Source organism: Gymnoscopelus braueri (genome assembly GCF_963280865.1).
Source record: "Gymnoscopelus braueri genome assembly, chromosome: 14".
Classification (NCBI taxonomy): domain Eukaryota; kingdom Metazoa; phylum Chordata; class Actinopteri; order Myctophiformes; family Myctophidae; genus Gymnoscopelus; species Gymnoscopelus braueri.
The window spans coordinates 46,659,571-46,731,659 of NC_137619.1; the positions used below are offsets into that span (position 1 = coordinate 46,659,571).

General features: G+C 42.1%; 3 protein-coding genes across 6 annotated transcripts; 1 reads left to right on the forward strand and 2 right to left on the reverse strand.

Moving 5' to 3' along the window:
* Positions 1–20,214: 20,214 nt before the first annotated feature.
* On the reverse strand, positions 20,215–25,104 carry lrit2 (leucine-rich repeat, immunoglobulin-like and transmembrane domains 2; the record flags this gene model as incomplete). The annotated part of the gene is made up of 4 exons (XM_080449532.1): positions 20,215–21,047; positions 22,571–22,730; positions 24,125–24,764; positions 24,995–25,104. The coding sequence occupies 4 exons, from the start codon at positions 25,102–25,104 to the stop codon at positions 20,215–20,217; spliced, it is 1,743 nt and encodes a 580-aa protein (XP_080305658.1).
* Positions 25,105–29,252: 4,148 nt separating this feature from the next.
* lrit1a (leucine-rich repeat, immunoglobulin-like and transmembrane domains 1a) lies at positions 29,253–36,728 on the reverse strand. 4 transcript variants are annotated; one of them, XM_080449178.1, is made up of 5 exons: positions 36,576–36,728; positions 33,942–34,405; positions 32,451–32,762; positions 30,253–30,560; positions 29,253–30,081 (listed from the first exon to the last, which is right to left on the reverse strand). In XM_080449178.1, exons 1-5 carry the CDS (start codon positions 36,698–36,700, stop codon positions 29,305–29,307), a joined length of 1,986 nt encoding a protein of 661 aa, XP_080305304.1. In that variant the 5' UTR covers positions 36,701–36,728; the 3' UTR covers positions 29,253–29,304. The 4 variants fall into 4 exon arrangements, with proteins under 4 accessions (XP_080305304.1, XP_080305302.1, XP_080305303.1 ...); XM_080449176.1 differs by having other exon boundaries at positions 29,253–30,095; positions 30,240–30,560; XM_080449177.1 differs by having other exon boundaries at positions 29,253–30,078; positions 30,232–30,560.
* Positions 36,729–50,757: 14,029 nt separating this feature from the next.
* Positions 50,758–61,996, forward strand: rgra (retinal G protein coupled receptor a). The gene is made up of 7 exons (XM_080449141.1): positions 50,758–51,103; positions 51,778–51,934; positions 53,387–53,508; positions 56,916–57,069; positions 58,569–58,686; positions 61,374–61,487; positions 61,742–61,996. The coding sequence occupies exons 1-7, from the start codon at positions 51,025–51,027 to the stop codon at positions 61,883–61,885; spliced, it is 888 nt and encodes a 295-aa protein (XP_080305267.1). The 5' UTR covers positions 50,758–51,024; the 3' UTR covers positions 61,886–61,996.
* Positions 61,997–72,089: the final 10,093 nt, after the last annotated feature.

Genomic DNA, 72,089 nt, shown 5'->3' on the forward strand with positions numbered 1-72,089 from the left:
GAGGATTTGAGGCTAGCAAAGTCAGTGTCAACTTTTAAATCTCATCTGAAAACTTTTATACCTAGGCCTTTTAAACAAAGCACAGCTCTGTTTTACAGAGTCTGGTTTGGTTAAATGCAACACTGTCCAGTGTACACATTAGCATTATATGCAAGCATGAAAAGTGACACTTTAGCAAACGTGCAAATGTTGCCCAGATGTGCTGGCACAGAAGTATAAACCAGCCTTTAACGGTGAGCACAGCATAGAGCTCTTGTTTTTATCTGTAGGTTCTTGCAGGTTACCTGTGGCTAGTTGACATGCAGAGGAGTTCTTTGTTTGTATTGATGTTGTATTTGCTTATTGACTAAGGAAATAATTCCTGTCTGTCTCCTGGGGAAAATCTCTGAAATCTACACTTACGCATCAGCTGTTAAGTCTCAACATGCGGTTCATGAATCAGGAAAGCAGACACTCGCCACTCACAACGTTATTTATTTATCCAATGAGGATAGAGAACTCTGACAGGATACAGATTAAACAATTGCAATTGGGACTGATGACAAAGACATGAGCAGATTAGCAGGGTCCCCTTTAAAATGCAAGCTTTTTCTTTAGTTTAACTATTTCGTTGTAGACAAAATATTTGACGTCTTTCCATGTTCGAGTGCGAAGGACTGGAGACTCTTTACCAATACACCCCAGGCAGTCTGTTTTTGCCGGTACCTTCCTTAGTGCAATGAACTTGGCCATTCTTCGGTTGACTGCAGTCTTCTCCTGGTCAGTCCAGAATCTCTTTATGTGTATTTTTGGAGGACCTATAAACCATAATACAAAGAAGTTGATTAGAGGATAGGTTTAACATTTTTACCTTTTCAACATTTTTGACAACTTTGATTGCAATAATCAAAATGCGTATGAAGCAGTCTTGTTTTGGTGATGAGAAACTTCCTACACTCTTACATCTTTTCACAAGGCTTAAACTACTGCTACTATCAATATTACTCATTCTACCGCTGCTGCCAAGTCTGTTTCTTTTCAAGTGCAGTGCAATCACACAGTAACACCTTAGTAATGACCCTGCAACATCATTGCCAAGCACCTAGTCCCATCAATCACCTAGTCCTAGTGACTTGTGCTTTGTAAGCAAGCGACACTTATGTTGTCTTCAGAAAAAGTACCTATTTGCCTACCTATCATCAGCCTACATTGAAACTATACACACTATAGTATACATGGGGCGGCAGTGGCTCAGGGGTAGAGTGGCCGGATGGTAACCGGAAGGTTCCCAGTACGATCCCGGGCTCCCCCAGAGTTAGTGCCGAAGTGCCCTTGAGCAAGACACTGAACCCCTAATTGCTCCCGATGAGCAGGTTGGTGCCTTGCATGGTTTCCTCCGCCATCGGTGTATGAATGTGTGTGTAAAGCGCTTTGGATAAAAGCGCTATATATAAATGCACCATTTATACGATGCCAGGTCAACAATGACCTGGTATCTGTCCTTTGCATAATCCTGCAAGGTCATCAAGGCTAGGAGGGCAAGTGCTACGGGCTGAGGTGGAGTCTGAAGAGGTGAGTCTATGGGTGGTATACAGGTGGTATACGGGTGGTATACAGGTGGACTATAGGTGGTCTCCAGGTGGTATACAGGTGGTCTATAGGTGGTCTATGGGTGGTCTATGGGTGGTATACGGGTGGACTATAGGTGGTCTACGGGTGGTATACAGGTGGACTATAGGTGGTCTATAGGTGGTCTATGGGTGGTCTATGGGTGGTATACAGGTGGACTATAGGTGGTCTATAGGTGGTCTATGGGTGGTATACGGGTGGTATACAGGTGGTCTATAGGTGGTCTATGGGTGGTATACAGGTGGACTATAGGTGGTCTATGGGTGGTATACAGGTGGACTATAGGTGGTATACAGGTGGTATACGGGTGGTCTACGGGTGGTCTATGGGTGGTCTATAGGTGGTCTATGGGTGGTCTATGGGTGGTATACAGGTGGTATACAGGTGGTATACAGGTGGACTATAGGTGGTCTATGGGTGGTATACGGGTGGTATACAGGTGGACTATAGGTGGTCTATAGGTGGTCTATGGGTGGTCTATAGGTGGTATACGGGTGGTATACAGGTGGACTATAGGTGGTCTATAGGTGGTCTATGGGTGGTCTATAGGTGGTATACGGGTGGTCTACAGGTGGTCTATAGGTGGTATACGGGTGGTATACAGGTGGTCTATGGGTGGTCTATGGGTGGTATACGGGTGGTATACGGGTGGTACACAGGTGGACTATAGGTGGTCTATGGGTGGTCTATAGGTGGTCTATAGGTGGTCTATGGGTGGTATACGGGTGGTATACAGGTGGTCTCTAGGTGGTCTCTGGGTGGTATACGGGTGGTATACAGGTGGTCTATAGGTGGTCTATAGGTGGTCTATGGGTGGTCTATGGGTGGTATACAGGTGGACTATAGGTGGTCTATGGGTGGTATACGGGTGGTATACGGGTGGTATACAGGTGGTCTATAGGTGGTCTATGGGTGGTATACAGGTGGACTATAGGTGGTATACGGGTGGTCTACAGGTGGTCTACGGGTGGTCTATGGGTGGTCTATAGGTGGTATACAGGTGGTATACAGGTGGTATACAGGTGGTATACAGGTGGTATACAGGTGGACTATAGGTGGTCTATGGGTGGTATACGGGTGGTATACAGGTGGACTATAGGTGGTCTATAGGTGGTCTATGGGTGGTCTATAGGTGGTATACGGGTGGTATACAGGTGGTCTATAGGTGGTATACGGGTGGTATACGGGTGGTATACAGGTGGTCTATAGGTGGTCTATGGGTGGTCTATGGGTGGTATACGGGTGGTACACAGGTGGACTATAGGTGGTCTATGGGTGGTCTATAGGTGGTATACGGGTGGTATACGGGTGGTATACAGGTGGTCTCTAGGTGGTCTCTAGGTGGTCTCTGGGTGGTCTCTGGGTGGTCTCTGGGTGGTATACGGGTGGTATACAGGTGGTCTATAGGTGGTCTATAGGTGGTCTATGGGTGGTCTACGGGTGGTATACAGGTGGTATACAGGTGGTCTCTAGGTGGTATACAGGTGGTATACGGGTGGTCTATGGGTGGTCTATGGGTGGTCTATGGGTGGTCTATGGGTGGTCTACGGGTGGTATACGGGTGGACTATAGGTGGTCTATGGGTGGTCTATGGGTGGTATACGGGTGGTATACAGGTGGACTATAGGTGGTCTATAGGTGGTCTATAGGTGGTCTATGGGTGGTATACGGGTGGTATACAGGTGGACTATAGGTGGTATACAGGTGGTCTATAGGTGGTCTATGGGTGGTCTACAGGTGGTCTATAGGTGGTCTATAGGTGGTATACAGGTGGTCTATAGGTGGTCTATGGGTGGTATACAGGTGGACTATAGGTGGACTATGGGTGGTATACGGGTGGTATACAGGTGGTCTATGGGTGGTATACGGGTGGTATACAGGTGGTCTATAGGTGGTATACGGGTGGTATACAGGTGGTCTATAGGTGGTATACGGGTGGTCTATAGGTGGTCTATGGGTGGTCTACGGGTGGTATACAGGTGGACTATAGGTGGTCTCTAGGTGGTATACAGGTGGTCTATGGGTGGTATACGGGTGGTATACAGGTGGACTATAGGTGGTCTATAGGTGGTATACGGGTGGTATACAGGTGGTCTACAGGTGGTCTATGGGTGGTCTATGGGTGGTATACGGGTGGTATACAGGTGGACTATAGGTGGTCTACGGGTGGTATACAGGTGGACTATGGGTGGTCTATGGGTGGTATACGGGTGGTATACAGGTGGACTATAGGTGGTCTATAGGTGGTCTATGGGTGGTATACAGGTGGACTATAGGTGGTCTATAGGTGGTCTATGGGTGGTATACGGGTGGTATACAGGTGGTCTATGGGTGGTATACAGGTGGACTATAGGTGGTCTATAGGTGGTATACGGGTGGTATACAGGTGGACTATAGGTGGTCTATGGGTGGTATACAGGTGGACTATAGGTGGTCTATAGGTGGTCTATGGGTGGTCTATAGGTGGTCTATAGGTGGTCTATGGGTGGTATACAGGTGGTCTATAGGTGGTCTATGGGTGGTCTATGGGTGGTATACGGGTGGTCTATGGGTGGTATACAGGTGGACTATAGGTGGTATACAGGTGGTCTACGGGTGGTATACAGGTGGTATACAGGTGGACTATGGGTGGTATACAGGTGGTATACAGGTGGACTATAGGTGGTATACAGGTGGTCTATGGGTGGTCTATGGGTGGTATACAGGTGGTATACAGGTGGTATACAGGTGGACTATAGGTGGACTATGGGTGGTATACGGGTGGTATACAGGTGGTCTATGGGTGGTATACGGGTGGTATACGGGTGGTATACGGGTGGTATACAGGTGGTCTATAGGTGGTATACAGGTGGTATACGGGTGGTATACAGGTGGTATACGGGTGGTCTATGGGTGGTATACGGGTGGTATACAGGTGGACTATAGGTGGTCTACGGGTGGTATACAGGTGGACTATAGGTGGTCTATAGGTGGTCTATGGGTGGTATACGGGTGGTATACAGGTGGACTATAGGTGGTCTATGGGTGGTCTATGGGTGGTATACGGGTGGTATACAGGTGGACTATAGGTGGTATACGGGTGGTATACAGGTGGTCTATAGGTGGTCTATGGGTGGTATACAGGTGGTATACAGGTGGTCTATAGGTGGTCTATAGGTGGTCTATGGGTGGTATACGGGTGGTATACAGGTGGACTATAGGTGGTATACGGGTGGTATACAGGTGGTCTATAGGTGGTATACGGGTGGTATACGGGTGGTATACAGGTGGACTATAGGTGGTCTATAGGTGGTATACGGGTGGTATACAGGTGGTCTATAGGTGGTCTATGGGTGGTATACGGGTGGTATACAGGTGGACTATAGGTGGTCTACGGGTGGTATACAGGTGGACTATAGGTGGTCTATGGGTGGTATACGGGTGGTATACAGGTGGACTATAGGTGGTCTATGGGTGGTCTATGGGTGGTCTATGGGTGGTCTATAGGTGGTCTATGGGTGGTATACGGGTGGTATACAGGTGGACTATAGGTGGTATATGGGTGGTATACAGGTGGTCTATAGGTGGTATACGGGTGGTATACAGGTGGTCTATAGGTGGTATATGGGTGGTATACAGGTGGTATACAGGTGGACTATAGGTGGTATACGGGTGGTATACAGGTGGTCTATAGGTGGTATACGGGTGGTATACGGGTGGTATACAGGTGGACTATAGGTGGTCTATAGGTGGTATACGGGTGGTATACAGGTGGTCTATAGGTGGTCTATGGGTGGTCTACGGGTGGTATACAGGTGGACTATAGGTGGTCTACGGGTGGTATACAGGTGGACTATAGGTGGTATACGGGTGGTATACAGGTGGACTATAGGTGGTCTATGGGTGGTCTATGGGTGGTCTATGGGTGGTCTATGGGTGGTATACGGGTGGTATACAGGTGGACTATAGGTGGTATACGGGTGGTATACAGGTGGTCTATAGGTGGTATATGGGTGGTATACAGGTGGTATACAGGTGGACTATAGGTGGTCTATGGGTGGTCTATGGGTGGTATACGGGTGGTATACAGGTGGTCTATAGGTGGTCTATGGGTGGTATACAGGTGGACTATAGGTGGTCTCTAGGTGGTATACAGGTGGTCTACAGGTGGTCTACAGGTGGTCTCCAGGTGGTCTCTAGGTGGTCTCTGGGTGGTCTACAGGTGGTCTCTAGGTGGTCTCTGGGTGGTCTACCACCTATAGACCACCTGTAGACCACCTATAGACCACCTATAGACCACCTGTAGACCACCTGTAGACCACCTGTATACCACCTGTATACCACCTGTATACCACCTGTATACCACCTATAGACCACCTGTATACCACCTATAGACCACCCGTATACCACCTATAGACCACCTATAGACCACCTGTACGTGACATGTGAAAATTTTGGCTGGTTGAAGACCAAGCGTGCTGCTGCATTCTGGAGGATCATTTGGAGAGGCTTAAGTGCAAATGCCGGGAGGCCGGTAAGGAGAGAGTTACAATAATCAAGTTTTTACATGACTGATGCCTGGACATGGAGCTGGGCTGACTCCTGGGTGAGGAAGGGTCTAATCCTTCGAATGTTATAGAAACCTACAAGATCGAGTGAATGCTGTGATGTGGTGATGTGATTTGACTTACCCCCATAATCACTCCCATCATCTTCATGTCTCCTTTTAGTCTGTGTCCTCCCTTGCCTCTGAACAGGTGGAGTTGTGGTGGACTTGCGTGGCTGTTCTCCATCTGATAAGAGAGCATACATTGGTATAGGGAAATCTGCACTAAGCCCCTGTTTACAAAAACCTTTTCCTGCCCATCTAACATATTAGAATAGCATCAGAGATTTGGGCCACTTTTCAACACTAAGACACCTTTTTTCTCCTTTGCAATTTTTGCAGAGGAAAGATGAAAAACTACAGTTTTACACCTGAGATGCTGTCAATCAAAATAGGTGTTCCAATGTGGATTTTTGAATAACATTTCTTATTATTAACATCATGATATATATTACTTGCAATCATTAGTTTCCAGTCTGTCTGCATCTGATGTCTTTCTCACTTTGGCTGCCCTCAAACCCTTGGTTGAGGTGGTGTCATGTCCTCTACCTATAAAAATGTTCACAGTAGGAGAAATTTACACTAGGTTAAAAATTATTAGACAGACAGGGAATTAAATTAAAAGTAAGTACAATAAAAACATACCAAGGACCACAGAGTCAAGAGTCTTCAGTGTCTTCCCTCTCAGTGTATCTGCTCCATTCTCCATTGCAAATAGAAGCTTGCCAGACTTAGCTTTGTTTTTTTGGTCCTCAGCTTCCAGGATCTCATCTTCACTGCATGATGAGTGACAGTGTCCTTTCTCTGGTACACTGTGGCTGGATGACTTAGACTTCTCTGGGAGCACCTCATCTTCACTGGATGATGGTGTTGATGAAGCGTGGTAGTCTTCGTTAAATCCACTGTGGCTGGATGACTTCAACTTCTCTGGGAGCACCTCATCTTCACTCGATGATGGTGTTGCTGAAGGGTAGAGGTTCCACAGTAGATCCACAGTAGATCCACTGTGGCTGGATGACTTCAACTTCTCTGGGAGCACCTCATCTTCACTCGATGATGGTGTTGCTGAAGGGTAGAGGTTCCACAGTAGATCCACAGTAGATCCACTGTGGCTGGATAACTCTGACGCCTCTGAGAGCACCTCATCTTCACTGGATGATGAAGGATGGGATACCTCTGACGCCTCTGGGAGCGTCTTGTGTTCGATGGATGATGGTCTTGGTGCGGAGTGTTGGTCTTCGTGAGATCCACTATGGCGGAGCACATCATGTTCACCTGTTGAGGGGTGTTGGTCTTTTTTGGATAACCCCATCTCTTCACACAAGTCCGCCTCCGATGACTTAACAGGGCAGAAAAAAAGTGAAAAAGACAAGTTGTTATTCACTCAAATACATTTTGTAAATTATGCACATAGATAACCGGTGAATTTGTGTGAAAACTTTGTAGAATCAGTGAAAAATAAAGGTTGGCAAGATGAGAACTTTTTAAAAGAAGAGATACAGAGACAATAGAGATAATAGCAGATGATGGAGAGACGAGAGACTTCAGCAAGTGATTGAAAGAGACAGACACTATTTAAATCAGTGGTTCTCAAACTTTTTCATGTCAAAGACCCCCAAATTGACACTTATTAGCCCGCGGACCCCCATTTGCAAAGATGCCAGGGACCCACATAAGAGAAGATTTGTATGGCTCTAGCAGTGATTCTCAACCATTTTAATTTCAAGGACCCCCAGTTTGACATGCATTAGGCTACAGACCCCCATTTAATGGCATTTCCATCTCTGGGACCCCTATTTATATCATAAAATTAATGTTAATTTAACTCAGAGAGTACAAATGGAACCAAATGGACACATCTGGTCCATTTGTACACTCTTGAGTTACAGAGCCATAAAGGCCCATTTGGTTTCTAACTATATCATTTAGCTGGGGACCCCCTGGAACTCCCTCAAGGACCCCTGGATCCATTGACCCCTGGATTGAGAACCAATGATCTAAATATAGTATCTAAATAATACACGTTTCTTTACAGAACCACGTATCCTAGAGGGACACAGGGGGGTGGAGCCATTTAAAATTTGAAATAATGCCTCATACATATAGCTACAGCCAACCATTATCAATGTGTGTGTATAATGCTTTAAAATGTCTTCTGCAGCAATCAGCAACATGCATTTTGAATGTGAGCAGCACTACTAGCATGTCATTTGATAATTAGAGATTAATTTGCAGAAATAGCTACTTTATTCTCAAGTGGCACTTTCAGATGCATGGTAGTAGTTACAGTAACCAGGTGATGGCTGGCTTTGTCTCGGTTGTTTTATAGTAATTGTTTTAGATTTTTGTTACACAGATCTGAATGTACTGAGTGCAGGTGCACTGTTTATAATGACTGTGTGTCATTGATGTTTATACCAGATAGGCTTTGCTTGACATACTGTTGTATGAAAGCCTTGTAATTATATTTATTGTCTATGGACAATCTCACAATTTGCGAGATCAGCTCCGCACACACACACAGAGACTGACCCTCTTATAGACACCTATCCTCCTGTAGAGCCAGAGCCACACTGTGAAAAGAGAGGAGAAGAGAGAGCAGAAGAGGAAAGGATAGGAGAGGGCGCACAGCCGCACACACACAAACAGTCCTCCTCCAGCATCTCACCTGTTGTGGAGGCTCAGGAAAAACACTGTCAGTGGCCGCCACGAACGTCGGTTCCGTGACTGTCGCCGAAGCCGCCTCCCCGGACGATGGCGCAGTCGTTGCCGCTGGAACGGCCGGCGTGGCCTTGCTGCCGGCAGAAGCAGCAACAGCAGAGGCTTTGGTCTTGTCTGCTGTCTGCTTCTCAACTGGAACCCAATCACCATACGCACTCGGCGTATCGCCCTCCTGTTAGATCGACAAAGATCACATTATCTTATGAGTTTTACCTTTGTTTTACCCAATAATAATAAATGCAGTAGGGCTTTGATTGATTTTAACCACCTGGCGTTACTATTGGCACGTCATTATAGGTCAATATTTAATAAAATACATTTTCCAAATGTTTCCCAATATAAATTTACAGTGAAAAATAGCTCACAATGCTAAAGCGCTTTGGATAAAAGCGCTATATAAATGCACCATTTACCATTTTGAAAAAAAATATGTACGTATCATGGCTGAGAAAAGAGTTTGTAAAGGCACATACCTGTGTTGGCCTCAGAGCCATCTCTTCCTGGACCTAACAAGAAAGAGAATATTGAAAATTATTTCATGTTATCTTCTGAAACAGTTCCAACAAAATAAATCAGTCACAGGACACAAGAAGTACTGAATTATATTGTACAACTGAACAGTGATATTTTACTACACCTTTTCATATATGAATTGACATTTAATATATTAATAATATAATGCATTTCAAAAAGGGCCATTCATGCATATGTCATGGTTAAAATGAAATGTTAAAAACTGAATTGGACACCTTGTCACAAGTACATGAGGTTACAGTCCACACACGGTAGTCTGGTTTGCATTTAGTGAATTTGGTCTGTATGAATAACCCATCGCCAGACATTACAGTCTTCCTTCAGACAATTGCTATTTGTGCTTTGTTGTTCTACATCTGTACAATCTACTACTGCTATTCAGTACAAGAGCTGCCATAACATCTACCTATACAAAGCTGTACAGCAGGGCAACTAAATTGTTCAGGGGGCCACATTGTCAGAAACCCAAGGGGCCAGGTGACGGACCACACCCCCCCCCCCCTACTCCAGAGCTATTAATCTCATGTACACTTGACATTTGCTACATTGCAAAAGTAGCATACTTTTCATGAGTAAAAGGTAACAGTGCTTAAACATGCTTTCTTGAAAAAAAGAAACATGTCAAAAGAAAAGCTGTGACTTTGATTCCATTTTAGAATAGATGTAGACCTATTTGACAGTGCCGAAACATAATTGCCTTCTTTGATGCATTAAAGGAGTGGTTCTCAAACTTTTTCATGTCAAGGACCCCCAAATTGACCCTTATTAGCCCGCGGACCCCCATTTGAAAAGATATGCCAGGGATTGATTCTCAACCATTTTAATTTCAAGGACCCCCAGTTTGACATGCATTAGGCTACGGACCCCCATTTAATGGCATTTCTATCTCTGGGACCCCAATTTATATTGTAAGATCAATGTTAATGTAACTGAGAGTGTACAAATGGAACCAAATGGACCCATTAGGGTCCATTTGGTTCCATTTGTACACTCTCAGAGTTACAGACCCATAAGGGTCCATTTGGTTCTTAACTATCCATTTAGCTGTGGACCCCCTGGAACTCCCTCAAGGACCCCTGGGGGTCCCCGGACCCCACTTTGAAAACCAAAGGCTTATAGAACAATATTTTGTCATTCCAGCTGTTTTGAGGCATAGAGATATTAGGCCTACCTGAGAAACATTCCACATGAAGTGGGTAAAAACATGGTATTAGAATATATTTCCTATTCCTATTAAGAAGTCATTTTGTTTGTAGGCATTTTACAGTATTAATATATCAGGAAAAAAAGCTACTTTATAATACTATTTATCAAGGCCTAGGAGCCTGCTGGTTCACAATACAGCATATCTTGACATATATTTTTGGTTGTTTTGGATGTTGGCCTTCTGTACCTGGACACAATCTGTGCAAATATGATGTAAATCAAACCAGTAGGTAGACAATGGAGCAGGACTAACTTGGAACTACCCTTTTCAGGGAATGTAGGGACTTTTCTGTATTTTTATTTTTATTTGCAAATGTGGTGAATCACTTCATGGATACATTTCATGATTTTTGAGGTCAAAGTAAAACTTCTGACCATCCATTTCATGTAGAGGACATGTCAAAGTTATGAAAAAACAGGTCAAGTTTTGTTCTACCTCTGATAGAAAAGTAGGACTAGAATTACATGAGAATATTCCTCAGAAAAAGGTCCACATTTTGCTATTTTATAATAAGGCCTTATATAAAATTGCTGCTGATTCACAATAGTAAACCAAAACATGGGACCAAATGCAAACCAAATGTGGTACAAACAGTGTCAAATATGAAGACAGATAAGTCATGATGAGTTCTTGGAAGCAAAATAATACTGCACAGTTAGCATTAGTTGACATGTGAAAGGAAAGATATCCTAATAAAATCTTACCTGTAGGCCTACTGAAATCTGTTTTTCACACTTGTTATGGTGATCTCTCAACTGCTTCATTCTTCTCTGCAATCTTGCAAGCATCTCTCCTCCATTGCTACCGCAGCTGGTCTTGATTGGAGTGGGGGAAGGGCAAGTTACTGCTCCAGTCTAGTGTTGGCTAAAAGGAGCTCTGCACTGTCTGCAGGTAGAGGGGGAGTGCCCCTCCCCTTCATGGCCCATCAATTAAGGCTGAGCTAAAGGCTCCTGTGGGTCTCAGCCTGTTACATGATTTTTGGGGGATTCCAGATGACAGTGAAGTGACAATTTAAAGACTTTTTAGACCTTTTTAAGAAAAAGACCATTACTGCAAGAAATTATACTATGAAAACTGGTCAAACATTGGCCAAATCGTCAAATAATATACAAGAAAGAGGCAGAAATTGTGAAAATAGCAGATCTACAAGCTTACAACACCTCGCAAAGCGAGGCGTTGTAAGCTTGTAGATCTGCTATTTTCACAAGATTTATCTGTGGAACTGAAAATGTAATGCCTCAACTCCTACATTCCAAGTGCTTATCAGGGAGGGGGGTCCCGAGTTCAAATCTGATTATTTGGGGGGGTCATGGCCTGAAAAGGTTGAGAACCACTGCTCTACAGGGTAGAGTGTAAAACTAATTTTCCTATATTACTCTCATATTTTATCCAAATTTCACGCAAATCGGTACACATGATCTCTATAGTCATGTGATCAAGATCTTGGATCTGTTTGATTTTTTCATATTCCATCCTTTGGTTTATAATAACTTAAGCTTTACTTTATACTTTCAACAATGTTCAAAAGTAGAAGATCGACAAGCTCACAAGTGAGAGTGCACGCATACTGTACATGTCTGTATGTCTGTATGTCTGGCCTGGACGGCATTGACCAAGGTTTGCAGGACGTTTTGAGCTAAATTAACTCATCAAAGGCACCGCTCACTTCACACTGGGTGATTTTCTTTTAGTTAAAAGAAAATGTATGTTCATCTCAATATCGATATTGAGGTATTTGGTCAAATAATGTGTTATGTATACTGTTTAGGATCTATGTACACTGTTTGTTCACAAATGCCAAGTATTGTTATTTAGACATGTACCTTGCACTAAATAGTTCAGCAAAGGGTTAGCCAGTTTAGGGTTAGGGCTAGGGTTAGGAAGGTCCGTCAGTGAGGAAACTTATATGCATGCACTCAGGGCAACAGGGCAACAAACTGATCAAAAATCTTTTGTCTGTTTTGCTCTACGACACCCCATAAGGCTGAACCCTAACCCTAGCTGCTAGGGTTAGGGTTGAGCCTCTGGGCAGGTCATAGAGCAAAACCGAGACCACATTCTTGATCTGCACGTCGCCTTGAGTACAGGGTATATACGTTTCCTCACACATGGTGGGGGGGGGGTTAAACCCAGCAAAACCCCCGAAGTGCATAGAACATATATCTATCTATCATATCAGGTGTTGCCTTTTGTCTGACCTCTACCCTGAAATCTATCTATCTATCTATCTATCTATCTATCTATCCATGTATCTATCTATCTATAACCTGCCTAACCCTAAAGGGTGGGGTTAGGGCTGTAGCTGACTTCTTTGTGCCGAATCCGTCAGCACAAGGTCCGAGCCGGTGGTATACGGTTCTCACGTGATCTTCGAAAAGCAAATGAAAATCTAATGCAGGCATACATTTTCGGCCTTCTGTACCAAGTGAGTGGTCTTTGGTCGTGTGGTCTCTCCTGGAAGGTTTAGAGCAGGGGTCTTCAACTGGGGGTCCGTGACCCATAGGGGGTCCTCATATTACCAAATATTTGTGTGATTGGAACTTTTTTTACATTAACAACTGCAACCATAGCATTCCTATTCTAAGGGGAACATTAGCCGAAAATAGTGGATCTACAAGCACACCACACCTCGCAGTGTAGATCGGCTATTTTTGGCAGAGGTTTGGTGTAGAGGGAAAAAAGAGCAGACCAAGTACAGAGCGAACGGTCACGTTTATTATTGACTGAAAATACACTTTAACATGAATCCTCCACAGATGATAATGCTGTCAAACAAGTCTTTGAAGCCATCTATGAAATCTGTGAAAAGGTTTAATCTGTAACACAATTTCATGTAGTGGGGGTCCCTGCTTCATCTCTCTCTCAGCTAAGGGGTCTCAGCGGTTTGGTTATTCTACTGTTAGACTGATAGTCTACACTAGATTCTTGGTTACAACTTCATATCAGGCTCCAGGGGAAGAAAACAAAATGTAGGCTACTTTATAAAATAAATTCATGAATGTCTCTATGTCTACAGCATTTATTATTATGTTATTAAATTATTGTAAAATAACTACAAATGCAAGTTGGAACAAAAATGATTGCTTTCACAAGGTATTATCATACTCTCCACAACCCTCTCCTCAGCACAGGGGGGGAGGGTTAGGTCAGCACAGGTGCAGTGCATTATTGTTAATTAGCAGCAGTAGCACATTTCTTCAAGTCAGTGGCAGAAAGTCAGACAGTCAGACTTTTGGTAAAATAATACTATCCACTGTTGGACTAATCATGCTTGTTTTCAAGTGAATCTTAAGGAAAGACAGACAGCACTTGTCTTTCTTATATTTTTGCTTCCTTGTTGTTGTTCCTTGGTCTGTAACTGGTCTGTTCATGTGATACTGTTGTGTTTTGTTGTTGCATAGTAGGCTAATGAATAGATTCAGTCAAATCGATTGCTTATCAAGACAGGCAGGCTATTTCTTTGTTCTGAGAAGCCTTACCATTAAATGGGGTTTTGAGAGTGTGTCATGGTTGGATCACTGTAGGCCTACAGTATATGCACAGCTGATGCACAGGCTTCTCTGGACAACATAGACATCTGTTGGCCACCAGGCCCACCACAGATCATATTCCTACTGTATTGACCCTAAATATTCCAGTTCTATCTGGATGACAATAAAACATACACAGGGAGGCTCGATTGGTCTAAGTTAAGTGAGAAGGATATTAATCACTATAGGCTACCTCAATTACTGACAAATCATTAGACTCAGTTGTAATTCCAAGAGAAGCAATGCTGTGCAGTGACACCAACTGTAAAAATGAGCAACATGGTAGAGATTTATGTTACTATGATTTTATTATTGATGTTTTAAATGCCTCAAGTAAGGGTCTTTACAAGAGTAAGAAAAAGGAGTATAGTATAAAACCTGGATGGAATGAACATGTGACTGAGCAGATTATGGGCAGAATCAAGAAGGCCAAGACAGAGGTCTCTGTTTGAACATAAACAGGCCACTAATGCCAAATATAAATATGCGGTCCGCTTCATTAGGAAAAATGAGGACTCAATGAGGGCTGACTCACTTGCCAAAAAGCTGCGCAACAACAGTTGTTTTGATTTCTGACAAGAGGTCAAAGTCATAAACAGCTTAAACTCCCCTACTGTCTTCTATTGAAGGAGTGTGTGGGTCAGGCATCATTGCAGAACTGTGGCAACAACACTATCATGAGTTGTTCAACTGTGTTAAGAGTGATGCATATGTGGTTGAAATGGTTGACTCCACTGAAAACGTTAGATCAGAGGAAGTCTACAACACTATAATGAATCTGGAAAATAACAAAGCGTGTGGCCCGGATCACATTTCAGCTGAACACTTAAAATATGCCAGTTTTAAGCTTGCTCCTCTTCTTGCTCTGTCTTACTGGTTTCCTTAATCATGGTGTCTTACCAGTTTCCATGTTATCTGTGCTACTTGTGCCAGTCATCAAGGATAAAGCTGGGGAAATTAATGCCATTGATAACTACAGACCTATTGCTTTAGCTAGCATTCTTCCCAAAGTGCTGGAGAAAATTCTGTTGGAGAGGCTGGAAAGGTATATTACCAAAGCTGACAACCAGTTTGGTTTTTAAAGTAAACATGGCACAGATATGTGTATATTTGCTTTAACATACATTTTAGCAAAATATAGAAGCCAAAATTCCACATTTGATAAACTGAATGATTTCAAATTAGTTGACAAAATGTGCCAAAGAGGGGTACCCAAGTACATTATAAGGATCTTAGCCTTTTGGTATGCACATGAGACTATGCAGGTGAAGTGGGGGCAATACTGTGTCTGAACCTTTTTATGTTGGTATGCTTTACGGTTGCTGGTGAGGATACCAAGATGGCACAGTGCCAGCCAGCTGTTTGTTAACTTGGGGGTACCTACCTGTCAAGCCCTTTTAAGAAAGTTTATCTACAAATTCATGTGTCGTCTAGAAGGGTCTGACAATCATGTTATTTAGATTTGAATTAACCCTGAACCCTGTGAAGTTCTACTCAGTTCTCTTCCATGATTTGGAGACATTGGCGCAACAGCCTCTAAAGACTGTGAGCATATGTGTGGCTAGCTGTAGTTGGACTGATTTTATGTTTTTCTGTTGTTTTTTGTTTAGCTATTTGTAGCTTATTTATTGTTGTGTACTTTGTCCTTTTGCATTGTGATATGGACCTGGAGTCTGAAATAAAGATTGATTAATTCCTGCAACATGGGTGAGCAGGTTGCAGAGATTGTACAATTAAATTCCACTCCATAGAATGGGGACATTTGCAAGTAATTCCTTTCCACTGAATGGAGTGATTCATAGTAGATCGGGTGCACGTGCTCTGCTCTCCAGGGCCTGTCTCTGTGTCTGTCTGTCTGTCTGTCTATCTCTTCTCCTCTCTCCTGTTCTGGTTATTAAAAGAGGATGCAAATGGCAATTATTGCCTTTGTAGTAACTGTTTGTGTCACTTCAGTACTTTTACATTGTTTAATGATTACCCTACCATTAGTTTCTATAGTTGTGCCTGAAGTAAGATAGTGCATCACCATAAGCATCTAACAAATGACTAGAGTTGCTACCAACAATGCATCATTACCTTACATAACTTTTTTGTGGCGTCATCTCAAGTGAAATAGAGCAACAACCTACCCAAAACACAAGCAACCATGAATTGGTTACTGCTACTGCATCATTACTTCAGGAAAGACATGATTGAGACAGGGAAATTCTTAAATGTATTAGCAATCATCAAATTCAGAGCACATTCAAATACAAACTGTGCATAGCCTCTATTGAAAGGCATGCATGCCAGGACCTGCCAGACAGGATAGGTATTGCAGATATAATTCAATTCTTCCTAGTCAAAAAGAACATTACCGATCACAATGACTTTCTTCCACAATTGTCATTTCAGATTCTGTATCTACAATATAATTCTTCCTATAGGACAAATGATAATGAATCATAATTCAGTTGCACATATTGCAGATATCTACAACTGAATTATATCTGTAATGAGAATCCCCATAAACATGAATGGAAAAAGTGACGTCATTTGTCCTAAGTAGAATGATGTTGTAGATACCTGAAATGGACTGGAAGAATGTCATTATACTTTTAACTAGGAAGAAATAAATTACAGCTGTGTCATTTTTACCATTCAGAATGACTTATAGTTATCTTGAATGTAAATTCTGACTGTAATTATGACTTATCAAAATTTTATCTGTAAAGCTAATTCTGCATAGTCAAACTTGGTTATTCCTCTGCCTCCCTCCATCCCTCTTTCCTGTTCTAGCTATCAAATATTGAAATGGCTTGCCATAGCAGACAGGAGGGAGGGAATTGGGATTCTTAATCCCAATCCACATTTTAATTTATTATAGCTGCTTTATGTTCAGGTCAGGAAATTAGGCTATCTGAGTCAGTGTCTTGTTTTAAGTCTTTTAAAGACGTATTTGTTATTGAAAAGCTCATTTTATTTCTTGTTTTATTGATATTTTATATACAAACAGGCAACCAATATTTTATATTTGTTCCTCATGTAGTTTATCATGGCATTATGTTTCACTGTGAAGCACTTTGTACAACTTTGATAGTTGTGGTCGTGTGGACTTTTTCATTGTGTTCTTGTCTTTTTGCTGTTTGTGCCTTTGTTGTCTTTGCGTGCCTCCCCCTGTTGCGATGATGAGCCCTTGACCTAAGAATTTTGCTCTTATATACCTGTATGTGAGAAGCAGCAATAAAGAAACCTTGAACCTTGTAACTTTGTTCCATAAATAGAGTTATTATAATATTATTAGAGTGAGTTGAGTGAGTAGTATTATTAGAGAGAGATTAGATTCAAGTTCAAGAATTGTAAATGTCTAGTACAAAACTGTTCATTCCATTTCTCCTGGCACAACATACTAGCTCCACATATGCAATTTTGGGATCTTTTGGGTGCAGTCCGGGGAGACGCTGTAGGGGGGGTCAGTGAGCAAATGTGTGTGTCAAAACAAGTGACTTAGCTCATTATGGACCAAAAGTGAGGACCTTTCAGAAAATCAGAGTATAGCATCTATATAGTCTTAGGAGGCGATTTCAATGAAAATAAAGTGAGGACCAGCAAAATGTCCTCACTTCCCCAAAATGTCCTCACTCTGTTGGTTAAAAACTCTAGACGGTCCTCACTATGTAGCAAGTACAAACACACACACACACACACACACACACACACACACACACACACACACACACAAAGGCATACAGTGACTAAAACTCCATACATAATATTCTAATGTACACACAAATGTGTCTTCAAATGGAGGGGGAAAAAATGTGTATAATTATCTAATTTGGCCAAAATGGACCTTCTCCAATTTACACCATTCATTTGTTTCATTCATATACTGTTTATAATGTGTTTGTTGGTTGTGGCCGTGTACATTTTAACATGTGCTGTTGTACATTTCGGGCATGCATGGGTTAAAGATGATTTTATCACTCAAGAACATAATCCTATTAATTTCAAAGGATTATATGAGGCATTGCCAGGGCCAAATATCAACTAAATGAATGGTACAACACCAGATTGACACGAACACGCACCCCCCCCCCCCCCCCACACACACACACACACACCCCCCCCACACACACACACCCCCCCCCCCCCACACACACACACACACACACACACACACAAACACACACACACACACACACACACACACACACACACACACACACACACACACACACACACACACACACACATATACACACACACACACACACACACACACACACACACACACACACACACACACACACACACACACACACACACACACACACACACACACACACACACACACACACACACACACACACACACACACACACACACACACACACACACACACAAAGATAAATAAAGCTGTATGTTGTGACAGGAAAGATGAAGGAAGTTTACATCATGTACACTACACAGTATTATGTTTCAGTTTTAATGAGAAAATAAAACATTACATCCACCAGTATTTGATAATCATATAAATGTATCTATACACTAAGTTGTGGATTAAACAGCAAGGCATTCGCCACCGACTCAGTTCACCATTGTTTCACCAACACAACTTCATTTACCACGCTACCATTGCTTATATTGAGATATATGTCAATAACCTGTGGTGGGATTAAATGCAACCATAATTGAAGATGACAAACATGCTACAAACCACAAAAAGAGAAACATTTGCAAAGGAAATTAAAGTGCTAACAAAGATTTAAGGATGGATGTAGAAGGACATCTGCCAAAACGCATTTATCTGCAATTATCTATTAGCTCATGCAAGTCAGCTTGAGTGTCCTGTCCATTAAATCACAAAGGCTTCGCATAGAAATCAGAATGTGTATAGAAGATGAAGAGACTTATTGACACTGAAATATATCATGTGAACAAACAAACACTGTAGCCCAACTACCAACAAGGCAGTAGGACTGTAGCACATTGTATTGATGATTTTATGACAATGGAAATAATGCCATACCTTAGCATCAAACCGCTAAGCTGAGATCAGGGGCTTATATTAACAATACATAATAATAATAGCAGGAGTAACAAAGTGCTGCACAAACATTCACACATTCAAATAGCAAAAAAAGAAACACAATTAAAAGATGATGCTAACAGAAGGGTTTCAATTCAACAAGATAAACATTAACGTAGAACAGAGAAAGCAAGGCAGAACATAGTTATTTTTACCCATTCTGAACACACTGTGTTCTGTATTCTACCTTCAAAGTCAATATCAAAGAGGTTGTTATTTTGCATGCTTTGTCCTGAACATGCAGACCATGCAGCCACTTCAGTCAAGCATCAAAAACAACTGATTTACTCTTAAGTAAATCACAGAATCGTGCCGTGATACGGGTCAGGAGATAAGAGCAGTTTCATGTCTTCGCATCATCATCCTCAGTCTAACATGGTCTGACCCATTATCTTGCGTCATCAATCTACGGAGGAGGTCACAAGTCAACATGGTTTAACAAGCTCCATGGTTGGCCTGTGACGCATTTCTTTTTTTTCTTTGGGGGGCCGGTCCATAACCACTTAAACCTAGTTTACTTTCCAATAGGGCATAGCAGTGGCGGCCATTTTCTGGTTCCACTTAGAAAAAGCCAATGCATTTTTCCCATAGAGATTTCCAAAAATATTTATATCAATTATTTTAAGCCTAGAATCAAGCCATCCAGGGTCCTGGTGAATCATAAACATAAAAAAATAGATTCTGTGAAAAAAAGAAAAGAAAAACGCAAAACAAAGGGTATTTATTAAATATAGTAATTTTTACTATTTAAATGCACATAACAAAATGTTTTATGGTCATGATTCACCAGGAGCCTGGATGGCTTGATTCTAGGCTTAAAATAATGATATAAATATTTTTGGAAATCTCTATGGGAAAAATGCATGGACTATTTTTGAGTGCCCCAGATGTTAGATGTTTAATCATTCGGCTACTGCGAGTCTATCGGTCGTTATGGATTAATTCATTTTAGATCCATTCAGTAGAGCTCTGCAGTGATCCTGCTTTGGTCCGCCTTGCCCTTTAGCGATCTGTCGTCAGACTGGGACCTCCTCCTCACCTTCCAGTCCTCGCTGGACTCCTTATTGACCAGGCCGTCTTCGCTGCCGGCCTGCAGGCTGTCGAACGTGCCCTGCCTTTCCCTCTCCCTCTCCGACGTTCCGCCGGCCTTCCGGCAATTCTTCCAAGACGCCGTGACGCCGTCCGGGCAGCCGAGCCTGCGGTCGGTGGTGCAGGCGTACATGCCCGCCGGCACGGCCAGCACCATGGCCAGGACGATCACCACGATGTGGATCAGCTTCTGCCGCTGCTCCATCTCCGTGACGTCGCTCCCCGTCACGAAGACGACGCATTGGCCGGGCCGCGGCGCCTGGCTCTTGAGGGTGACGCAGATCTCGTACTTGGTGGCGGGCATCAGGTCGGAGACGGAGTACGAGTTGGTGCCGGGGCCGACGTAGATCATCTCCTTCTTGGCCGCGTCCACGCGGCCGAAGTGGACGGTGAACCAGGTCTCGGACGGCCGCTCCAAGACGGCGTACCACTCGATGCTGATGCCGCGGACCATCTGCCTGGCGATGCGGATGTCGATGTAGACGTTTTCTTCGCTGGTGACGGAGGGCGGAGCGGGGAACCCAGGGGAGAGCCGGGGCGTCTGGGAGGCGCCGGCGTAGTGGACGTCCAGGAAGATGCTGACGGAGGAGTTGCCCATGAAGTTGATGGCGGAGCAGGTGTAGACGCCTCGGTCAGTCCCGTGGAGAGACGGGATCACCAGGCGGGACCTGACCGTGTCCTCGTCCACCCTCTCCTGAGACTCTGGGAGCAAAACACAGCAGTTGTGTGGAATAAAAATGTAACCGCATGAATCCTAGTGTCCCTATTCTTGCAGGGGGCGAAAACAGCATTTTTAGACAAAATATTTGGCTAATTTGTTTCCCCTTTTGCAAAATGGACATATATGTACAGTATATCACACAATATATCACAAAAATACAAATGGAAAACCTAAACCAAAGAACAGCATGTACAGTACATAATTCTATTCTAAGTATCATCAGATTTGCGGGTCTATAGTAAAAAACACTCACACTCTCAGAGTTAAAATTAACACTGAGTATTTTTCAGTGTAGACCGGGGTCCATAGAATTATAATATATCTAGAGGGCGGATTGCCCCGCCCCCAGCTATTCATTTCTATGAAAGTTGCTCAGTAGCGTTTAAAGCACCCGGAAGTCTGACGGAAGTTTCAAATTGGGTCCATTGGGTCTAATTAGAATCTGTCTGCCGGAAGTACCACTATTGGGTTGAATAGGCATGGCCATAGAGTTATGAGCAGGCGCACTAGGGTTTCAAATGGTAGAAGCATGCGCAGTAGGATTTTAAATGCGGAAGTGTTGCATTCTCAGATGGACCACCAGGCGACGGCCGCTTCACTGTTCTACTCTGCTCTGGGGGCTTGCTGGGGGTCCCAGAGATTTAAAAAAAAATGGTTATCAAATGGGGTTCCGTGGCCTAATGCATATCAAACTGGGCGTCCTTATGGGCTCTATGCACAGCAGCCATATTGTGAAGACATTCACAGGTGTTACCAGTGATACTAATGAAGGCTCTGTTCCATTCTGGTCAAACAGAGTCAGGGTGCTGATATTGTGCATGTTGGCTCACTGGAAACACTGCTACACCAGTGGGACTACAATTTGGGTCCAGGGACCCTCATGGTTCCTTCAGGGAGTTCCAAATGGCCCCTTACTGGTATGTAACTCTGAGAGTGTACGCACGGAACCAAATGGCATTTGGTTCCATTTGTACACTCTCAGAGTTATGGGGGTCGTGGAAATTGAAACATCTGAGAACCAATGCTACACTAAACGGAACAGAGCCTTCATTAGTATCATTGGTAACACCTGTGAAGGAATTGATAATATGGCTGCTGTGCATAGAGCCTATTAAAACGGTTGAGAAACACCGCTTTATGTGCAATGAAGGGCTGGTTGGCTTGCTAAAAGAAATGCCATGATCTGTTCCATGCGTTGTGCATGTAGGAGGCTAAGTCGAATGACGCAAGGGTTTAATTACATCATATTAGGTATAGGCAGCAGAATCCTACAGTTTAATCTCCGACATCTCTTAATCAACAAACCAGACTAAGATGATTATATTGCGACAGGCCAACAGATTATAACTCTTCCATGAATTGATTTAGTGGGCCAAAGCGATTCATAGAAGGGAAAGGCCTTCTGCGACCAGTGTGTGTGTAAGTATCTAATTTACAGCGAGATATTACTAGGGGGCTAAGTGTCTGGGTAAACATGTGTTGATGGCAGACGTATAACTCTTACCATAAAATCCTCTGATTATCTTCAGACCATATGTCCACCATACCGCGGGGTCGGGCCTGGCCTTGGCCAGGCAGTGCAGGGTGACGTTCCGTCCCAGGGGCATGCTGATGTTGACGGAGGGAGTGGCGACCACGGGCTTCGTGCATTCCTGCAGCTCTACCTACGATTACAATTTAGGCATTTTAGCACTGTGGTGGAAAAAGTACTCGAAGGTTTTACTGAAGTAAAAGTATCAATACTGCAATATAGAAATACTCTGTTACAAGTAAGAGTCCGGAATTCAAAATGTACTTGAAAATGAAAATTGAAAATGTCAAAAGTATTGGCATCAAAATGTACTTAAAGTACCAAAAGTAAAAGTACTCATTATACAGAATGTCCCATTTCACGTTTTTCAAATGTATAAAAATCTTTTGAAAATAGCAGATCTACAAGCTCTATTTAGCAGATCTACAAGCAAGGCTATTTTCAAATGGCCGAAATGTATTTAGGGCTGAAGTGGTTAATGCATGTTTTGTAATAATAATCAAAATTGACAAAGTAACTGGTAACTACAGTTTTCAAATAATTGTAGTGGAGTGAAAAGTACAATATTTGCCTCTGAGATGTAGTGGAGTAGAAGTAAAAGTACTTAAGTACAGTACTTGACTCTCGGTTCCTTGGGGGGGGGGGGAATGGACCCTTACGGGGCTGTAACTCTGAGAGCGTACAAATGGATCCAGATGGACCCATAAGGGTCCACATGGTTCCGTTTGTACACTCTCAGTTATGGGTGTCCTTCAAATTGAAAAAGAGCTGAGAACCATTTAGCAGATGCTCTTATCCAGAGCTTCTTAGCATAAGCAAGGTAATCACATACATAAAATGGAGAGAGACTGTGTAGTGCCTCAAGAAGCTACTGTAGGTTCCGGGAAAACCAAGAACTTACAGCATCAGTCTAAACTAACAATTTACTATCGAAATGAATGTGTATATTGAAATATAGGATACCAGGTAAACAATGAACCTATCAGCTGTTAAATGACAGTATCATATCAGTGGTGGAAAAAGTACTCACATTGTAAAAGTACCAATACTGCAATGTAGAAATACTCCGTTACAAGTAAAAGTCAGGAATTAAAAGTACAAAAGTATTGGCATCAAAATATACTTAAGCCAAAAGTAAAAGTACACATTATGCGGAAGGTCCCATTTAACAAGTTTTCAAATGTATAAAATGTATAAAAATCATTTGAAAATAGCAGAGCTCACAATGCGTCGCATCGCAACGCATTGTGAGCTTGTAGATCGGCTATTCAGATGGCAGAAATGTATGTAGGGCTGAAATGATTAATGTATGTTTTGTAATCAAAATCTGCAAAGTAATTAGTAACTAATGTTTTCAAATAATTGTAGTGGAGTAAAAGAACAATATTCGCCTGTGAGATAGTGGAGTAGAAGTAAAAGTATTGGAAATTAGAAATACTCAAGTAAAGTAGAAATACCTCAAAAAGTACAGTACTTAAGTAAATATACTTAGTTACTTTACACCACTGCTGCATATTATAGGCCTACCTCGTGGAAGAACTTTCCTGCCCTAAAGTCCGGCCCTGAGCAGGTCAAGTATGAGTTCATCAGAATTATGGGGGGGCTGATAGCCCTGACGAACTCCACGAAGCCTTTCAGGCGACAGTCGCAGAGCCATGGGTTGTCGTGGAGTGCCAGCACCACGTTGGACCCGAGGCCGGTCGCCCCACCACCACCGCCACGCTCGCTGGAGCTCTGTATACTTTGATAGAGAGGCCAGTTTAGGAAGACCTCCCTCGAAATGACCGTAAGCCGATTGAAAGATAAGTCTAAGTAAGTCAGACTTGGCAAGAACTTGAACGCATGTTCCGGCAAGACATCCAGCTGGTTGTGCTTGAGGTCCAGGATCTTGAGAGCGGGGGTGTCTTCGAACGCCGTCCATGGCACGGAACGCAAGTTGTTGCCTTGAAGGCGCAGCTCCGTTAGATTACCGAGACCTTCTAGTCCCTTCGAGTTGATCAAAGTGATGTCGTTGAAATTCAGCCACAGGTTCTCCAAAGCGGATGTCTTTCTGAATGCTCCTCGGGGGATTTCGGTGAAGTGAGATTTTTCGATTCGTATTTTGGTTATATCAGCTGGAATGTCTGGTATGACCCCGAATGCGTTCTCCTCCATACATACAAGCGACCTAAAATAGAGGGAAAGGGTTTCAATGGCCTATTTTTTAAACATCATACTGTATGCCAAATAAATGAAAGACATACAAATGGCTGTTTTATGCACACATATTAACCATAGCGATATATAGCAATAAACTACCACAAACAAATACAGTAATAAAGGTTTATGTGTTTCTGTCAGAGTAGCAACAACAGCTTAAAAACAGTAGCCATGACACAGATTATAGGAAAGTCTTACCTCCCGTGCCAGTCTGTTGTACAGCTGCATCCATTTAAACATTGAGAAACACTTTGATATGCTTGGATAACTAACACAACGACAACTAAAAGACTACGAAATGTGTCCATAGTCCAATAGAATTCCCAAAGTCGAAGCCTACATTCGTGCTCAAGGCATATCCACCTGTGACAGACAACAGAAGCCTATTAAGTCTAATCCTTGACATGCTGCGCAAAGAACAAGTGTGGGGTCTAATTCTGACACCCATGTTTAACCCTTGATGGTATCAGTCTGGCCTACTATCTGCCAGTGGTGGAAAAAGTACTCACATACTCTGTTACAAGTAAAAGGCCTGTGTTCAAAATGTTACTTGGGTAAAAGTACAAAAGTATTGGCATATACTTAAAGTACCAAAAGTAAAAGTACTAAAACGTTTGAAAATAGCAGATCTACAAGCTCACGACACATCGCGTTGTGAGCTTGTAGATCGGCTATTTTCAAATAGCCTATGTATAAAATAGGGCTAAAGTGGTTAATGTATGTTTTATAATGTAATAATTTATATCTGCAAAGTAACTAGTAACTAAAGTTTTCTAATAATTGTAGTGGAGTAAAAGTGCAATAATTTCCTCAGAGATGTAGTGGAATAGAAGTAAAAGTATTGAAAATTGGCAATACTGCACTAAAGTAAAAATACCTAAAAATGTTACTTAAGTACAGTACTTGAGTAAATGTACTTAGTTACTTTAAACCACTGCTATCTGCATACAGTAGCTACTTAGCTACCTGGCAGGACACAGTCAAAGGTAGGGCAACAGATGAGGGTCAACTTCTGATATTTACATGCTTGTCCAAAATCTAAACAACAATATCAGTTTCTTTTCTTGTTCTTTTTCCATATAAAAATGTTTTTTCAAAGGTGGCTGTACAGGTGACAGAATGTAATTGCACATGGAGGACATGGATGAAGTTACCAGTTGTACATACTGTATTGACAGTACTTTGAGTGCAATATTGGCCTGACATCACCAAACTGCTCAACTTTATGAGTATTGAATGTTGGGGGTGCCATGAAGCCATGCGACAAGTCAGCGCATCAAAACCGTTAATCGTTGGCTAGACCTCGTCCTGTTTAGTTTTGATCTCTGTTTGGTTTTGTTTTTCTTTGTGTTTTTGAGAAAACAAAAACATTTGATCGCAAAAAAAGGTTAATAAATGTCTAATAATTTGGGATATGCCGAATCTGGGCATTTTCCTGATATTAAACCTTCATATTGGCCAAATATGACTCCACTGCTTGTTGAATATTGACCCACTTTCAAAGCCGGTTCATCCCAGTAAGCTACCATACCAACACACAATGCTATAGCACTACAACTGGATAAATGTATATATATATAAAAGTTTATTTCCATTCATTCAAATAATACAAGTGGGTTAAATATAATATACATTCAATTAGTTAATGATACATGATGGCATGTATCATTACCTAATTCAGTGGTTCTCAAGACTTTTCATGTCAAGGATCCCCAAATTAATATGTATTTGGCCGCGGACCCCCATCTGAAAGTATTTTGAGCCAGGGACCCCCCATGCAAGAGTTGTGCTCTACAATCTAATAGATAGGCTATTTTCAAATAGCCAATGAATATAGGGTTAAAGGGGTTAAACTGATTGTGAGGCTATATTAACTAATTTTGCAGGGGGACCCCCTTCAAGGAACCGTGAGGGTCACTGGACCCATCTTTGAGAACCACTGACCTAATAGGCTCTATGCACAGCAGCCATATTAGAAGGAAATTGGGCCTCTTCCTTACTTCCTTCACAGGTGTTACCAATTATACTAATGAAGGCTCTGTTCCATTTCGTGTAGCACAGTGGTTCTCAAACGTTTTAATTTCAAGGACCCGTAACTCTGAGAGTGTACAAATGGAACCAAATGGACCCGTAACACACCTGTAAGGGGCCATTTGGAACCCCCTCAAGGAACCACGAGGGTCCCTGGACCACACTTTGAGACCCACTGGTGTTTCCAGTGAGCAACATCAGCAATTAGCATTATTGGTAACACCTGTAAAGGAAGTAGGAAGAGGCCCAATTTCTTTCCAATATGGCTGCTGTGCATACAGCCTATATGCAAGCAGGTGGCACAAACAACAAGTACATATTGATAGTTGATATTATGCATCTCTTTGCTGCACAGGAATATAAAATAGTTGATTTTCTTTTTCATAATCTCCAACCATATTTACATCGTCATAGTTCAGTCTTTTCTGTACTTCTGTCCAGCTCCAGCTTTACCTCCATTCATTGTTGTGACGTTGCACCATGCCTGTGTGTATTTATTTTCTCTGAGAACATATGACAGATAAGTACAGAGGCGTAGAATGTAAATAATGGAATACCTCAGATCTGGTCGGTTAGCACCGCAGGCATGTGAGAGGTCATATAGTTCCACTTCGCGTTCCCGAAGAAGTATTAATCTCATTACAGCCGTGGTTATGTTTCTTTTGACAGGTTTAGTGAAATGAACATTGGGGTATAAGAAAAAAAGGTTTGAATATAATGATACAGTTTGTAGTTCTAAAACCCAGAAGTGAGTTGGCAACCAGATTTCCCGTGATGCAGACAATAAGGTCTGTGGTTAACATAAACCTAAGAGAGTTTCACGTTTTGTTCCATGATATAATAACATGATTTGGTGCTTTTATCCACTCCATAACGGTAATTTTGCTAAAGCCACCTGATTATTGAGGCCTACTAATTACCTGTGTGGTTCAAACATTTTTTTGTGAAGATTATCTTGCTGGATGAGGCATAGGCCTTGTTCAGCAGCCTGACAACAGGCGGCGCAGACTTTTCTGGCTCTTCCTGAACACACCTGTGGATTATACCAGGGACAATGACTTGGACTTTAGCCCCCCCTCGGACACACCTGTGGACTACACCAGGTACAAATGACTTTTTGTTGCACTCCCTCATGGAGCTACTTGCGGATTATACTAGGGTCAGTCCACTCTAGGTGGACACGCACTGACCTTTTGCACCTTAATCCCTTGTATAACGCACTGACTTTTTTTTGTCTTTTTTTTATTGTGCTCCTTTTCCTCTAAGCACCTTAACGTCCATTGTCTATCATGCACAGTATAAGTATAACATGCACAGTATACAATACATTGCTGCTATGCTCAGGCACCTTAGTTTAGTTTTTTTTAGTTTTTTATTATCTCAGGTAATTTGTAAATATGTAGATAACTTGTCTGGCCTTCTGTTGCTCTCTTGTTTTGATCTCCTTCCCACTTGCCCCCCACCCTCTTCTTCTCCCCCCCCCCCCCTCTTCTTTCTATGGAAACTAACGTTGCGATGGGAACGATGTACAAAAAAGAATTTCACCCACTTTTTTACCTTGTAAACCTGTGATGTGACAATAAAACTGATTCTGATTCTGATTCTGATTCTGGACAAAGCTTGTAAATATCACAAGCATTTGTTTTGCACAGAGCTTATTTTCTTTCATTAGAAATCTGTTGGTGGGAACCGGACGTCACTTCTGGGTTGGAAGTACAAAAACAACCATCATCCCTGTAGCACTCTATTATATTTGTTTTCTTACGGTCCAGTGAGGATGACTTACAGTATTCATATCCACTCATGAAATATTATAGATCTAGACAAAAAAAACTGTGATGAAATAACAAAATAGTCTAAACTGATATTTCCATGATGGTGCAGCGTGCAAAGGTCCTCTGATAGAAGCTGGGCCTCTGAGGCGGCGGGGTTGGAGGCGCGATCCAACGGGGAGGGACGGGCGGAGGAGGGGAATCCCACGGGTGCGGCGGGGTGTGCGAGCGGGTGTGAGGAGGGCTGACCTCGGTATACTGGTGCGGGTGCGGCGGGTGTGAGTGCGTGGGAGGGGGGCTGACCTCGGGATGCTGGTGAGGGTGCGGTGGGTGTGAGCGCGTGGGAGGGGGGCTGACCTCGGGATACTGGTGCGGGTGCGGCCAGCATCCCGTGTGCGAGCGCGTGTGAGGGAGGCTAGCCTCGGGATGCTGGTGCGGGTGCGGGGTGTGCGAGCGTGTGGGAGGGGGGCTGACCTCGGGATGCTGGTGAGAACGCGTCGTGTGCGAGCGCGTGCGAGGGGGGCTGACCTCGGGGTGCTGGTGAGGACGCGGGTGCACGTGGTGGTGAGGGTACGGGTGAGGGTGGGGGTGGGGGTGGTGGTTAGGCACGAGACCATCGGGGGCGTGACGAGGGGGAACGTACGGGTGGGAGTACGGGTGGGTTTGGGGGAGGAGGTGGTGCATAGCTGGAGCTGGAGCTTCACGTCAGCAGAAGTACTCGTTGGGCTGTCCCTCGATCTTGGCCGTGGCCTCGGAGTCCAGGCTGGAGCGGGCGGACAGCAGCCGGTTGGACTCCTCCGGGTTCAGCTTGGTGAGATACTCGCCCTCCAGCCCCTTGGCCTTCGTGGCGGGGGAAAGCGCCTCGAAGGTCACGTAGGAGTCCTGGATGTTCTTGGACTTCTTGCCCCAGTACTTCTGGATCCGCCTCTTCAGCCAGCCGCAGCACACGATGACGGTGAGCGGCACGGCGATGATGCAGGCGACCGTGATCACGATCACGTTGATGAGCCTCTGCATGCTGGTGGCGCTGGCCGCCACGTCCGTGGAGAAGATGACGCACTGCTCCTTCTTGGGGATCAGCCCCCTGACGCACACACAGGCGATGTACTTGGTCTGTGGCACCAGCCCGTTGATGGTGACGCGGTTTTCCCCCGCCCCGACGTTGATCTTCCTCATGTCCCTCTCTCCGAACACGGCGTAGAGCACGCTGAACGCGGTGGTGTTCTTGGCCGTCGGGGCCCTCCAGTTCAGAGCGATGGTGTTGTCCGTGTCCCCGACCACCTTGACGGACCGGACCACCCTGTCGGGGTCCTGCTGGAGAAACGAGGTGTTGGCCGCCAGGTTGCTGAGGTTGGTCTTTTCCAGTTCCAGCAGCGCATCCGGGCTGGCAGTAGGCGCGGGCACACGAGTGTCATTTCTGTCAGCCAGGCTATAGCTGGCTAACCCAGGGCCGGGTGCCGAGCCAGGTGGAGGGACAGGCTCCTTTGCCAAGCTGGCTAACCCAGGTCCGGGCCCAGAGCCTGGGGAAGGGCCAGGTTCCGAGGCCAATTTGGCTAACACAGGTCCAGGGCCAGGTGGAGGGCCAGGTTCCGAGGCCAAGCCAGCTAACCCAGGTCCAGGCCCAGAGCTTGCCGGAGGGCCAGGCTCCAAGACGGGTGAGGGCGCAGGGGCGGAGGTAGGAGCCACATATCTGGCCACCAGTTTCTCCTGGTAGGCGGCCTGCTGGTTCTGTTTCTTGGCTTTGGGTTTCCTCTCAGGGCTGGTTGGGTTTCCGACCGATTTCGTCGTGTTGGAGACCATTAGAGAGATCGTCGTGTTGGAGACCATTAGAGAGATGACAGCCTCGGCATTCCCCGCATAGTTGGCGGCCATGCAGATGTACCTCCCGGAGTCACGGAACGACACAGCAGAGACACGCAGGATGGACCAGGTGATTCCTTCCTTTGAGGTCTCCTGCTGGACTGTGGGGATGGAAAGGAGATAATCGCTGTTACACCATGTTAACAGTAAGGATGTGCAGGCTACTTCACATAAATAATTAAAGTGTTGTCCAGGATTGTTTTTAGATGCATTTTGGGATAGCAACAGTTATAAAACTTATCAGTACACTTCCTGATTTATAATATATGTTTTTTAAGTAATCGATCAGGAAAACAAAATGTAATATGGAGTGCTGATTGTGGCATCACAATCAATGCAGAAACAACAGATCAGTGGATTTTTTTGACTGTCGGCTGTAATCACAGCTGACAGTCAAATCTACAACTTTGCTGTCATAACTGTTAGCTCTCTAGAAACGTCATGAAAGTGCTGACACAGTTGTAGGGAAGCTGCTTTGAAAGCATAGCTTAAGCTACCAATTACTTCACACTAGAAGAATTGTAAACAGCTAAACTAGGGAGAAATCTAGTTTTGTTAATTAAAGCTTCTTTTTTTTAACTTTTTTTTTGTGCAAAATATAATATAAAGAAATCATATGCCAGCAAAATAAAAATGGCACTCAATTGAGTTTAATGCAAAAAGTGGTCACTTGTTCACAGGTACACATATTGCACATACTGCACAACTAAATAAATAAACTACCCCACTATTCAAAGTCAGTTTTAGTTTAGTAAACACTGTCCATCAGTCAGACACATGGTCTTCCAGAACCATGAGTCCAGATGTGATATTTCACCAAACAGGATTACTCAATTAAACATGTCAATTCTAAAACAGCATACAACTTCTCTGGACATTGGTTTAATAATTGGTTATAATTATTTTCATATTCTGAATTTGTCAAATTAAAGTTGAATGTAGTAGGTGACTAGGTGTCAATTATAGTCATAAGTAATCACAAAATGCAAATGAATGTAGGCCTAGTTGAACAATCAGCAAGCAATATGTATAAGAGAGAGAGAGAGAGAGAGAGAAAGAGAGAGAGAGAGAGAGAGAGAGGAATTAGCGGGGCGCTGTCCATGGTGCCTAAACTGCCACCGGGTGTTTGCATGACAATACAACGCAGACACAGCGTTTTTTGAGCGGTCCATTTGCAGTGGTATAAAGTAACTAAGTACATTTGCACTTAAGAAGTAGAAGTACAAGTTTTCAATACTTGTACTTTCACTCCACTACAATTATTTGAAAACTTTAGTTACTAGTTACTTTGTAGATTTGGATTACTACTATGAAACATACATTACCCACTTCAGCCCTAGTTAACCTTTGGCCATTTGAAAATAGCCGATCTGACCGAGCTTGTAGATCTGCTATTTTCAAAAGATGTTTTTCCATTTTATACATTTGAAACCTTTGAAAGGGGACATTCTGCATAATGGGTACTTTCTACTTTTGGTACCTTAAGTACATTTTGATACCAATACTTTTGTACTTTTACTGAAGTACATCTTGAATTCCTTTTACTTGTAAGTTGTAACAGAGTATGTCTACATTGCAGTATTGATACTTTTACTTAAGCTTCTTCCACCACTATCCATTTGCTAAAAAAAATATATATATATATATATATAATATATATATATAGTCATTTGTAACTTTATATTTAGACTAATAGACACAATGATTAAATAAATGTGATTGTGGTATGTGAGATGTGCGCAAAAAGATAGGGGGCAAGTAATTCAGCTTCAATATGCTTGCATAATGGTCATACAACTTGACCGACTTATAGCTTATATTATGTCCACATATATGCCACATATATGGATATATATGTACGGCCAATTCCGAATATGTCACATATGAGAGACATATATGTTGCATGTATAGAAAATATATGTTCATATATTTCCTCCCCCCCCCCCCCGTTGGCAGAGGCAAAAATTGCCTATGCATTTGCTATACCTCACCTGTTGCGTTCAGGGCTCTGCCGTTCGCCCTGCGCCACGTCATGTCGGGAACGGGGACCCCTATGGTCCCGCAGCGCAGCAGCACGTTGTTTCCGACGGCACTTCGGACACGGGCCACCGCGGTGTGGATGTGGGGGAGCTGACACCTCCTCAGCTCGGCGTCGCCGAACAGGACCCCGGACAGGCTCTCTGGAGCCGAGCAGCGCAGCCGCGGGTCAATGAACGCCACCGAGAGCGTCACCGGGGACTGGTGCTGGAACTGGACCAGCTCGTACAGCCGACAGTCACACACCCACGGGTTGTCGTGGAGGCCTGCAGGGGGCGTCATGTGAAACATACATGTATATGTATAGGGTTAATGTCATGCTTGAAACCCGGAGGAGGAAAGAAAGACGCACGTTACGCACAGGTGGAATGTGCGCGTCGTGTGTGTGTGTGTGTGTGTGTGTGTGTGTGTGTGTGTGTGTGTGTGTGTGTGTGTGTGTGTGTGTGTGTGTGTGTGTGTGTGTGCTTTTTCCAGAGGGCCCTGCACACGCACGCACGCACGCACGCACGCACGCACGCACGCACGCACGCACGCACGCACTACATAGAAATACTGTACAATGTACCAGTCATACATACATACATAAATACACACACACACACACACGCACACGCACACACACACACACACACACACACACACACACACACACACACACACACACATACATACATACATACATACATACGGCGATGGTGGTGATGATGATGATGATGATGATGATGATGATGATGATGATGATGATGATGATGATGATGATGATGATGATGATGATGATGATATTCCACTGGGGAAAAACAAAACATGTAGGGTAAATGTGGATTAATTTACCCCCAGGACCAGTCCTATACTGGCTTCCATTACACACACAACGCCTTTCAGCAAAAGAGAGAGAGAGTGGGAAACGATGACTGGAACATAAGGCCCGCTAACGTAGCGCTGTCCCTTACCAACAGTGTTGATTTTGACAGCAAATTTTGATTTAGTTTTTGTCATAGTCTTTTGGAAAAAAATATGTTTAGTTTTAGTCATATTTTAGTCTTATGAAATGTTTTAGTTTTAGTCTAGTTTTAGTCGACTATAATGTATTTTTGGCGAGCAGTGATGCCATCTAAATGGCTGATTTTCACCTGCATGCCGAAAATAGCAGATCTACAAGCTCACAACGTTGTGAGCTTGTAGATCAGCTATTTTCGGTCTGTGACACCCACGCGCACCCATGATGACTTGTGTTAGTTCTACTGGATCTCTTCTCCACTAGTCCCTCCCTATAACATTTTTGTCTTTATTATTATTTGTTGACGAAATTGTCAGTATATTTAGTCGTAGTTTTAGTCATCATAGCTTCGTTTTTATTTCGTTTTCGTAAGTGAAAAAAGGTAGTCAACCGAGTCGACAAAAAAATAATCGCCTTAGTTTTAGTCAACGAAATCAACACTGCTTACCAAGAATCATTTTGGAGCTGTCTGGGCCTGCTTGTGTTGGTTTAACCGTCAGCCAGACGGAGAGCACTTCAGCCGGCAGAGTCGACAGACTGTTGCTGGATAGATCCAAGTACGTGAGGTTTCTCATGTAGGCGTTGACCTCCGCGGGGAGCGAGGTCAGCCGGTTGTTGTGCAGATCGAGCAGCCGGAGGCCCGGCGTGTCCGCCAGACAGTCCCACGGGAAGGCGCTCAGGTCGTTCCCGTCCAAGCGCAGCTCCTCCAGGTTGACCAGACCGCGGAAGCTGTCCGGGTTGAGCGAGGACAGCGCGTTGAAGGACATCCACAGGAACTCCAGGCTGGAGAGGTAGCCGAAGGCCTCGCTGGGGATGCCCTGGATGGCCGTCTTCTCGATCCGCAGCTTGGACGTGTCGACCGGAAAGCCGGTGGGCACGAGGGATATGTCCGGGTCGTTGCAGATCACGCTCCTGAAGGATGCCAGGAATGTTTGTTGAATGTTACGATTTGAATTATCTACTGTCAATTTGCAGTGGTGGAAAAACTCTAATGTTTTACTTGAGTAAAAGTATCAATACTGCAATGTAGAAAATACTCTGTTACAAGTAAAAGTCCGGAATTAAAAGTACAAAAGTATTGGTGTCAAAATGTACTTAAAGGGATATTTCACTTTCAAAAAAACGTTTGGTCATTTTATCGTCTACTCAGGCTTTTGTGAGCCCCCCAGACCGTTTTTAAGTTGCTTGATTCAGTATTTAGATATTTGATATTCATTTTATCAGACACGCCCCCTTCCTATACAAACCCATTATAATATATAATATCTAAAGTTTTTTTGAAAGTGAAATATCCCTTTAAAGTACCAAAAGTAGACAGTACTCATTAAGCAGAATGTCCCAAGTTTTCAAAAGTATAAAAATCGCATTGCGAGCTTGTAGATCAGCTATTTTCAAATGGCCGAAATGTACATAGGGCTGAAGTGGGTAATGTTTGTTTTGTAATAATAATAAAAATCTACAAAGTAACTAACTAAAGTTTTCAAATAATTGTAGTGGAGTAAGTTAGAGTAGAAGTAAAAGTTCTGAAAATTGGAAAGACAAAAAAAATACCTCAAAATTGTACTTAAGTACAGTACTTGAGTAAATGTACTTAGCTACTTTACACCACTGCCAATTTGTAATGCAGTTGGCCACCGAAAGTGGTGACTTGCACACAATCAAGAGAGGTGATGTATTTACAAAATATGCCTAATTGTGAGAAAATGCTCACTTTGCAGGCTTGCATGACAAAACGCAGATGGAGAGGTTCAAAGTGCCTTTGTGAGATAATCCAGGTTTAAGTCAAATCGGGCGGGCATGATGCACTATAGCTGAATTATCTTTTGCACACGTGTTCACCTCTGTGCAAACATCTGTAGCCTAATCGTGTGAGGAGGACAGACCTGCCCATTACAAGGGCACAAATTAGGCAACTGTGAATTAATATGCAAGATCATGCCTTTATTCTTATCGATTTGGGCGTGTAAGTGTGTTACTCACCAGAGGTGTAACTGGTAAGTAACTAAGTACATTTACTCTCAAGTATACTCTGTACTTAAAGGAGGAGTTCACCCAAAAAAATACGTATTTTCTATCAATTGCACACCCCATGAAGCCTTGAATTCATGGATTTATTTTTGTTTTTGTGGCATTCCTAAGCCAATAATTTGATGATCCGGTAGGAGACACAAATAATCTACTTTGTGTCTCCTACCGGATACATTAGCCGGTAGGAGACGGGAATCAAATTATTGGCTTAGGAATGCCACAAAAACAAAAATAAATCCATGGATTCAAGGCTTCATGGGGTAAAATAAGTAATTTCTGGGGTGAACTACTCCTTTAAGTACAGTTTTGAGGTATTTTTACTTTACTGGAGTATATCCAATTTTCAGTACTTTTACTTCTACTCCATTACATCTCAGAGGCAAATATTGTACTTTTTGCTCCACTACAATTATTTGAAAACTTTAGTAACTAGTTACTTTGTAGATTTTGAGTATTATTACAAAACATACAGTAACCACTTCAGCCCTATATACATTTCGGCCATTTGAAAATAGCACATCTACAAGCTCACAGTGCATGCAATGCAACACATTGTGAGCTTGTAGATCTACTATTTTCAAAATATTGTTTTCACAATTTGTAGGAACTTGTGAAATGGGATATTCTGCATAGTGAGTACTTTCTACTTTGATACCAATACTTTTGTAAATGTTGTGTTCCGGACTATTACTTGTAAGTGTTGCACATTTTGCAGTATTGATACTTTTACTTAAGTACAAAATGTGAGCACTTTTTCCACCACTGCAAATTAGGCAAGTGAATTAATACGCATGAAGATCGTGCCTTTATTCCAGGGACACAGGAGGGGTAATTGGGGGGAGGGGGGGGATACCCCCACTTTTGGGATGAACTCCGACATCAACACTTCATAGAGTACGATCTTTGTACCAAATTAACCGAGTTAACCGAATTAAAGTAACAAAACTCCACCAAAAACAAACAAACAAACAAACAAACTCGGAAAAAAATGCCCTCTGCCTCCCTGCTTTATTCTTATGGATTTGTGGGTGTAAATGTGTTGATCATCACTTACCTGGCCTTAGATCCGTCACTTAGGTTGTGATAGAAACAGCTGCACTGCGACGGGCACGCGCTGGCCGTGCGTGAGAGAAGCGCACCTGTGACCAGGTAGAAACCCAGGAGCGGGACCACAATCATGTTTTTGGCCCTACTTTTACGCACATACACACACTCACACACATACACACCCACACACCTCCCGCTTGGCTACATGCGCCCAGTCAAACAGATCCTGGCTCCTCTCATTGGTCGCATGGCTTTGATCATGTCCCTCCGCTCTGCTGGCCCATTGTGATCACACTGCTGCATCAGTCAGGAGATAAAAAGGATAGGATTAACTGAACAGACTGCCTGTTCTTTTTCATCTGAATGCGTGTTGCTGCATCCCGGGATCCGATAGGCTGCTCACACAGCCAGAGACCTCCTTTATTTGTTATCAGAGAGAGAGAGAGAGAGAGAGAGAGAGAGAGAGAGAGAGAGAGAGACCTTTATTTATTATATGAGAGAGAGAGAGAGAGAGAGAGAGAGAGAGAGAGAGAGAGAGAGAGAGAGAGAGAGAGAGAGAGAGAGAGAACTTCGAAATGGTCATAATCCTCTGTGATGTTGGTGTTTTCTCCCTTCCCTCAAAAGCATGTTCATTTGAGCCCTGACGTGACTGGTAATCAGTGGTGGAAAAAGTACTCAAATGTTTTACTTAAGTAAAAGTACCAATACTGCAATGTAGAAATACTCTGTTACAAGTAAAAGTCCAGAATTCAAATTTTATTTGAGTAAAAGTACAAAAGTATTGGCATCAAAATGTACTTAAAGTACCAAAAGTTAAAGTACTAAAATGTTTGAAAATAGCCGATCTACAAGCTCACAATGCGTCGCGATGCGACGGGTTGTGAGCTTGTAGATCGGCTATTTTCAAATAGCCTAGGTATAAAATAGGATTAAAGTGGTTAATGTATGTTTTATAATGTAATAATTTATATCTGCAAAATACTAGTAACTAAAGTTATCAAATAATTGTAGTGGAGTAAAAGTACAATATTTGCAATATAAGTACAGTACTTGAGTAAATGAGTTACTTTACGCCACTGGTCTTGACATCCATGATTATCCTGTTGCCTTTCTCAAATGGACTGGACTCTGTATTATAACTCTTAACACATGCAGTAGTGTGTGGAGTGCATTCAGATCTAGGCTCTGGTTTGCATACTGCAGTGTAAACACAATAGGCAAATGATATGATTATTGTTTGCTGTGTGTAGTAATGCCTAATCATTCATATTTCCGAAGCTCACAACGCATCGTAATGTAACGTGCTGAGAGCTTGTAGATCGGTTATTTCCGGCACGCTACAGCATTGCACGACGAAATATAAATCGGGCTGGAAGTCGTCCTATTCGGCCAACCTCCACTGTGCTGGGCTGGCCCAGTGTGTGCACTGCACTGGCAGCACTCAGCAGTCAACAAAAGTGAAATTGATGTGAAAGACATCTTTGACGTATGGTAATGAAATAAATGCCATGGTAGACTGCTTAAAGATCAAGAAATGGAAAGAAAAACATGTGCAGGCATGTCATGAATATATATATATGTCTTGTGAGATCTTACTACCAACCCTGCGTGATGCATTGATTTGATGGAGGGCATGTGAAAGAAAAAAGCCTGAAAAATATTGATCAGCTGTCATTGAATGTTGTAATAAATGAATGTATTAATACAGTGTACAACAGATATAGTAGAAGACACAGATGGATGGCACTGGTTAACCTTTATGGGCTTCGATGGCAAGCCAATGATTAGCTATCAGACGGGGCACTCAGTCAAGAGAGAGACATTTCGTAATTGATGGCTGTGGTGGATTTCGGTTTTTGATATTGAAACTCCAAACGGCATTAAAAAAATGCCTGACCTTCCTATAGCGTTTGGTACTATTGAATAAAGACAACAGCAGTCGCACACGTGAGGAAATATAGCTTTTGAAAATGGCTTATATGGGGCGAATTAATCGAGGCGCGCAGAAATGCTTTATCAAGTTGTTGTTTGTGCGTTTGCGAAGGCAGAAAACCAAAGAATAAGACTGATGCCTGATCTTCTTATTCCTATATTAAAATTGGCTTAACCCTTTAAGACCGGGAACGCATCTGTGTCATTTTAGATTTGAGCTATAACCATTATTTTTATACTTTGGCTATTTTAAAAAAAAGTATGAAACTTTGTTCAAATCTTTGAATATATTTATTTTTTAAGGAACATTTTTTATTCAAATCTTATATTTTGAGATGGGGGGTCCACGGCCAAATACATATCATTTTGGGTGGTCCTTGACATGAAAAAGTTTGAGAACCACTGATATTAAGGCAACATACGTTTTTCAGAAAACTGTTAGGATTTAGAAGACATTTGTAGAATCTGTCTGGCTGGGGTTGCTATTGTGATCAATTTACCATATTAGGAACATCATCATGCGTCGACTTCCTTGATTGGTCAGCCCAACCCATCGGCTTTGTGGATTGGTCCAACTTTTCATGACGGTTGTGCCACTGAACTAATATAAGTGGTAGAGCACACAACAGGACGTCATTCTGATACACAACAAGACTTGAGGAATCCAATTTAAAACCTGGAGCAGCTGTTGTGAGAAATGTTCTGCTGGATGCTGAATCTGGATGGAGGACCTAATAAAGGTAGTCATGCTGCTGTTGCCGTGGGAGACAAAGTCTACTCGTTTGGAGGGGGGAACGACAGGCATGACCAGATTGATGTTCACGTCTTCAACACAGTGTCTCTACGCTGGAGGAAGTTGACCCCAGTGACAACTGGAAGAGAAGAATGTCACCTTGAGGTTCCACCAACTCTCTACAACCACACAGCTGTGCTGATAGAATACATAATCTACATTTGGGGTGGTTATATATTTCACACAAAGGATTACTGCGATGTGCTTTATGCATTTGATGTCGACACCAACAGATGGTTCAAGCCCAAGGTTTCTGGAACTGTTCCAGAGGCGAGGGTTTTCCACTCAGCCTGTGTCCTGGGGAAGGTCATGTATATTCATGGAGGATACAGACGTGGAACTGGATCCTATAATGACATGTACAAGTTGGACACCACCACAATGGTCTGGTCTTTAATTAACACCAGAGGCACTCGGCCACCTGCGTCAAATTGTCACTCTGCCACCATCATCAGGACAAAGATGTTTGTATTTGGGGGCGAAGCCGCCTTCAGAAAAAAGAAGACCAGAGTGTTTGACACAGAGACCAACTGCTGGTTGAACACACCTCATAAATGGCCTCTTCCAGAAAAACGCTGGGGTCATTCAGCCTTTACCTACAATGGAGAACTGTACATATGTGGCGGCAAAAAAAATCTTAATACTACCCTCAATGATCTGTGGAAATTCAGTCCAGAGACCTTCTCCTGGAAGAGGGTTGAGGCCAGAGGGAAAGGACCGTGTGGGAAGTATAAGAGATGCTGTTGCATTGTGGGAGATTGTGTCATCCTCTTTGGAGGATACTACACACCCGATGACCTGTACATTAGTACATTGTGCAAGTTAGACTTGAGTCCTAGTCTCAAGACATTATGCAAACTGGCAGTTATTCAGTACGGTCTGGAGCAGTCAGAACTCACACACAACATCAGGTGGGAACTGGCAGCCATGACTAACACGAGCAACAAATAAATAAATGATAAGACGAGTCCAATGAGGGCCTGGCCTCTGGTGGATCTTGGACTTCATGTGACCAATCGGGGAAGTCAGTCACATATGATGTATCTATGACATAATGACTCCATATTAAGGGAGGACCGTGGGGGCGGGCGGACCACGTCGTCATGCTCATGTCACCATGACTCAGCCATAGCCATGTAAGGTTTTCCCACTGCAGCTACTCCCAAATATGGAGTGTGTTGTCTAACCTAAGCGTGTGGTCATGGCATCAGGTGCAAACAAAACAGTCAACTCTATATATGGGCACAAAAGGGACAAGGACCGACAGATACAGAGATCTCCATGTATGGGACATATCTGTAGGTGTGAGGCGAGTTCTATATAACAACCTATAATGCAGTCAGCCGTTATGTATGTTTGTATACATACCTTGTAGGAGTAGTAATAGACCATCTTCTGTCATGGAAAGATCAGATTGAATCAGTGGGTAAGAAAACAAAGCAAAGAATCTATTTCCTTTGCCGTCTGAGATCTTTTGGTGCTAGTATGACCGATTCTTCAGATTCACTTCAGAGTCTCCATACATCTACGTATAATATCAGTATTCTAAGGTTGGCAAGGAACACTAGCCATGTTTTGTATGGAGAATATAGGTCGCTGCCTTCAGGAAGGAGATACAGTGTTCCAGCGTACAGTAAGGTCAGACTGAAGAGGTCCTTTGTCCATCAGTCGACTTTGAGGCTTAATCAGGAGTTTGGCCAGGAGTAGGCTGAGCGGTGGACATTGCTCTTGTCTTTGTGTTCTTTTATGTATGTAATTTTGTTTTTGTTTTGTGTTAAATTGTGTGACAAATGGTGTCAAATGTGTGTATGTGTTGTGTTGCATACAGGGCTGCTGGGTCGCAAGACAAATTTCAGTGTGAGCTGACAATAAAGTATTATTGTATCGTATCGTATTATGGAAAACCTTTGCTACAAGTTATAGCCAACTACTTAAATGGCTGAGTTGCTAATGTGGTCATAAATTCTGCTCATATCATCAGCTCAGCAACTTTATATTACCAGTTTCAGTTGCTATATAGTATACTACTGTATATGGATACACACACACACACACACACACACACACACACACACACACACACACACACACACACACACACACACACACATTACTATAACCTTAACCATAAATCCTGAGTTATGCTTAGTTGTGCGCTGGTGTCGTGCTCCAAAAATAGCCAATCTACAAGCTTTTAGATCGGCTATTTTCTCTGACCCTAACCCCCATCTTTTCCTAATTTTAAGCCTATTTTTTTTTTAAAAAGGACCAGGAAAATTGTCTTCACAATGTCTTTCTCAAATTCTACTATACTTGTAAGGACACCACAACTAGCGCGCGTTCACACACACACACACACACACACACACACACACACACACACACACACACACACACACACACACACACGCACACACAGACGCATACACCCCGGCCTTTTCACAGTACCATCAACCTCAGTTGCGTGTCAGGAGGATGGGAGGACGACCAGCAAAAGGACCCACCCGGGACCGCGGACCAGCAGGCTGAGATTAGGAGGACATTTGTTCCACAATATTGCTGCCTCCTGCTTTCCTAAGGCTGGTGCGTTTGCACAGAAGGCGCAGGCAGATATTTGGGCAGCGGCCAAAGCCTTTTCCTCGCTGGCGGGCCCAACCGCGCTTAGAGCTGCAGGTGCTGCGAGGGACCCCCGCTGCTTTCCTAGCGCGGCCGCTGCGGCATTACAGGCTGACGGAACAAATGCCGGGGCTGAGGAAAATAAACTTGTCTCATTTGGATGACAACACATTGCCTCGGGTTACCGTGTTGTGTTGGTGCACCAGTTTTTTTTCAGAGACAAGTCGGATGGGGTCAGCGGCCCGTCTCTCTCTCCCACTCGGAGGTGGAAGACAGAGAGTGCATGTTGGTATCAGTGGTGGAAAAAGTACTCAGATATTTTACTTAAGTAAAAGTATCAATACTGCAATATAGAAATACTCTGTTACAAGTAAAAGTCCGGAATTCAAAATGTACTTGAGTAAAAGTACAAAAGTATTGGTATCAAAATGTATTTAAAGTACCAAAAGTAAAAGTACTAAAATGTTTGAAAATAGCCTATCTACAAGCTCACAACGCGTCGTGAGCTTGTAGATCGGCTATTTTCAAATAGCCTAGGTATAAAATAGGGCTGAAGTGATTAATGTATGTTTTATAACGTAATAATTTATATCTGCAAAGTAACTAGTAACTAAAGTTTTCAAATAATTGTAGTGGAGTAAAAGTACAATATTTATTTGCCTCTGAGATGTAGTGGAGTAGAAGTAAAAGTATTAGAAATTGGAAATACTCAAGTAAAGTACAAATACCTCAAAATTGTACTTAAGTACAGTACTTGAGTAAATGTACTTAGTTACTTTCCACCACTGCATTAAGTACATTTACTCAAGTAGCGTAAGCTTAAGTACAATTTTGAGGTACTTTTACTTTACTTGGTATTTCCCATTTTCAGTACTTTTACTTCTACTCCACTACATCTCAGAGGCAAATATTGTACTTTAACTCCACTATTTTAAATCTTTAGTTACTAGTTACTTTGAAGATTTTGATTATAATTAGGACTACAAAACACACATTAACCACCATTTAACGTCACAATGTGTAGCATTGCGAGCTTAGATCTGCTATTCACAAAAGATGTGAAATGGGACCTTCTGCATAATGAGTAGGATACTTTCTACTCTTGGTAGGCCTACTATATATAACTACATTTTGATACCAATACTTTTGTACTTTTACTCAAGTACATTTTGAATTCCGGACTTTTACTTGTAACAGAGTATTTCTACATTGCAGTATTGATACTTTACTTAAGTGAAAAAAGTGAGTACTACACTGCTGGTAATCTGTTAGGACTGCACTATGTTTTGCCACAAGGTGGCCCCTAAATCATGTTCATACTGTCACAGTGCAGCCTGTGCCCTATAGACAGTAATGGGACACTGCAAACACTCATAAGCTACCCAGCTGCTTCCAATTAATTGAGGACCATCAAACCAGCTGTTTTAGTACATAGCATCAGTGTTGAATGTTTTATCCTTTGTACATATGCATTGTTGAACATTGAAGGACTGCAAATATTTTGTATCATGTTTATTAATTTGTTGAAACTGATTGAATTTAATGTGGGTCACCTGTGCCTCCTCCGCTGCAATGCTGGCAATCCAGTTAATTGGAAGGTGCCAAGTATTGTGGAGGAGGAGGGGTGTTTGGTGCTAAGATAAATGTTGTTTTTTGATTGTCTTGTGAATGTTTGGGGCCCCAGAAAGTAATATGATTTTGATAGTAAAAGATTAGGTAATTGTGTAAAATAACTCATGGGCCTTAGTTAGCCAAATTTGGCTTAATGAGTTGCCAATTACTAATTGTTAATGGTTTGTCCCACCTGTAATAAAATTGAGGCTCCAGGCAAAAAAGTCAGTTGAGCTTGAGCAAGAGGCTAAGTAACAACACAAGGGAGAGCTGCCACACCTTCATGGAAGGTATAGCCTGATTTCATTTATTGAGTTCTTGGTTTGTTGTGTTTTCTTAGTTAGCTTTCAAGTGTTCATTTCCGTTTCCCATATTTTTGGAATGTTATTTTTGGCCATGTTCATTTTTACTTTGTTTGTTGTTTGTTGTCTTGTCTTTGCCTAGGGGCACTGTTAATATTGCACTGACTTTTATTGGTGTCTGTGAAGGTAAATAAACACCAAAAAACCCTGCATTCCTGGACTGGTCCGATTTTTGGAGGCTTGGCCATTCGGGCAACTTTACACATACTATACATTTAATTCAGAAAAGCTAATACCACATTGTTTATTCAACCAAGTTAAAGCTGAACTTTCTGTAGAATAAATCATATTCAAATCACGACTCACTGAAAATAAGTTTGAATCATAATATTGATCACAAATCAATTTCCAGTGAAACAAAATGTATTACAGTAAACAGCTTCTTAACGTTTTGTGCTATCCATATTATAGGATGTCTGTATACTTGTCTGTCTTTGCTATAGAGTGTTTGTTAAGCCACAGGGGTCTCTTCAGCTCTTTAATAAAAAGAAAATATTTTTTTGGGGTGGGTTGCACAATTTCAGCCAATCAGGAGAGAGTACCCATTTATCAGCTTCAATTGTATAGTGTTCCAGTTCCAATTGTGTCTGCTTATTTGTTTATCCTGTATCCTGTGTGAGTTCTCTCTCCTGATTGGATTAAATTGGTATCCTGATCATGAGGTGAAAATGTATTTTCTGTTTATTAAAGAGCTGGAAAGACATCAGTAACAGACTTCTGTTACTGAACAAACGCTCCAATAGCAATGAGTATCAGAATATAGAGCTATTTAACACTTATTTTCATGAAATAATATCACTTATACCCTACATTTAATGTAATTTATGTTGTAATCATCAGATATTGATTCATCTGATGCATTCATATTAATTTTAAGTGTTGTATTTAATCTCTCAATCTGTAATGCTTACAATAAGTGCATAAACTATTTAATTGAATTTTCACCTGCAGGATTTCCGTGTACAAATTAAAAACAGTACTTAACACTGTCTTATTTGCACACATGCATGTACTGTATGCTACTAACCTCTGTGTGTACTCTTTCAAAAACAACTTTAAGGACCGCAATGGGAACAAGCGTCATCCTTTTGATTATGGGTCAGAGGTACGTTATTGTGACATATGTTTATCTCAAGATCAATAAAGATATCAATCAATTTATCAATTAATCAACATGTGTAATACTATTTATTTATCTATCTGCTGCTATACCAGCCTCTACAAAATTGTGTCCCATGTATATTGCATTGCATATTATATATTGTTTCCAGCTTATTTTTGCTTTTAAAACATATATATGTATTTCGCATAGTTGAAAATAATTACAAATATTTCTATTCAGTATACAGTAATGCACCAACAGAGACAACTAATTGCATTCTATTTCTTCATTATGAAGAACAATTTAAGTGAACAATGTTTTGCTGGGATGAATGAAAGCCACACCATTGGCCCTTACAGTGCAGCTCCACTAACCTATTCGGACAAAGTCCACAGAGTTAGGAAAATACCTTCTAGGGGAAACCTCTGTAAATACTGAATCTTGGCATGGTCCCTTGTAGTTCCATTATGTTTCCTCACACTGCTTGTTAAGTGACTTGAAATCATGCTGATCTGGAGCGATGTTGCAACAACGCATGACATTAATGGGATTTAAAGACTTTGTGGCCAGGAAAAGTCTACCGTCTGCATATTTGACCTTAATGTATATGACCGCTTTGTAAATGTGTTCTGCCTATTGATCCATTTGAAAAGGTGTGTAAGAATGTCAGAACTTTGTGAACCTTTTGTAAACAAACACGACACCTGATTTCACCTGTTAACTAACTGATACTGAGAGCAATAAATAACTTCTTTTTTTTTTGTGTGTGTGTGTGCGTGTGCGTGTGCGTGTGCACGTGTGTGTGCGTGTGCGTGTGGGGACAAAATTCATATAGCAATCATTGTGGTATTGATACATTGAATGTCACCTGTTCTTCCCTGTCAAACTCCCCTCCTTGACAAACTCCTTAAACAGCCGACTCACGCAAACCTATTTCAAACATGCCGACTATGTGTGAGTCAGCTACAGAATAAAGCCCATGTAAGGAGTGACCATGTTGTTACCTCTGTGTACTTCTCCTGACAGTATAAAGATGTGTGGGACATTGGTCTTGGGGGGGGGGGCTGGGGAAAGCTCTGGAAGGAGACACTAGTCTCTCTCTGCTGTGATGAGATCTACAATAAAGTATGAAGTTTGATTCCTACCATTGCAGTCCTGCATCTTCCTGATCTGTTTAACTTACTCAAAGTATCATCAAAAGCTGCTTGTGTGTGTGTGTGTGTGTGTGTGTGTGTGTGTGTGTGTGTGTGTGTGTGTGTGTGTGTGTGTGTGTGTGTGTGTGTGTGTGTGTGTGTGTGTGTGTGTGTGTGTGTGTGTGTGTGTGTGTGTGTGTGTGTGTGTGTGTGTGTGTGTGTGTGTGTGTGTGTGTGTGTGTGTGTGTGTGTGTGTGAGAAGTTGACCTCATCTGTGCATTGCACTCCTTAACCTCTTGTCACAAAACCTCTTTAAGTCACAGGTCTTCATTCGTAGTCCCTTTTTTTTTTAAATCTTAAACATTCCATATTTACCGCAAGCAGACAAGAAGCCATGCAAGCAGTCTTACACATGAACCATGAGATCACATTTCATGTGAGCTGCAGTGTTAGTCTTTGTGAGCATGTGTGTGCAACTGATATGATACTGAGCTATTATTGGAACAACAATACTGTCTCATATGCTGGGTTCAGCCAAGGACAACAGAGATCTGGAACATTGGCACTTTCAATTTAAAGAGAAAACGTAGACATACCATTAGTCAGTGAGTAGGCTATGTCTATACTTAATATAAAGAGATAATAAATTATATATGATTTATGCAATTTATAATTATATACAATTAAAATGTATTACAGTGAAAGCCTATAGGCTTTGAATGATGTCATATCATATCATATGACCCTGTACTTAATATTTCCAGTCATATTTCCCAGGGCTTGGCGTCTTACAATCTGTAGTGAAAGAACTTGCTCCCATCTTAACCCTTTAGGCATGAAAAGCATGTTGCAATCGAAACATCATTGATGATACAATTTTTTTTTCTTCCTTTTCTTTTTTTTAAAGAATAAACTAGAATAGAATAGAACTATAGTTCTACTATAGAATAGACTAAAATAGAATAGAACAGCAATGTTCAACCAAATGTGCAAAGTGTGCAGATGTGCAAGCAACAGGATCAATCAATGTGGAAGTGTCACGCATATATATATATATATATACGGTACATAGCATGAGCAGCATTTCTCAAACAAGAACAAAATCAAGATCAAGCATAGAGACGGTGTCATAATAACACTTATTGTCTTATGTTTTCCTTTTTTGTTTTTGTTTTATGGCCATGAAACAAAAACTCTGGCGGCCGAAAAAAAACCTGTCTATGTAGCCTAGCCTAGAGATACAGATAGGAGTAGATAGATAGCCTACATCTAAGCTTCAAGGGTAATAAATAATAAGAAATCAGTAACCAGGCAGTAACATACAGGCATTACAATCAAGGAATATCAAAAGGAGATTCAAGGTCCTGCCTGGCCATCAGCTCTTGGACCTGCCAGGATTTGCATGGTGGACATACTGTACCACCATGCAAGGAACCACAGGTAGGAACTTAAGTGTGCTCTGTTGGTTCCATTGATCCAAGCCCGGAACACAATCGATTGATTGATCATTAAAATAAACATGCTCTGAACATGCACAGGGCCCTCCCATCTGATTACTTAGCCTATCAACTGCCGTGTGGTGAGATGGGTGGGCCGCGGGGTGGGCCGCGGTATAAATAAAAGAAACATAGACAAAAAGTGTACTTAAAGCGGCACTATATCACTTTTTTATGAATAAAATGTAATTTTGTCCAATCTGTATGGTAGAGTATGTTAATACAATATAACTTATATACAATTGGGGTGGTTGTATTTTGTCTCCCTACTCTTCTATTGCGATATTTAGAATGTGTCAAAGGTCATGTCTCACCTAGACACAGGATCTGACATGAATTTTGATCGGTTGATCAAGATTCAATGTATCCCCTGAGCAAGCAGGCAGGCTCTATTAGCTCAATGGTAAAAATGTCAGCACTTGCGCAGGAAACCGGGTTCAAATCCGGGGTAGATGAGGAAAGTTACATAGTGCAGCTTTGAGCAATTTATCCGTAGTAGTATTGTTACTTCTACTACAGTCAATCTACAGTGGATAAATGTGGAATATGAATCTATCCACAGTAAAAACAACAACAAAGAAACATTTACAGCAGTTTGCCATTAATGTTTAATGACGGGTTCAAATCCACCGTGGTGCATCCAGCTATGTCGAGCATCTACACGAACACAATTGGTGTTCGTGTTCAGGGGAGGGAAGCCGGGTGGGGAGGGTGATAATTGTCACTGTACCTAATCATACGGGCTGGGGCGGCACCTGTTTGCTTGAATGATTGATTGAATATTGTATCAGACAGAAATGCAAAACAACACCAGTACAGTCAAACACTTAGTCTAACACCAAAAAAGTCCTTGCGGTCTTGTTTCCATTGGGGTCAGCAGGGAGTGATGGGCGGGAGGAGTAGGACGAAGGCTCTATACGACTACGTCATCCTGGTGGGGGCTCCTTACTGGTAGGTGAGTCAGTGGGATACAACAGCAGTGACGACACAGAAATGTGTCTGGGGTGGGGAGGAATCAATTTAAGACTAACCAGGCGGATCAATTGGCATAATGACTAAATTGGGGAGAAAAAGCGTTAAAAAGCAACAACAAAAAAAGTGTAATGACAAGAGACCAACAGCTCTATTTTTAAAGGTGTTTTCACATCAGACGTGTGCATTACTGACATGTGTTTGAACAGCCTGGTTGGTTTGAAATGATACTCTTCTCTGTGTCGCACCACGTTTAACCACTTAAACCCCAGCATCCATATTGTGCTCAAAACGCATTGTATTGTGGTGGTTAACTCTTTGACTGCCAGAGTATTTTCATAAAGTACTCCCCCAGTGCCAGCAATTTTCGTGTTTTTTTATTTTTATATTTTGAATTTTTCTCATGAAAATAATTTAAGGGGACATAATGTAAAGACCCAGCACAAATCCGCCACTAGAGTGCAGCACATGACTGCTTGATCAGGTCGTTGGGTCTCTCTCAGCCTTCTTGATAGATTAGACAGGGAAAAACATGATAACGGAAGTGACGTCGTCCCAGATTGTTTTGATCGCCAAAATGCCGTCGTGATACACGACGGCGATGACTGATCGTCACCCAGACCATAGATTATAGAAGAGAAACTGTCCGTTTGTCCGTCATACCGTGTGAAAGACCGTTTATTTACCTATTTTGGACGAAAATGACTGGGGAAAAGAATCAAAAACCGGAAACGGAATCCAGGTCATGAAACCGGATGCAGATGTCCGTGAAGTAAGTGGAACTCGAGAATAACATTGAATATTAAGCAGCATAGCGCAATCAGAGATTAAACAATGAACGCGCGTCCAGCGCGTCAAGCGCGTCGACGGCCAACTGGACAAAGTAGCACTTGACGCGTTATCGCGTCGTCCGCAGTCGATGTGGTTAAGATGTCCATCAGTGGTTCTCAAAGTGGGGTCCGGGTACTTTAGTTTGTTCCAGGGGATCCCCAGCAAAAGTAAGAAACAGTTTCACGTAATAAGCCCCATTTTATACCTTGTTCTTTTTTTTTACCTCCAAGCTTACAAAGCATCACATCTGTGAGCTCATAGGTCAGCTTATAGGTTAGATTGATTGATAGGACATTTTAGGAAACACTGATGTATAAATAAAAGGCCAATAAACTAGATTAAAATTAATTTTAATTTCCTGCATAATACAATGGAAATTGTTGTGAGCTATTCTGTTATGGCACATCTAACATAGCCGTAATAACCCATAGCCTTGTGATTTAGCCCTGAATCAATCATGTAACATACATTACAACAGTGGGTTTCAAAGTGGGGTACAGGGACCCCCAGGGGTCCTTGGAACGGGGGTCCCGAGTCCCGTCCAACCACGGGGGAATTGTAACACTCTGACTTATTAAAAGCAATATTTTAGTCTTGTCCTTACTAGTGAAAGCTTATACATGTATTAGTAATGACTAATTAGGGCACATATGTTTCTTAAAACAAAAGATGACTAGTATATTTCAAGTATTCTGTGAATTATGAAGGAAAATGTAAATACTAGTGTTACTTTTGATCCCAGTCTTCCCTACATGTACTTACTTTCCACCACTGCTAATACAATACTGTCTGATGGAGGACTCAGAGACTGTGACTGATTGGGCACCTGTTGTTGTCATGGGGAAGGCGCCATCTGAGCAAAATGACGAAACGTTACGTAGGCGTTGTATACTGTAGGTCACATCAAACGTTACGTAGGCTTGTATACTGTGGGTCACATCAAACGCGTGTGACATCACGAGCCAGCATGGTGGCACCCTTTGTGTCGCGCTGCAGCGCAGAGACACAAAGGCCTGTTTGTTGTGCAACTTAATTGCAGCTCTTTAGTGTCGCTCTAACAAATACGCATTAGACCGGTTTGTGGTGCGTTCATTAAGACATTCTTGCAGGGATTGGGGCGAGAGAGAGAGAGAGAGAGAGAGAGAGAGAGAGAGAGAGAGAGAGAGAGAGAGAGAGAGAGAGAGAGAGAGAGAGAGAGAGAGAGAGAGAGAGAGAGAGAGAGAGAGAGAGAGAGAGAGAAAGAGAGAGAGCGAGGGAGAGAGAGAGAGAGAGAGAGAGAGAGAGAGAGAGAGAGAGAGAGAGAGAGAGAGAGAGAGAGAGAGAGAGAGAGAGAGCAAGGGAGAGAGAGCGAGGGAGAGCGAGCTAGGGAGAGGGAGAGAGAGAGAGGGAGAGCGCGAGCGAGCAAGAGCTATAGGCTTTACATAATTACATCCATGCTTTTCCACGTGAAATGTCCCTTTAAAAGCGCTCTTTCTTAGGTCACATCGAGCCACAGCATCATCAGCGGCTGCATAGGAGTGAGGGGCTGGTCTCAGTGGTCTGTGGTGGTCTCTCTCTCTCTCTCTACACTTATACATACGGAGTCTAGATCGCCTTCTTTCATCCAGGATGGTTTCTTCACACCCTTTACCGGAGGGCTTCACGGAGTTCGATGTGTTCTCGCTGGGATCGTGTCTGCTCGTGGAGGGTGAGTATGAGTGTTAGATGGAATTCGTCCAAAATAAACGCGCCGGGGTTGTTGTATGTTGTTGCACCCACTGTTATTTAACCTACTGGACCTGTAATCTGTCTGCACAGCTGTCTGTGTCTGTATCACCAGGACACAAGCATCTGCGCGATGTCTGCTAACACAGCGTTGCACGATCACGTTGATCAGTGATATATTATCAACACCAACGTGCATCGATCTTTTCGAACAGGACATGCACGTTGCGCAAGCATCGCTGCGCGCACCGTGATCGAGTGGCGGTAATCGGAAGCCTCGCCCCAAAACACGCTCGCCCCCATTTTTTTTTCCACCGACCGCACGCTGGGGCGGTTCTTGTGTTTTGTTTTACTGAGGATAATGGTTAGAAATACGTTTAGGGTGAGGCATGGTTTCACTGAGGTTAAGTTTAGGAATAGGGTTATGTTTTACACCGTTTTACTGAGGTTAAGGTTAAAAATAAGCCACAATGTTAGGTTTTAGGCATAGTTTACTGAGGTTACGTTTAGGAATACCAGGTGCATACCGCCGGATTTGCGCCCGGGGCGACTGTGTTTTGGGGCGAGCGTTTTTGGTATTCGATCGAGGCTATATACTGGGTTAAATTAATTGTCTGGTTCTTTCTTATGGTTTTTCGATGTTCTTTTTTTCCCCAGGTCTTCTTGGGTTCCTCCTCAATGCGGTCACGGTCGTTGCTTTCTTCAAGATCAGAGAGCTGAGAACGCCCAGTAACCTCCTGGTGTTCAGCCTGGCCCTGGCTGACATGGGCATCTCTGGGAACGCCACCATCGCCGCCTTCTCCAGCTTTCTGAGGTGAGTGACGTCACCTGTATTATGCATTGTAGCGGTATAATTTTTATTTATTTTTTTAGAACTTTACTGAAGTATTTCCAATGTTCAGTACTTTTACTTCTATTCCACTACATCTCAGAGGCAAATATTATATTTGCTACTCCACTACAATTATATGAAAACTTTAGTTAGTTACTTTGTAGATTTTGCTTATTATTTATTACAAAACATATATTATCCACTTCACCTTTTGTGTGTTATCCTTTTAGCCTTAATGTCTGACTGTACCACGTGCTGTTTACATTATAAAGTATTCAATCAATCAATCAAAGGCAACGTAATCAATCATGTGTATGCCTTATTGTCAATAAGGCAGTAGTTCTGAAACCAGGGTTGCATTGCTCATGGGACGGCCTTGCACGCCGTGCAGGAACTTATTTGACCAGGAGCACGTTGCACAGGCACACGCACAGATTTAAAACAATTTTAAATTCACACCTCAACAAAGTGTACAAAGGCTCCTGACTCACACCAGGTGGATTAACATAGGAATGAGCCTATAGATGCATATCAATTGTCCATTGTGTGACCTGTAGTGTATGTTAAGAGACGTGCGCATCAAGTCATTAAAATAGAGTGCAACCACGTTCCAATTCAGCATTGCAACACTGTCTGAAACAGTTTATTTTCAAGGACCCCCCCTAATTCTGAGAGTGTACAAATGGATTGGTTCCATTTGAGCTACAGACCTGTAAGGGTCCATTTGGAACAGCCTCAAATCTGAGGCATCCCTGGACCCCACTTTGACAACCGCTGCAACAAGGCAATCAATAAGGCATGCACAACCATATGTTATTGATCAATCACACTCTCTATTCAAACTAAATGATCAATAAGGCCAGGAACAAACCAAGCGGCCCCATGCTGTTCAGAAACACATGATTATACAGTCGTTTGTTACCTATATAATTATCATAATAGGTGGATGAGAGATCAAGAATCAAGTTTATTTGTCACTACTCATGCAGATACAAGAAGCAAAATGCAAATATGTGAGGTCATACTTTTCCACAACAACACTAAAGATAAAGAAAACTTTAAATATGACATAATGCCTTTGGCACACTGGAAAACAGTATGACAGTATAATAACTACGTTAAAAAAAGAAGAAGCCTTCAACAAGTATCCACATCAGCATAACATAATAATGGCAAGAGGGGGAAAAAATAATAAGTGTATAATAAGGCATAAGGCAGATAAAAGGGCAATAACTTTATCTGCAGAAAACACTAAAGCAGCAATAACAGTACCTAGTATGTTTTATACTAAGGCAGCTGTAGTCACAGAAGTAGTCACGTCAACATAACAAATGTGAAAGATGTAAGATGATGTCCTAGGTTGGTGTTCATGGAGCGTTACAGTGATACAGTTACATTAGCATGAACTAATTGGTGAATCCTTTCTAACTGCAGGTACTGGCCCTACGGCTCAGATGGATGTCAATTGCACGGATTCCAGGGTTTCCTCACAGCTCTTGCTAGCCTCCACTTCATCGCTGCTGTGGCATGGGACAGATACCACCAGTACTGCACTAGTAAGTGTCTACAATGATACCATCTGTATTGCACTAATAAGTGAGCAGATACCACCAGTACTGCACTAGTAAGTGAGCAGATACCACCAGTACTGCACTAGTAAGTGAGCAGATACCAGCAGTACTGCACTAGTAAGTGAGCCGATACCACCTGTACTGCACTAGTAAGTGAGCAGATACCACCAGTACTGCACTAGTAAGTGAGCAGATATACCATCACTACTGTACTTATAAGTGACTAGTAGGAGTGGGTCAGGTGGTAGAGCGGCTGCTTGGGAATCGTAAAGTTTGCGGTTCGATCCCCTGGGTTAATGGCAAAGTGTCCTTGAGTAACACACTGAACCCCTAACTGCTCCTGATGATGATGGGCAGGTCTGTTCCTGGCATGGTTTCCTCCGCCATCTGTGTGTGTGAATGTAAAGCAAAATGTAAAGTGCTTTGGATAAAAAGCTTGATATAATTGCACCATTTAGCATTGAAGTGAGCAGATAACATTAGTAGTGCACCAATAAGCATTGGTGGAAAGTAACTAAGTACATTTACTTAAGTACAATTTGTTGTACTGTTTTACCTTACTTTTTCCATTTTCCAATACTTATACTTCTACTCCACATCTCGGATCCAAATATTGTACTTTTACTCCACTACATTTAATTGAAAACTTTAGTTACTAGTTACTTAGCAGATGTAAATTATTATATTATAAAACATACATTAACCACTTCAGCCCTATTTTATACCTAGGCTATTTGAAAATAGCCGATCTACAAGCTCACAACGCGTCGCATTGCGACGCGTTGTGGCGCGTTGTGAGCTTGTAGATCTGCTATTTTCAAACATTTTAGTACTTTCACTTTTGGTACTTTAAGTACATTTTGATACCAATACTTTTGTACTTTTACTCAAGTAAATTTTGAATTCCGGATTACTTAAGTAAAACATTAGAGTACTTTTTCCACCACTGCTAGCAAGTGACCTCAGCTAGCTCTCACTGACCAGTCAGGAATGTAAATGGCCTGCATTTCTATAGCGCCTTTATCCACAGAGCTTTACATTCACCCGTTCACACACCCGACGGCAGGGGAAACCATGTAGGCGTGCGACAGATAATCGAACTAATTGATTATTAAAACAAATATTTGATTATCGATAATTCAATAAAATCTTCAATTTAACCCTCTGGCGTCTAGCATTTTGTTTTAAAATACAAAATGACTAGCCTTTTTCTTTAGGGCTGACATCTCCTACTCCAGAGAATTAATAATTGATCCCTATTTTGGGCATGTTATTATAGACGAAAAGGTTAAAAAAAAATATATATATATATATCTTTATTTTATTTGTTCAAATCTTTGAGTATATATGTTTTAAAGCGAACATTTCTGTGCTTCTGGGGGTCCCTGGTACAATATATTTTGAGATGGGGTCTGCGGCCAAATACATATCATTTTGGGGGTCCTTGAACTTGAAAAAAGAGAACCACTGATTGTAGCAACATACGTTTTAACAAAAAAACTGTGAGGATTTAGAAGACATTTGAAGAATCCCCAGAAGCGAATTTTCATGATTTAAAAAAAATAGCAGATCTACAAGCTCGCGGTGCCACGTTATGAGCTTGTAGATCTGCTATTTTTTGAATAGCCAAGTACATTTTAAATGACACAGATGCTTTTGCATAACATTGTTGTGCAAAAATTATAAAATACTGCATAAGTGATTAATTGATTCGAGGTGGCAGAGACTATATCCCGCCGCCCGGGGTTATGTACCCAACAATGGTAATGGTTGTAACAGCTACTAAACACACACAGTCTACATAGTCAACACATTGTCAAACCACTCTCTGGAATGCTCTACCCGAGGACATTCGCCACGCTGACTCCATTCTATTTTTTAAATGACATATATGTTCCAGAAAGCATTCCTGTAAACAGCCTTTTCTTTGATTCATTATCTTTAGCTCATGGTTATTTCTTGTTCAATTGGTATTAGCACATTTTATTTTCACTCGTTTATTACCTTTGTGAAATTCTTGTTTTTACTGTGCATTCTGTCTATGTTTGTGCAGCACTTTGTGACTCATGTTTAGAAAAGTGCTATATAAGTTATCATTATTATTTTTACTCCTACCACTACATGCAAGCAAACAGGCAGGCACGCACGCACATTCTCTCACACACACACACACACACACACACACACACACACACACACACACACACACACACACACACACACACACACACACACACACACACACACACACACACACACACACACACACACACAAACGATAATGTATCTACTTAACCCACTTAACCTCTGACCGGTCTAAAAACAGTAGCTCCATTCAACAGTAAATTCCCAGCTCAAATCAGCCCTCACCCCTACACACTTTGTTGACGCTTTGTGAGCTTGTAAATCAGCTATTTTCTTTTTTTTATGTATGGAATTGTTTTTTTCATACTGACTTTTTTTTGTTGAAAGATTTTACTTTAATTGAATCTTTTTAAATCTTTTGAAGTAATTATTTTTGTTTGGTGGGGAAAAAAAGGGGAAAAAAGGATATTTACCCACAACCCATAAAATGGGTCTGTAACCCAAAAATGGGTCGTGACCCATTGTTTGGTATCCACTGGCCTAGTGTGACATGCTCAGAATAGGGACGCTAGTTAATGATTATGAGCAGAGAAACAAACAGTGATGAAATACACTAGAACCTGCCAGGAGGACTGATATAGAAACTATTTACACACAGACAACACAGAAGCCTTGTAGCTGTTATGCTGCCAGGGGTGAAAAAAGGAGACCATTTCTATTGTTTACAGTAGGGTTTGTTATTGTGTGGTAGAAGGAAAGGGAACACTTCCCTTTCCTGTGTAATTGCTGCGACCACCACAGCTCACAATTCTCATATCGTTGCTGTCCAAAGGCGTTTCTTTTCAGGATTTCTCGATCCAATGTAGTTATTATTTAGTCACAAGCTCTTCTTAATACTTTTCATTGGTTCAATATTTTTAAAACCCACAGACACGCTTAACCATTCTCGCTTTCACTTCGTTTAAAGGAGTAGTTCACCCAAAAAATGACTTATTTTCTATCAAGTACACACCCCATGAAGCCTTGAATTCATGGAGATTCCTTTGTTTTGTTTGTCGCATTCCTGAGCCAATAGTTTGATGACCGGGTCATCGGTCAATAGGAGACGACAAAAAACAAAAAACTCTCCATGAATTCAAGGCTTCACAGGGTGTGCAATTGATAGAAAATAAGCAATTTTTGGGGTGAATTACTCCTTTAACCAAAAAATATCACTTACACCACCTTAACCTGCAATCCATACAGTATTTTACATTGAAACATGGATTATATGAGGTATTAAAGCAGATAACGTGTGCGTTTCTCAGGGACAAAGTTGCAGTGGAGCAGTGCCATCACTCTGACCGTATTCATCTGGCTGTTCACGGCGTTCTGGGCCGCCATGCCCGTCCTCGGCTGGGGAGAGTACGACTACGAACCGCTCAGGACCTGCTGCACTCTGGACATCAGCAAGGGAGACAGGTATTATCTACAGTCAGTGGTTCTCAACAAACGTATTCATGTCAAGGACCCCCAAATTGACACTTATTAGCCCGCGGACCGCCCGTTGGAAAAGATACCCCATAAGAGGCTATATATTACGGCTATAGCAGTGATTCTCGGCCATTTTAATTTCAAGGATGCCAACTTTTTTTATGCATTAGGACCCCAATCTACACCGTAAAATCATCAATGTCATCTATGTTTATTTAACTGTGAGAGCATACAAATGGTGAAGAAGAAAAAAGGTGTATGCACTCAGAGTTACAGACCTTTAAGGGTCCATTTGGTTCCTGACTATCATACATTTAGCTGGGGACCCCCTGGAATCCCCTCATGGACCCCTGGGGGGCAGTATAAAAGAAAGAAAACAGCTCGCGCACAACTGGACTCCATGTTGAAACGTAGTCTTTTTGTATTTCTTGTTATTGTGTGAGCTGTTTTCTTCCTTTTTGTAAGTCATTGTGTTTTCTGTTCAGTAGCTGCCTAAGTAGGGTTTGGATGTGCGTGTTCCTCCTCCTCGTCAATATCTACAGTATATGTACACACAACAATGTGGTTAACAATACACCATTCATACAACACATACGATAAACCGTATGCACTGTACACAATGCAGGGCTTACGGCACTCTGTCAAATCAGACAAGTGACCTAGATTTATAGGCTTCTAACCCCCCACCGGCCACCACACGCACACACACACACGCACACACACGCACACACACACACACACACACACACACACACACACACACACACACACACACACACACACACACACACACACACACACACACACACACACACACACACACACACACACACACACACACACACACATGACCTACAGTGCAGGGGCCTCTAACCCCTGCACTGTAGGTCGTGTAATCAACATCTTTTCCCCCCTGGATTCCTTGGATCATGACACAATTTATAGACCCTGTTTGTGTCAGATTACATTTTCTGTCACAATGCGTTTTCTCAGATTTTGTCCAAAACTCACAGCAAAATCGCTACACATTATCTCTGGGGTCATGTGATCAAAACATATGAGTCTGAATTTTCTGATCCCATTCCAATTGGCTAAGATTCCCTTACAAAGTTTGCGGGCCCTGGGTAGGCAACCCGGCCTGGCGGAGACCTGTGCTCCGAGGAGCACACTTTTCTTGTTCCATGTTGTATCTAAATTATCCATCTTATTTCAACTATTGGATCCTAATTGTGCTGTTTCTTCAGCCGTTCTGCTTTGTCTCTCTCTTGGCCAGCTCTTAATCTTATTAGAACTTGTATTCTTTATCTGTGTCTTGCTGCTTGTGCGCTGTCCCATACGTTTTATCCCTGGATCATTTTCAGAGCTTCCGTGCTCCAGACTGTATGACGGAAGCATTTGAAAATGTTGGGAGGCAACAGTCTGGCTCGCGAGACTATTATTAAAGTAACCGTTATACAACCTTAACCTTGGTGTGTTTGTGTCCACAGGAACTATGTGTCGTACCTGATCCCCATGGCCATCTGCAACAGCGCCATCCCCATGTTCGTTGTCATGACCTCCTACCAGGCCATCGCTCAGAGATTCAAGAAGACCGGAGACCCCAAGGTAAGATTTACCATACAGTGTCCATTACAGCAGATTATACCACACAATGGCATATATACTATATTACATGTCTCTGCTGTCGGGCAGAAACCAGCTATATCGAAAATATTAACTTTTCAGGAAATGAAAAAAAAAACATGTTTTTAGAACAACACAATACTGCTTCATCAAAGTTGGTACGGTGACTTTATATATTGTCAGACACGTGAATATGTCCTTATATTATCATCACTTTACCCACGTACAGCTCAAGTGGAGTAAGGAGGTTTTTGACCAATAAATTGGAGATTGGTTTTCGTTAGGTGTTAGTTACTGTAGGTGGTTTGACCGACAGTTTTGAGGATCCAATGGAGTTAGGAGGTTTAGTTAGAAGCGCTTTTTAATACTTTTCATTGGTTCAATATTTGTAAAACCGGGACGATATACTATATGATCACAGTCACAAGGACATAAAGAGACTTAAAGGGGAGATACTACTGAGTATAATAAAGGATATTACATTTTTCTTGGAATGGAGCTGAGTTCTTCTCCAAGTATTGCTTTATAATATATCTTATCAAAGTAGAAACATGAAGTCATGACAGTACATGAGAACATGAGCCAGGAGTAACATCCATACATCATGGCTAGAGGGACAGTGTTTTGTGTTGGGTATGTACTGTATGAGGCCAGTAGTGAAAAGGTCATTGTACACAATAGACACAATATGGATGTCCTCAGAGACTGAGGCATACTGCTGCACTATACATTGCATAAGGCCCTTACTTACGGTCATCTGGGCTGTCCAGAGACACTTCTAGTCCAAGCACAAAGGCATCTATGCTGTAGACATACAGATATGTTGTCTAATAGCGTTACATAACTACCAAACAGCTGTTGATTTTCTTAGTTTTGTTGCGCAATCTTGAAATTGAAGTTTTGTATAACCACTTAAAACCCTCTATACTTAGTAAACTAATACCTAGTTAGCCTCGATCTCCAGGCTTTTATTTTTTAGTTTTGCTAAAAAATATAAGCCTGGACCAGCGAGTGTTCCGGGCATAGGAAGTGTTTCATTTCCCCAACCAACCAGAGTGCAGTGGGCGTCGCTCCAAATGTTTTGTTGACGGGGCGGGGGCTGACGGACAGATCGGTGAACCAATGGGATCAGGCGCATTCTTTCTCCGCTGATTTTAAACCCGCCCCTCTAGACAAGAAATCAGACAAGCTAGGGCAGCCTAATACCTAGTTGACCGGGGTCGGCTCTGTATTTGGCTCCCAAATCTCTTCACCAGAAATAGCCGAACTACAAGCTCACACAACGCTCTGCAAAGGGACACGTTGTGAGCTTATAGATCTGCTATTTTCTGCGATTGTACGAGCATTCAAGTGTTTAAAGAAAGGAAGAAAAGCATACAGCCCTAACTTGAACTAGTGTGCACATACTGTAGGCCTAGGCCTGTCACAATTATGACATAATCGCCTGATCGCAATATCTTTTTAGATAATTGCAATTATTCTGCATAATCAGCATAATCGTTTCCATGTTGAAATGTATTTTCATACATTTTCAAACTTAAAATAGTGGAAATAGCAGATTTAGGAGCTCACAACACGTCATGATGCGATGCGTTGTGAGCTTGTATGTCGGAGAATACATTCTTTTTGTATGAAATTATATGAGTTTTTGTTTACAAAGCCTAAAACAGAGATGTCATTTTTTTCCTATGTTCCAATGTTCAATACCAAAACACAACAATTAGTTAATAACAATTATTTTGTATGACAATTAATCGGCAAGTAAAATTTCATGATCGTGATGATAGCCCTTCGTGGGCCATAGAATGCTGCTTGAAGTAGGATTGAGCTATGCTAAGTTCTCTCACAGCTGAGAAACTGCTGGACGTTTCCTGACCACTGACCACTGTTTGGTGAAAAGTAACCAATTACGGCAGATCTACAAGCTGCTATTTCAGCTTCATTGTATATACCAGGGGTCTTCAACAGGGGGTCCGGGACCCCTAGGGGGTCCTCAGAGCTACTATAGGGGGCCCGCCAAAAATGTGAGAGGATGTTTTACATTTTTACATTAACCACTTGAACCCCAGCATCCCTATTCTGAGGGGAACATTAGCCAAAAATAGCCGATCTACAAGCTCACAACGCCTCGCTTGTAGATCGGCTATTTTAAGAGGTATAGGTGTAGAGGGAAAAAAAGAGGAAAAAAAGCTGAATCTGAAACACAATTTTATACAATATAGTGGGGGTCCCTGCTTCATCTCTCTTCCAGCTAGGGGATCCTTGGGCTAAAAACGTTGAAGACCCCTGATATATACAGTGGGGCCTTACACTGCTGCTTTTACGGAAAAGCAGCAGTGTAAGGCCCCACTGTATATACCAGGGGTCTTCAACGTATTCTATAAGTTCAAAACATTTCACCCCCCCCCCCCCCCCCCCCGACCAAACCATTATCCAAGGCTTGTGACCAGCCCTCCACAATGCCAGTCAGCCCCGTGACACCACTTATTCCTCTCTCCTCCGCTCTTCACGCTCCACTTGTAACAACTTGCTCTCGCCGCTGTTGGAATTTGTACATTTGTCAGTTCAAGAGCTGAGATCCTACTTGCTGCAGAAAATGTAAAATGACTGTTAATACATTATTTGTATTTAACAATCTCTCTATATCTCCCCCCCCCCCCCACCTGTAGTTCAATGCTGGCTCTCCTTTCAAAGCCATGCTGTTCTGTTGGGGTCCCTACGGAGTGCTGGCTTTCTACGCTGCTATTGAGAACGCCAACCTGGTCTCCCCCAAAATAAGGATGGTGAGTTAATGCAAAACACGTAGAACAGTGGTTCTCAAAGTGGGGGGGGGGGGGGGACCCTCAGGGTTCCTTGAGGGGGTTCCAAAGGGCACTCGGTGCCGCGCTATGAGCTTGTATATCTGCTATTTTTGAATAGCCCAAAGTATAAAATAATGGTTAAAGTGGTTACACAGATCCCGTTCCCGGTTTGAATGGGTTAATGTCATTTTAATCATTGACAACGTTGCTGTGCCATGCACCTCGTCTCTTTGCAGATCGCTCCTATCCTGGCAAAGACGTCGCCCATCTTCAACGTGTTCCTGTACTCCCTGGGGAACGAGAACTACCGAGGAGGCATCTGGCAGCTGCTCACCGGGGAGAAGATCAATACGCCTCAAATTGAGAACAAGTCCAAATAAACTAAAGCATGCGATCGTTACACACTCACACACTCTGTCCTGGTGGTTTATAGAAGGTACCTATACATGTTTCTGTGTGTGTGTGTGTGTGTGTGTGTGTGTGTGTGTATGTGTGTGTGTGTGTGTGTGTGTGTGTGTGTGTGTGTGTGTGCGTGTGCGTGTGCGTGTGTGTGTGTGTGTGTGTGTGCATGCACGTGCACACATAGACATGAAAGGGGGCTTGAGCCCCTGCCCTTTTACCCGTTGGTAAAAAAGTGCCCTCTCCAGACAAAGAAAATAAAAATCATCTGCCCCTAGCGGCCTAACGGTAAGGCCGACGGAAATGGCAGTGAATGTGCTTAAAGTGAAATTTTCTCAGGTATTTAGTTTGTCGCCGTCCGACCTTCCTAGCCCGTGTTATTAATGAAAAACGGGCGACAATGACCAAAACTCAATCGAAAATCGTGGCAATTTTCAAGATGTTTTGGCCATTATCTCTGGAACAGAAAGTCCAATCTGCTCAGTTCAAAGTTTGTTGGGTGCATGACTTTTAGGACAATAAGCACGCAATTATACCTTTTCGGTATCATTGCGTGCTCGGTAGGGGTGTGCCGATATATCGTCCCGCGATATATCGCGATACGTTTTCGTGACGATATGTATCGTTTTGGGAAAAAAAATATCGTTTTGATTTTTTTTTTTTTTTTTTTTTTACAATAATAATAATCAGGCATGCAAATAGCCCCGAGATGAAAAGGGTGACAACATGTTGTTTTTTTTCGGGTCAGGTGTCACACTATTGCCCTATTTGGATTCAAAACGGCTATTGTTGCTGAAAAGCTACAAGTTTGCATGTCTGAATAATGCAAAAACAGAATTATTTGTTTGCATTTGCTTTTTTCTCCCCCATATATTTTCATAATATATTGTCATAATAAAAAAGTGCGTATCGTATCGTATCGAAATCGTATCGAAGTTGTGAGCCCAATATCGTATCGTATCGTTTCGTGAAATTAGTGTATCAGCACACCCCTAGTGCTCGGGTTTCCGGGCCTAAAAGTATGTTAACTGCCTCTCCAAATCCCCCTGCACGTCCCTGTGTGTGTGTGTGTGTGTGTGTGTGTGTGTACGTGTGTACGTGTTTACGTGTGTACGTGTGTTGTATCCTATACAGTGGTAACCATTGTTAAAGTCCCAGATAGTACAGTACTGTACATTCACGACCCGGATAATATTATTGTCCATTATTACTGTAGCAGCCACTGCAGAAGATTCAACAAAATTGTAAATGTATACATGTGTATTTTTTGTATTCATGACTACTGCTACCTTCCTTTCAACATTTAAAAGACCATTCCGGTGTAATTTCTTGTCGTCGTCTAGTCAAGAATCAAGAAGAAGTTTTATTTGTCACTCACTCATACAGCAGCAAAATATCGGTGCAGTATTTATACACAGCGTTTAGGCCATTTTAACCACATTAACCCTGGCGTCTGTTTTGGTCAGGTCATTAAGTCATTGTTGGCTAAATATCACTGTGCGGTTATATTAATAAGTCATGGACAATTGAATTTTCAAATCAATCTAATTTTTAAAACATCATGTTTAAAACACATGATAATGTAACTTTGACAACAGAAAAAAAGATTGTGTGGTGCACTATCTGCATTAGCTCAAGCTAGTTGCTCTGCAGGTAGATTTTCATATATCTTACTAAACTAAATCAACATGCTTTGGAAAATGGTCAGCAGTCATGTTAATTATACCTGGAGTTGCAGTCAGTGCTGGGCTAAACATGCCAGACCACCGGTATGGCCCTTTTTAAGTTTTCAAGAAGGTCCTTTAAGTTTTTCAAGACGAAAACAATTCCTTTTGGTGTGGTTAAGCAGTGTTGCAGTAGTTCACTCTGCAGTGCAAAGTGGGACGTGTACAGTGTCTATAGCTGTAAGTGCACTTCTATGGACACTGTGGAGATTAGTGTTGTCCTTGTTATAACTGTTATTTCCTGCTGACACCAGTTTAGTATTATTTATTGACTGTAGAAAATTATTGTGTCACCCAAGAGTCCTTATATTTCTCAGTTTCAAGGCTGAGACAGGGGCAATTATTTAAGAATATAGCCTCAATCACACCAACTTGTTTTCTAAACGTCATGATAAAACATGCATTTCACCCAGATATTGTACCCCATGTTGCATTATTCAAACATTCTTAAACAGAGATATAATGAAGAATTATATAATAATAAGGAATGCCTATTCCATAGAGGCAGCCCTATGGTTACTGTTCATTGTGTGACAATATATATCCTGTAAAACCAAAGGTCCAAGCTGAACCGTGAAAAATGCATAATCCTCAAGACAAGAGGGGCTTTCATGAAGCACACTGCTGTGATTCCAGGTCTGGTAGATTACTGCGTAAAGGGAGGAGATGAATTGGACATGCTAAAAAAAAAAACACTAGGCTGTCTTTGATGTTCCCAATACTGGTTCTCTCTATACTGTAGGTAGGAGTGATTACCTATAACTTCATGATCCACTGCAAGATTTGGTCTGACATTTAACCCATTTAGACCGGGAAAGCATCTGACTGTCATTTTTAGATTTCTTTGGCTATTCAAAAATAGCAGATATACAAGCTCATAGCACGGCACAGAGTGCCGTGCTATGAACTTGTAGATCTGCAAAAAATTCATTATCAAAAAATCATTATCTAAATCTTTGAATAAATATATATATTTTGTTTAAAAAGAAAAACATTCAAAAATATTTTTCAAAAAACAGTTGGGATTTAGAAGACATTAAGTAGAATTGGCCTCAGGTCTTAATGGGTTAATTGGGTCAAAGTTTGCTTACTCATTGACAGCCATGAAACCGTTATAGACTTTATATGAGACAAAGGTCATTTTATGACAGCACTGTACTTGCCTTTTGACAACATGAACCCTATCGTCCCTAGCCTGGTAAACCCTCCCTCCGGAAATCTCAATTCCATTTCATTTCAGGAGTGAGTCTGGCCTGATCCGCCTGTCTGCAATATTGGCTGTGCTGGAGTTGGGCGGGAGTAATACCGTTGACTGACAACCCCTTCAGCCAATGATAATTTTTCCCCTTCAGCCAATCAGCAGTTCACCTGTCTTAATGTGACGCGACGGGACTTTTGAGACAGCCATACCCAAAATGGGTTGCCTTTTTCGGGTACAATGGTGTCACTGCCCGACCCTACCGGTTCTCTATTTTTTTTTTTTTAAATAGGCTTTGTCATGATTAATTGACCACATATATGAAGTTAAACAACTAAATCCTATCCAAACGATATCTTATAAGTAAATTCCGTGCCTCAAAATAGAAGTTAGAGAGCTTTTTGAAGTAAAAAAATAGCGGAGAATTGGCCGCACAAGAAAAAGATGGCTGCCGTTCGTGTTTTGGGCTCACTCGAACTCGCCACCTGATTGGCCAACGTAAGCTGTCAATCACAGAACAATGAGCGACGACGCTGATAGGCGCGGCCGTTTGGCATACACAGCCAATATTGCAGAGAGGCGGTTCATGCCAGACTCACTCCAGGAATCAAATAGAAATGAGATTTCCGGAGGGAGGGTTTACCAGGCTATATCGTCCCTATTCTGGGCATTTGATAATAGCCGCCAAAAAAAAAGCAGATCTACAAGCTCACAATGCGTCACGTTGTGAGCTTGTAGATCGGCTATTTTTGCCGAAGAGATTTGGTGTAGCAGGAGGCCAAGTACTGACCCCTGGGCGACCCCGGTCAACAAAGTATATAAGGTTTACGTGTTCAATTCTATGTTTACACTGAATGTGCATTATATCAACATCATGTTACCTCACAGAAATACCTCAGAAATACAATAGTAACCTACAAATACTTTTCATAAATACTTTCTTAAAGCCTCACTATGTAACTTTTTTTTTAAATGAATAAAATGTAATTTTGTCCAATCTGTATGGAAGAGTATGTTAATACAATATAACCTATTCAATTGGGGTGGTTGTATTTTGTCTCCCTGCTCTACTATTTATATATTTATATTTATTTATATCGTGTCAAAGGTCATGTCTAGACAGGATCTGACACGAATTTTGACCTGATGGTCAAGATTCAATTTATCCCCTGAGCAAGCAGGCGGGCTCTCTATTAGCTCTATTACCTCGATGGTAAAAAAAATGTCAGCACTTGTGCGGGAAACCGGGTTCAAATCCGGGGTAGAAGAGGAGAGTTACATAGTGCTGCTTTAAGTTATTGTCTGACCATAGCAGGTTAAACAATACCGTATTACATAGCCATGGTTATCATATAATCAACACTTAGAACATTCAGTAGGTTTTAAAAACCATGGCGAGAACAATGTCGCGGCTTTGCATTAATGTGCCCAAGCCAGTGAAGAATGTGCTCAAACGTATATAACAATGTACTAACGAGACCACCGTCGATGCAGCTGAGCTGGAAGAGAAAGAGGCAACTTGTTTTAGTGCATACTTTTACAAATCCCTCTTTTGAAAATCAATACGGTCAAATGAATGCGATTAGTGACATCATAATCAGGTGCCCTATAGCACAAACACAGACTCATTGACACGAGCGTGCACGCACGGGCACACACAGCATTATCGTTAAAGCATAGTGCAGAAATCTCAGTAAACTATTAATACTTAACTTGGCACCATAGACTGATTTGTGCAAATACAACATTTCCTTATACTGTTTATGATTTGATCATATATGTCGTGTGTATATATAGTATGTATTTTGTGCAGTGAACTACCCCTGAGAAATCTGTAACTCTTTCCGATTTTAATGTTCAAGGCTGAAATTCGTGGACATTTTTCATTCCTTTTTGTTGTGTTGAAATCGTTCCCTTTCAAATTGGGTTAGCGTATGTATGGTTGTCATATCAAATGTATGGAACCACAGATTCTTATCAATAAATTAATAAATCATGAAAATTAGTGTTTTTCTATGTGGACAAAATATTTTCATTTATCTAGCTCTAAGGATGATGTTGGTATAAGTGGTATTGACTAATAATAAAGTATTCAAACAACATAGGCCTACATTTGATGTTCACCTTCATGGACCCTGGAGGATGGAGGATTTGAATTACCCTAAAGATACCTTGAGTCGAAATCTGAGCAGGCTGAGCACCTTCATGTTGAGTGCAGGATGAACCCCTCTAGTGCCACACTCAGGCCAAAATGACAATTTTGCACACAAGAAATCTCATAATTTAATCAGATTGCAAACTGAACCCTATTCAGTGGTGGAAGAAGTACTCAGATGTTTTACTTAAAAGTAGCAATACCACAATATAAAAATACTCTGTTACAAGTAAAGTAAAAGGCCTGTGTTACTTGAATAAAAGTACAAAAGTATTGGCAGCACAATATACGTAAAGTACCAAAAGTACAAGTACTAAAATGTTTGAAAATAGCCGATCTACAAGCTCACAACGCGTCGCAATGCAACACCTTGTGAGCTTGTAGATCGGCTATTTTCAAATAGCCCATGTATAATATAGGGCTGAAGTGGTTAATGTATGTTTTATGATATAATAATTTATATCTGCAAAGTAACTAGTAACTATAACTTTTTCAAATAATTGTAGTGGAGTAAAAGAAATACCCCATGCAGTAAAGTCAAAAATACCTCAACATTTTACTTAAGTACAGTACTTGAGTAAATGTACTTAGTTACTTTACACTACGGACCCTATTGATTTTGGTGACCCCGTGGCCTTTCCTCTAGCTCCACAATTTAACAAGTTGGGTGTAATGAGCAGTACAGCCTCTAGTCTAGGGTCTGCTTAGATTTAGCAATTGCTAGAAGATTTCCTCGCCTGCATGTGTTTGGTATTTTGGGAACTTGCCACCCATGGGAGATGAAAAAGGCACATTCCTGGGGTCATTTACAAATCAGCAGTGCACTGCAATTATGGCATCTACAACGACCACGAATGAATGCCTCATGAATGCCTCGCTTATAAGCCAGTTGTCCTGGTCCAATGTGGACCAGGACAACTACAGTCCTACTACAGTCAATACTGTAGTATGATCAAGTAGGGCATTCATTCACGAAAAAACACAAAAAAAGTCAAAATATGGAGATAAGAGGTTTCTGCCCGACAACAACGATATGAAAGTTTGCCTATAATGACAGGCCTAAAATAGTGTTGCCATGTTGAAAGTGTTGAATGCTGTGGGACCCCATGTAGCCTCGGGCCGATTAATCTTTAGTATATTTCGGGGTGTTATGGCGGGTTTGCAGGGGTAGATGAGGGCATCGGGGTGGAATCTGACACCGGCTTCGGATGCTATCAAAGCACCGAATGGGACATTATCACGTTTATTCAGACTATTGATTGGTCTAAGTAGGTGTCATACTGACCTATACACTTTTAATCAGACTATTGATTTATGAGATACTGACCTACCGACAGGGCTCAGTCCCCAAAACATGATTTATGATTCTGTGCCTATCGGTACATAACTCGGACGACCCTGAGTCGGCTCAAGCTGAACTTCGCCACGTTCGGTGCGGCAACTCGCTCGGTGGTTGTCTGAGTCAATAGTCTGATCAAACGTGGGTACTGTAGGTCAGTATCTCACCTACTTAGACCAGGGGTTCCCAAAGTTGGGGTCGCGGGACACTGAAGGTGAGGTCACGAAATTATTTTGGGTCATAAAAAAAAAAGAAAGAATAAAAAAGAATTCAACAGAATGAATGAAATACAATCTAAAAATGATTACAAATAGTACATTTTACCCATCTCATTACTGTAAATGTGATTGATTTAATTATATTGTGGTATATTAGCCCGTATGGCTTGTAGTTATTGAACAGTATGCCAGTAAAAATCAGATAGAATTATAATAAGAAGAATAATGTGTTGTTGACTCAGACCCAGCCTGGCATTTGCTAATCAGGGACTCTGCCCTGGTATGAAGTGTGATTTACATCTCCATTGTAACCTGAAGACATCAGGTCTAGGCTTCCTGATATACAGTTGCTAATCAGACAGAGAGACAGTACCATTTGCTAGTGTTCAAAGGACTTCAGAGCTTGATCAGCTGGTGGGGGCTCTCATTGACCCCCACCCCACATGAACCGCCTGCATTCTAATGTGAAGCTACAGTGTATAAAGAGTGACTGTAAAATGACTCGTTAGAGAGTAGTGTCACGCGCCGTGAGGCTGGGGGGAGCTTCGGCTCCTTCTGCTGTTGCTATGATGTTTGTTTGATGCTGAATAAATGAACATGGAACCTGGGAACCTGACGTCTTCTTCTCCTCTATGTCATTACAACCAGCCTGCTAACACGCAGTTTACTGCCTCAAATACACGACAATATATTAACAAGATTATTAACAGTAGGCTACAAGTAGTAGGCCTACAGTCAAAAGTCATACTAAAATACATAACAAATGTGCACCGAACATGCAAGTTTATGTGCTTAAGTTACCTCCAGCCAGGTTAGGTGGGGTCGCGGGTCAATGGCCACATTATTTTGGGGTCGCGGGCTGAAAAGTTTGGGAACCCATGACTTATAGACCAATCAATAGTCTGATTAAACGTGATAATGTCTCATTCAGTGCATTGACATGATCCGAAATGGGTGAATCTGAACTCTGGTCAGGGTAAGAGGGGGTTGGGGTTAATCCCGGTGGGATACAGCCTTTGCTTTCAGGTCAAACGGTGGGGGTTAGAAAGGCTTAGATAGGCTTTCCTAACAATGAGAGAAGATACATTCTGATGCGATGCCAGAGTGCGGACTAGCCGACAGACACCAACTCCTGGATTCCTGGATCTCTGCCCTCCATATCGCTTCCAGCATCAGGGTTTTGAGCTCTACAGTGTTGTTCGCTCCGCTGTCACGCTGCAGTGTGTGTATGCATACACACAGAAAAATAAATGTGCCAACTGGAACCAAAACTTGTTCTTCAGAGTGATGCCATAGCATATAAGAACCATTTTTGGTTCCAGAAAGAACATTTCAGACCATTTGTTTAAATAGTTCTATAAAGAACCTAAACCCCTTAACCCGTATAAACTTCATCAACCGGCTGAAATGTGTTTGTCGAAAATAGCAGATCTGCAAGCTCACAATGCTGTGAGCTTGTAGATCTGCTATTTTTGATGAATGTCTGCCTATTAAGACATGGTTTAAGAAAAGGTTCTCTAGAACTAGATGAGGAACATGAAGAACCATTCACTAGATCGAATGGTTCTTTAGTAGTTGATGGTTCTTTGTGGAACCGTATAGCCTTTTTAAGAACCATTATCTTTCTGTGTGTAGGTGGTGCGCCTTTTCCCCTTCTTATAGGGCATAGCAGTGCATGGCGGCCATTTTCTGGTTCCACTCAAAAATAGTCCATGCATTTTTCCCATAGAGATTTCCAAAAATATTTATATCAATTATGTTAAGCCTAGAATCTCTATGGGAAATATGCATTGGCTTTTTTTGAGTGGAACCAGAAAATGGCCGCCACTCATATGCCCTATAGCTGTGCCTTGGGTTGGCTCCCACAGTGTCCACTTTGCTCGCCACCAGTTCCGTGTGCCTGACGCAGTTTCCTGCCAGCCTCATCCTTCTCTCCCTGACCTTGTCTGTGACCCGCGGGAGGCCTCTGTAGATTTCCAAGTTTCTGATGTGGTCCTCCCATGAGACGTCATCAAGTTCCATTCATAGCATTCTTGTGCAGATGCAGTGGTGTAAAGTAACTGAGTACATGTACTTAAGTACAATTTTGACATGTTTTTACTTTACTTGAGTATTTCCAATTTCGATACTTTGTTTTACTTCTACTCCACTACATCTCAGAGGCAAATATTGTACTTTTACTCCACTAATTATTTGAAAACGTATTACACTTATTACAAAACATACATTAAACACTTCAACCCTATATACATTTCGGCCATTTGAAAATAGCCGATCTACAAGCTCAAATGTGTCGCGATGCGACGCATTGTGAGCTTGTAGATCGGCTATTTTCAAATCATTTTTTATTAATTTTATACATTTTTAAACTTGTGAAACGGGACATTCTGCGTAACGAGTACTTTTGATACTTTAAGTACATTTTGATACCAATACTTTTGTACTTTTACTCAAGGACATTTTTTATTTGGGACTTTTACTTGTAACAGAGTACTTCTCCATTGCGGTATTGATACATTTACTTAAGTACTTTAAAAAAAAAAAAAAACGTTTTCCACCACTGTGTAGACGCCATCCAGGGCCTTTTTCTTGCTGTGCTGTGATGCAGCCATGCATGTCTCGGCCCTGTACTGCAGTAATGATTCTACTGTATGAACAGCCGCCTCTTGAGGTCATCTCCCATCTCAGATTTCCATCCCATACAAGGGATTCCAGGCAAGTGCCCTCCGAACCTTGCTTTCCAGATACATTCCACTCTACTTGTGCAATGCATTATCCACTTAAGCCATATTATATATTCCCGCTATTCTAAAATAGGCGATCTACAATCTCAAAATCCATCAAATTGGCTTTAAGCACAGCAACCATATTGGATGGAATTTGGGCCTCTTCCTTTACTTCCTTCACAGGTGTTACCGATGATACTAATGACGGCTCTGTTTGATTCTGGTCAAACAGAGTCAGGGTGCTGATGTTGCGCATGTTGGCTCACTGGAAACACTCTGCTACACCAGTGGGTCTCAAAGTGTGGTCCAGGGACCCTCATGGTTCCTTGAGGGGGTTCCAAATGGCCCCCTTACGGGTGTGTAACACTGAGAGTGTACAAAATGGAACCAAATGGACCCGTTAGGGTCCATTTGGTTCCATTTGTACATTCTCAGAGTTACGGGGGTCCTTGAAATTAAAAGGTTTGAGAACCACTGTGCTTTTCTTCTTTGGTTTTTTTTTTTTCAAAGGAAGAATTTGAAAACGTTTTGCCTATGCCCAAAAAAGGGAGGCCATGCAGGGTAAATGTACTTAATGACAATGAATGGTGCTGCTGACGCAACACGGCATGGGTAGAATTAATGAGACATTCAAGCAGCATTCATATAACACCCTATGACTGTGTGGACAGGGTGGCAGCCCTCCATTGGTGTTGCTAAGCAGATTCATCGATGACGACCGGCCTTCCATCCCCAGTAGAACGGATGGTTGCGTAATAATGCGTTAACGCCAAAGCCTCACTCTCATCAGCAGCATTCTCATTCATGACAGCCAGTTCAGCCTTC

Excerpts from the sequence above, each read along its gene's own strand:
- lrit1a (XM_080449175.1), bottom strand. The coding sequence starts at position 36,700 with ATGATTGTGGTCCCGCTCCTGGGTTTCTACCTGGTCACAGGTGCGCTT. Across the intron at positions 34,406-36,575 it reads AGTGACGGATCTAAGGCCAG|GAGCGTGATCTGCAACGACC; the intron begins GTAAGTGATGAT and ends GGCATCCTTCAG. Across the intron at positions 30,561-32,450 it reads CAGAGCCCTGAACGCAACAG|TCCAGCAGGAGACCTCAAAG; the intron begins GTGAGGTATAGC and ends CCATCCCCACAG.
- rgra (XM_080449141.1), top strand. The coding sequence starts at position 51,025 with ATGGTTTCTTCACACCCTTTACCGGAGGGCTTCACGGAGTTCGATGTG. Across the intron at positions 51,935-53,386 it reads GCCTTCTCCAGCTTTCTGAG|GTACTGGCCCTACGGCTCAG; the intron begins GTGAGTGACGTC and ends TTCTAACTGCAG. Across the intron at positions 57,070-58,568 it reads GACATCAGCAAGGGAGACAG|GAACTATGTGTCGTACCTGA; the intron begins GTATTATCTACA and ends TTGTGTCCACAG.